A 72,089-nucleotide genomic window follows, 5' to 3' on the forward strand; every position below is an offset into this window, starting at 1 on the left:
TCCTCTCAAATACAACAAAGAAAATACAATGTCAATTCTATCTATGAATGGAACATAGATGGCATGTCTGATTATAACATTATTATGGTCTTACAACAAATGACTATGGTTAGCAATGCCTATAGGACTAAACATAGTTCAACAGACCAAGCCATAGCACACTTGTTGGTAGCTGGCTTCACTGGCTCTCTCAAATCCTGGTGGGATAGCCACCTACAAGAACAAAACCAAAATGAAATTCTTATCGCAATCAAAATTGATGATAATGGAAGACCAATTTTAGATGAAGATGGTAATGAAATTCAGGATGCTGTTAATACCTTAATTTTTGCGATAACTCTCCACTTTGTAGGGGACCCTGCAAACGTAAAAGACAAAAGTCAAGCTGCACTAATGAACTTAAAATGCAAAACCCTTCATGATTATAGATGGTATAAAGAAACATTTTTTGTTAGGGTTATGCAAATGCCTGATAGTAACAAAGCTTATTGGAAGGTTAAATTTTTGGCAGGATTACCCAATATCTTAGCTGAAAAGGTTAGAGAAAAAATTAGGAAACAATATGATGGTACTATACCATATGACAATTTAACTTATGGACAATTACATAGTTTTGTCCAGAAAGTTGGAATGAAAATTTGCAAAGATGAAAAACTCGCCTACCAAAGGCAAAAGGAGAGAAAACAGTTAGGAAAAGAATTAGGAAATTTTTGTCAACAATTTGACACTAATCACAGAAATTCTTTTAAAGGAAAGAAAACCAAGAAAACAATAACTTGCAAAGGTCAATGTGATAAAACCATGAATAATCGTAAGAACCATACATACAAACCCACATTTAGGAAAAAACCTTTTCAACAAAACAAATTTTCTAAAACAGACAAACCCACAAAACAATTCACGTGCTTTAGATGTGGTAAACAGGGTCATATCGCTAGATATTGTAAAATTAGTAAAGGAATTAGAGAATTAAGCCTTGATAATGAGCTCATACATAAAATTGAAATGATAATGATACAATCCTCTGATTCTTATTCAAGTGAAAAAGAAATGTCTGACGACAACCAAATTGATGAAATCGAAACCTCCAGTGAAAATGAAATAAATGTCTTAACCAAAGACCAAGAATTCCTCCTAGAAGCCGTTAATAAAATTGATGATCCTCTTTTGAGAAAAGAGTATCTAGAGAGACTAAAAAATACCTTCGAAAAAACTGATAGGAAAATAGAAACTCATAAGGCTTATAGTTTTCAAAATATTATTGACAAATTCGAAAAACAAGAAAAAAGGAAATTAACACTTGAAGATTTAACAAAAGAGATCCAACAACTAAAAATTGAAGTTAAAGATTTAAAAGAACAACAAAAACAACATTTGAAATTACTTGTTGCCAAAGAAAAAGATAAATATGAAGATGATGAAGATCATAATGAAGATTTCATAAATATGCTAACCCAAATAACTTATCAAAAATGGCATATTAAGATAAAACTCTTAATCAATGATGAATTTATCCTAGAAACAATTGCTCTATTTGATATTGGAGCAGACTTCAATTGTATCCAAGAAGGATTAGTTCCTACAAAATACTATGAAAAAACACTAGAATCTGTTAAATCAATCAATGGCTCAATACTTTTTATCAATTACAAATTATCAGATGTTAAAGTTTGTAATCAAAATATTTGTTTAAACGCCTCATTCTTATTAGTAAAAAATTTGAGAAGAAATATGATACTAGGAACACCCTTCATTAGTTTAATACAACCATTTAGTGTAGATGATTCGGGGATATCCACAAAAATAATAGGGGAAGTTCTTATCTTCAAATTTATACACAAACTTATCCAAAGAAACCTTAATATCCTCCAAGAATACTCAACGTCACAGAACAAAATTAATCACCTTATCCTAGATAAACAAAAACATATATACTTCCTCCAAGAAGAAGTTAAAACTAAAAGAATCGAATCCCAACTTCAACAGAATGATATTTGCACAAAGATAAAACAAATACAAAAAACTATTGAAACTCAAATTTGCTCTGACCTACCTAATGTCTTTTGGGATAGAAAAAACATATGGTCAGTCTGCCTTATGAAAAAAAATTTCATGAAAAAGAAATACCAAAAAAAGCCAGACCAATACAAATGCATAAAGAATTAGAAGAACATTGTAAAAAGGAAATCGATGATCTTCTACAGAAAAAACTAATTAGGAAAAGCAAGTCTCCTTGGAATTGCTCGGCCTTCTATGTTCAGAAAAATGTTGAACTTGAAAGAGGAGTTCCAAGACTTGTCATAAATTATAAACCTCTTAATACAACCTTAAGATGGATAAGATATCCAATCCCAAACAAAAAAGATTTATTACAAAAACTATCCAATTCAAGAATCTTTTCCAAATTCGACATGAAATCTGGATTTTGGCAAATCTAAATTAAACCAAAAGATAGGTATAAAACCGCATTTACTGAACCATTTGGTCAATATGAATGGAATGTAATGTCCTTTGGGTTAAAAAATGCCCCATCAGAATTCCAAAGAATAATGAATGAAATAGACAATCCATACTCTCAATTCCTTATTGTCTATATCGATGATGTTCTTATATTTTCATCTAGTATAGATCAACACTTTAAACATTTAAAAACATTTATTCATATTGTCAAAACAAATGGTTTAGTTGTTTCAAAAACAAAAACAAACCTTTTCCAGACAAGGATCTGATTTTTAGGACAAATAATCTACAATAGTACAATTATACCTATTCAAAAATCCATTGAATTTGGTAAAAAATTCCCTGATGTCATCACTGATAAAACTCAGTTACAAAGATTCTTAGGAAGTCTTAATTATGTAATGGACTTTTATCCTAAACTTAGTCAAATTTGCAAACCTTTATATGAAAGGTTGAAGAAGAATCCAACACCATAGACAAACCAACACACTAATACAATCCGACAGATTAAAGCCCAAATCACCCATTTACCATGTTTGCATTTAGTAGACCCATTAGCCTTCAAAATAGTTGAAACAGATGCCTCAGATTTAGGGTATAGAGGTATTCTCAAACAAGTACAAGAAAAAAAAGAACAAGTTATCCAATTTACTTCCAAATTTTGGAATGAAACTCAACAAAAATACTCCACTATCAAAAAAGAGATTTTATCCATTGTCCTATGCATTTCCAAATTTCAAAGTGATTTAATCAATCAAAAATTTTTACTTCGTATTGATTGTCAAACTGCTAAATATATTTTACAAAAGGATGTTCAAAATATTGCATCAAAACAAATTTTTGCAAGATGGCAAGCAATTTTATGTATGTTTGATTTTGACATTGAATACATCAAAGGAGAAGCTAATTCCCTGCCTGACTTCCTCACCAGGGAATTCCTTCAGGGGAGATAACCATCATGCCTCCTAAAAAGACCAACCCTCCAATCACTCAAAAACAATCAAAGGCTTCTTATGCCCAAAAGCCCACAAACACCAAATCATGGTATGAACTCGTATGTGAAGAAGAAGTCCAAGAAAGGGGCCAACAATCAAAAGGAAAAGGCATAGCCTTAACAAACTCTTCTCATAGCCCAACAAATATAGAGCAAATCCATAATTGGATCAGCTCTTTTCAGCAAAGTCCAGAAGCAGCCTTAGCTATGATTGGGTTAACACCAAATTTACCAAAAAATGAGATTTTGAAATTTAAAGAACCTCAAACTCTTCCAAAAAATTCCCAAGAATTTTCCCAATGTGAAAAATTTTCACTAAGCACATTGCAAAAGGCAGCTCTTTCAAAAAACAAAGAACTTTTTTCTGCAGCTACACCATTAAAAGCCCTTAAACCAGGACAAAAATATATTCAAAAAGAAATTGCAGCTAATCTTTTGGTTTTCGAAGAAGGATATGATTTTGAAAACCCTAAACAATTAGTTCAACAAATTTTTCCAAAAAAATTTCATTTTATCCCTAAAGATTTAAGGAAAACTCAAAAATTTTATGAATTTCTTCTTGTTGATTCTGACTCTTATTAGTTCACTATAAGGATAAAAACCAACCGGGATTTATCACTCATTCAACCTTTCATATTATGAAAAATCCTTAGTCCTTCTAGATATAATTACTGGGACTATCAAAGAGCCTGGAACATATCACTCTTTGTCCAAAATAGTCATCACAGGCACTTCTGGATGATTTACTTCAAAAGGAACACTTTTTTCAAATTTCCCAATTGGTTTTCCCAATGGTGGGATCATTTTGGATTAATTCCCGAAATCCTACCCCTAATTGTCCATGACGGATTCAATGAGTTCAAGCTCAAGTTCAAAGTTTCCGAAGCAGATTCAAACTTCCCTCTATCACTTCATTTCTCAGCAAAGTTCCACCTCTCATGGATTTTACAATGGGAATATGAAATTGTCCAAAATATTAGCAATCTCCCTAATTTGATCCAGAAATTTAAAGTCAAGTGGTGGGATGAATTTGATGCATCCCACATGTCCAAAGAAAAAATTCAATTGTCTCTAAAGTTCACCTCATCAAACTCAGGCAATTACCCCTGAAATTGCCAATTTTTTACAGAAAAAGACTGTGGCATCAGTATCCTTAGCGGGAGCCAAGACAAAACAAGAACTTAAAGACCACCTCAAGACTATTCTTTCACAACTCCAAGATGAAAAAGAGGAAGCAGAAGAAGAAGATGGAGAAGAATCTTACCGAAGCTCTAGTGCCTCGATCAAACTTGCCCAGAGCAATGAAGATGACTGTTATGGAATCATCTAACTTATTCCAAATAGTTCGAAATTACCGCTTCTCTCAAAAAGAAGACTGGCCAAAAAACCGACATCAGCTCCAGAGAATATCTGGCATAATATTGAAGAGTCAAAGATTCCCTGCAAAAGAAACATTTAATGCTCTTTTAAAAAAAAAAATCAAAATATTCACTCAATAGTATTCATGTGATGCTATAGTGAGATAAGGTTTTCTATAAATTAGGAGGATTCGTGCAATGTGAACCAAGCTTTACCAAGCCAATTCTAAAACTTTCTCTTTCACTCTCTTTTGATGTAAACTTTCCAAAAGCTCTCCAAAAAGAAATCTTTCATTGTATGTTCAATTTCTTTCAATAATCATTCAATGTTTAATCTTTCAAGTTCTTTGATTATTCTCTTGTAATCTTTCAAGTTCTAGTTCTTTCATTAATCATTCATCATGTTTGGTTTTAATGTTTATTTAAGTTTTTATTTGTAAGTTTATTTAAGTTTTTATTTGTATTCTTCGTTTCTTTAAATTTTTGTTCATCACTTAATCTGGTTCCAATGCGGCACTGCCGCCGTTACCTATTTAAGTGTTAATCTCACTTCTTAATATGATTTCAGTGCGGTTCTGCCGCCGTTGTCTTATTAAGTTGTAAGATTATTTAAATTAATGTTTATTTAAATTTTAAGTTTATATATATATCCATTAGATTTTGGGGGTGATCGTTAAAAGTAAGGATCAGTAGAATCGGAATATGCTCTATGAAAGACGGCTTATTTTTTTCCCAGATAATTTGGTCCTTAAATCCTTTAGCTGTTAAGGATGTACCAAGCTGATATTGTTATAAGCCAATTAGCCAAACAGTTTTCACCTCAAAGGTGCTAATTTATCGGGTTCTTTTATAGCTTCAGTTTCAAACCTGCCTCTTGATTTGTATATGTTTTTAATTTATTTGTTTCCGAATTTTTATCCCTTAGATCTTATATCTGAAGGCTAGACTACAACCATACAGACAGGATATTTATTAGTTCCATAAATATTTATAATTAGGGGTGAGCGGTTCCGAGTACCATGAGGAACCAGAACCGGAACTGCACAGTGCAGAGTCCCAAAAAAAGGAACCGAAATCAGAACCGCATAGTACATGTTCTTAAATTCAAGGAACCGGAACCTAAAATACAGGTTCCGGTTCCTTTCCCAGGTACCCTGTAAAAAATAATCACCCCCCTATTAGTTTAAAAAATGACAAAAATACCTTAAAAGTTTACAAATACACCCCTAACAAATTTTGATTACTCATTCATTTGTATCTAATATAACTCATAACCTGTAATCTCTAGGCAACACTTGAATTCAATCAATTCATCACAATTCACATAAATTAATTATGTTTAATGTAATATTATAATTAATTAAATTTTTAATCATTTAATTAAGTTTGATTACTCATTCATTTGTATCTAATATAACTCATAACCTGTAATCTCTAGGCAACACTTGAATTCAATCAATTCATCACAATTCACATAAATTAATTATGTTTAATGTAATATTATAATTAATTAAATTTTTAATCATTTAATTAAGTTTGATTACTCATTCATTTGTATCTAATATAACTCATAACCTGTAATCTCTAGGCAACACTTGAATTCAATCAATTCATCACAATTCACATAAATTAATTATGTTTAATGTAATATTATAATTAATTAAATTTTTAATCATTTAATTAAGTTTGATTACTCATTCATTTGTATCTAATATAACTCATAACCTGTAATCTCTAGGCAACACTTGAATTCAATCAATTCATCACAATTCACATAAATTAATTATGTTTAATGTAATATTATAATTAATTAAATTTTTAATCATTTAATTAAGTATTGTAATATTATTTATAATAGAATGATATAATTAATTAAGTAATCATACTATAAATTTATAATGTAATATTACAATTAATAAAATTCTAATCATTTAATTAAGTATTGTGTAAATTAGTAAATTACTAATGTTCATAATATAATGTCATAATCAATTAAGTAATCATTTAATTATGTAATGTTATAATTAATTATGTGATCATACTATAATGTAATGTTATAATAAATTAAGTAATCATACTATAAATCTATAATGTAATGTTATAATTAATTAAATTTTTTAATCATTTAATTAAGTAATGTAATAATGTAGTAAATTACTAATGTTTATAATGTAATGTTATAAATTTATAACTAATTAAGTAATCATTTAACTATGTAATACTATAATTAATTAAGTGATCATAATATAATGTAATATAATAATGTTATAATTTAATTAAGTAATTATTTAACTATAATGTAATATTTAATTAATTAAATTTATAATCATTTAATTAAGTAATCATTTGTTTATAATGTAATGTTATAATTAATGTTTATAATATAATGTTATAATCAATTAAATAATCATTTGATTATGTAATGTTATAATTAATTATGTAATCATACTATAATGAAATGCTATAATGAATTAAGTAATCATACTATAAATCTTTAATATAATATTATAATTAATTTGTTTATAATAGAATGTTATAATTAATTAAGTAATACTATAATTAATTAAGTAATACTATAATTAATTAAGTGATCATAATATAATGTAATGTTATAATGAATTAAGTAATCATACTATAAATTTATAATGTAATGTTATAATTAATTAAATTTCTAATCATTTAATTAAGTATTGTGCATTGCTAATGTTTATGTAGTAAATTAGAAAGTAATTATTTAATTATGTAATGTTATAATTAATTATGTGATCATAGTATAATATAATGTTATAGTGAATTAAGTAATCAGAGTATAGATCTTTAATGTAATATTATAATTAATTAAATTTTTAATCATTTAATTAAGTAATATAATGATGTAGTAAATTGCTAATGTTTATAATATAATGTTATAAATTTATAACTAATTAAGTAATAATTTAACTATGTAATACTATAATTAATTAAGTGATCATAATATAATGTAATGTAATAATGTTATAATTTAATTAAGTAATTATTTAACTATAATGTAATGTTTAATTAATTAAATTTCTAATCATTTGTTTATAATGTAATTTTATAATTAATGTTTATAATATAATGTCATAATCAATTAAGTAATCATCTAATTATGTAATGTTATAATTAATTATGTAATCATACTATAATGAAATGTTACAATGAATTAAGTAATTATACTATAAATCTTTAATATAATATTATAATTAATTTGTTTATAATAGAATGTTATAATTAATTAAGTAATCATTTAATTATAATGTAATATTACAATTAATTACATAATCGTACTATAAATTTATAATGTAATGTTATAATTAATTAAATTTCTAATCATTTAATTAAGTATTGTGCTAAACTGCTAATGTAGTAATGTTTATGTAGTAAATTACTAATTACTAATATTTATAATATAATGTCATAATCAATTAAGTAATCATTTACTTATGTAATGTTATAATTAATTATGTAATCATACTATGATGTAATATTATAGTGAATTAAGTAATCATACTATAAATTTTTAATGTAATATTATAATTAATTAAATTTTTAATCATTCAATTAAATTTGTACTAATGTTTATAATAAAATGTTATAATTGATTAAGTAATTATATTATAAATCTATAATGTAATGCTATAATTAATTAAATTTCTAATTATTCAATTAAGTAATATACTAAATGTTATAACTTATAAGTCAATTAATTAAGTAGTAATCAATTAATGTAATGCTATAATTAATTATACTATAAATCAATTAAGTAATGTTATACAATTATAATTAATTAAGTAATTATTTAACTATAATGTAATGTTATAATTGATTAAATATAATATTTAACTAGTAATTAAATTTTAATATTTATCAATTTATCATATATAATTAATTAATTGCTAATTTATTATAGATATACTTAGAGCTTGATAATTGAAGTAAATAACTAAATATATTACTATTCAATCAAATATACTATTTTATTCAAAAATAATTCTTTTAATAACATAAAAATATTTTTAATTGGATCATAATTCAAATTATTCACTTAATTAATCAAAACTTTAATATTAATATATTATAATATATTAAAGTTTTTAAAATGGTGTAATTTAGATGTAATAAGTATAATTGTATATTTATTTAATTAGGTTATTCTAAAAATTTAATATTTTCTATTTTAAATTTTTTTATATGTAAAATAATATAAACTCCCATTATTCTTTATTCACATTTCACAAATATTTCATATTTACATTATAGTCCAGGTTCCAAAACAGGTTCCAAAAATCGGTTCTTTTTCCAAGTTCCGGTTCTGGTTCCGATTCCTCCACACATAAGAACCGAAACCGGAACTGGAACCGCATAGTATCAGTTCCAATAAAATGAAACCGGAATCTACCTGCACAGTGTCGGTTCTGGGTAGGTTCCGGTTCCGATTCTACCCGCTACCTGTGCTCACCCCTATTTATAATCTATGTGTTTCATGCAGCACAATAACTACGCCAACTGCCAACCCCAAATAGTTATTTGCCACTAAATAGGTGCTATTCAGAATATGGAATGATTTATGTATTTAATGTTTACCAACTCCATTAGCAACTTTCTCATTCATATGCACTTTACACATGCGAATTACCATACCGGGTCTTAACTCTTGAGATCCTGAAAGGCTATATCAATTATATGGTCCCAGTATTGTTTCTGGCCGTATGTGGTCTACTTTGTTGCTATTGATCTTTTAGTACGGATCAATAGAAATCGGATATGCAGAAAGACAAGATATATAATCTTATTTTCCATATTTATATCATCCATATGTTTCATATCAATATAATATTTGCAGCCCCGTTCAGTTTAATTTGTGGACTTATGTTTTTGACACATAGTCTGCTGGCAGAGCTATTAGCTTTATTAGCTGAAACCTAGGCATATTAAAGAGTGATTAAGAAAGCTTTAAAATTGTTTGTTTTCATTTCAAAATGAAAATATAGGAATAAGAGCTGGTTGCAGCCATGAAGTACAGCAGAGATTAATAGATTTTGCATCTTTAAAATCCGTGGATTTGTTGTTTTGAAGGAATATACGGTAAACACGTGAAACCAATGCTTTATCTTGCGTGTGTCAACATTTTTTATTTGGGCTCGTCTAATAATTTGCGTTGACCATAAGTTATAACTAAAGAGAATTATAATACAAGTCTAATAAAATAATTGGTGGATTACTTTAAAATTATTTTGACGGCGGAGGCTGCAAATATTATTATATTCATATGCATGAAACATATGGATGATATAAATATGGATAACAAGATATATATCTTGTTGTTGTAATAATCACTCTCAAGAAACCAAAACAGAAACGATAAAACAAACATCCACAAAATCAAGAGACCATAATTTACCGTGGTTCACCTTTCCAAGAATGGGAAGGCTACGTCCACGTTGAGCTCCGGAAACGGATGAAGCTCACTGCACTAATTGATGAACTAGTTTACAGATTACAGACACAAGATCAAAAGGTCCAAGAGAACCCGAAACCACCCTATCTAGTAACAAGCAATCCTAGGAAACTAACGCTCAGATTCCCAACCGTAAGAGAGACAAAACCCCTCTATCAGAATGATAAACCCAATCACTCAACAAGTTACACAGAATCAAGATTTCAGAACAGCAAATATGAACCCTAGCAGAGCAAACCTAATATACAGTATCAATCGAAAGAAAGACCTAATGAAAACTGAAGAAAGGTTGCTTATATATCGTTGACCAAGATGGACTGATCTCTGCCGTTGGATCTCTTGAAGACTGATGGTCCAGATTCATTCTTGAAACGACAGCGTATTGTTTCTAAGTAACACGGCATCGTTTCAGTCTTCACACTTACAATCTCCACCTTGAAGACTTGAAACCAACTCTCTCTCACCTGACTCCCTTTTAGTGCAGTGTGCCTCAATTTGAATCCCTCATAGCTCTGCTGATATTCTGATTACTTCACGTACAGCAAGTTCATGCAATGCTTGAACTTAGCTGGACTGACAATCTTTGTTCCCATGTCTGCTGGATTTTCTTCTGTGGGAATCTTCCTTAGTTCAATCAGCTCTTTGTTGATCAGGTCTCTGATGAAGTGGAACCTTACGTCCACATGTTTTGTTCTCTCATGGTAGATGGGATTTTTGCTTAATAATATAACACTTTGACTATCTGAGAAGATAGTTACTTTGCTACCAGTCAGCTCAGTTTCTGTCAATAAACCTTGCATCCATAGTGCTTCCTTGAAACCATTTGTCAAGGCTACATATTCTGCTTCAGTCGTTGATAGGGCAACTAGAGGCTGGAGTTGTGATTTCCAACTGATGCAGTTCCCTCCAAGGGTGAAGTAGTATGCAGTGGTTGACTTCCTATTATCCTTGTCACTTGCAAAATCTGAATCCACATACCCCACAAGATCAAGTGTAGATGTTCTTTTGCAATACTCTAAACCTATATATGCAGTACTGTTTATATATATGAGTACCCATTTCAAAGCAATCCAATGATCACTTCCTAGATTTGACATGAACCTACTTAACAAGGATATTGCAAAAGTTAAATCTGGTCTGGTGCTAATCATTGCATACATTATTGATCCTATCACATTTGAGTAAGGGACAGTCTCCGTTTTTATGGTTTCAGCAGAATTTTTAGGACATTGTGACTTAGACAGTATAAAATGGTTAGCTAGTGGTATTTTCACATGTTTGTAATCAGACATTCCAAATTTAGAGACTAATTTCTGCAGGTATGGTGTTTGGTGGACTTTTAAGGTACTCCTACTTCTGTCCCTAACTATAATCATTCCCAGTATTTTCTTTGCCACTCCTAGGTCTTTCATATCAAATTCAGAACTGAGTCTAGCCTTTAATTCATTTATTTTTTATTTTGATTTACTGATTAGGAGCATATCATCTACATAAAGCAGCAAGTAAATAGGCATGACATCTTTCAAAGCAAAGTAAAAACAGTTATCATATTTGCTCTTAGTGAATCCTAGGTTAAGTATAAAGGTATCAAACCTTTTATACCACTATCTAGGTGACTGTTTAAGTCCATACAAGGACTTATGCAGTCTGCATACATGGTCTGGTCTTAGACTATCTATAAAGCCTACTGGTTGGGCCATGAAGATTTGCTCTTCTAAATCCCCATGAAGGAAGACTGTTTTAACATCAAGTTGCTCTAACTCTAGGTCTAGGTGAGCTACAACAGACAGCATCATCCTAATGGTTTTATATTTTACTACGGGAGAGAAGACTTCATTGAAGTATATACCCTCCCTTTGGGTGAACCCTTTGGCCACCAATCTAGCTTTGTATCTAGGTGGTTCATTATTTACTACACCTTCCTTAATCTTATACAGCCATTTACACTGAATAACTTTTTGATTTTTAGGTTTAGGAACAAGGGACCAAGTCCCATTTACCTTTAGGGAAATCATTTCCTCTTTCATTGCATGCCACCATTTGTGCTTGTCCTTTGAAGTAATTGCTTCTGAGAATGAATCTGGTTATGTCCTCATTACTTCAGTTCCTGCGAGCAGGGCAGTGTAAATCAACTCTGCATATGAGTACCTTACTGGAGGCCTAATCTCTCTTCTGGTCTTGTTCCTTACTAGTTGGTATTCCTGCAACTCATCCAGCAAGGGATCTTGGGCCTCCTCTGTTTCACCCTCATGTTAATCAGGTGCATTAGGTGTTGTTGCTTCTTCTGGTACAGGATCATCCTTAGTTTGGGTGTCCTCTGGTTGCCTGATGGTTGTCTCCACCTCAATTGGTGTAGTGTCTGGTTGTCTTGGTTGGGTTATAGTTTTGCTTGGAGAACCTGCATCAATGTTAGCAAACTTGCAAGGGAAATCCCTTTCATTACAGATTACATCTCTGCTAATAATGATCTTTAATCTTGGTGCAGTTCTATCCTATAATCTGTAACCTTTAATGCCTTCTTGATATCCTAAAAGTATACACTTTATGGACCTAGGCTCTAGTTTCCCATTACTTACGTATACATATGCAGTACATCCAAACACCCTTAGATGACTTAAGTTTAGATCTCTTCCTGACCATTTAGATTCTGAACAGTTGAATCCTATGGAGCTATTAGGGCTTCTGTTTATTAAGTAGGCTGCAGTGGTCAATGCTTCTCCCCAAAAGGTTTTTGGAAGGCCTGAAGTGAACAGTGGACACCTAACTTTCTGTAACAAGGTTCTGTTCATTCTCTCAGCAACTCCATTTTGCTGAGGGGTTTTCCTAACTGTCCTATGCCTTAAGATACCTTGATCCCTACAGTAGTTGTCAAATTCCATATTGCAAAACTCCAGTCCATTGTCTGTTCTTAAGGCTTTCACTCTTCTGCCTATTTGATTTTCCACTAATGTTTTCCAGGTTTTAAACTTAGGCAGTGCCTCATCTTTGGACTTCAGTAGGTATACCCAAACCTTTCTACCGAAGTGATTAACAATGGAAAGGAAGTAGGAATTCCCTCCATGAGATCTAATTCTTTCAGGTCCCCAAAGGTCAGCATAAAGGTAGTTTAAACAGTTTTTTGATAAGTGTATGCCTTTAGTGAAACTACCTCTATGTTGTTTTCCTAAAACACAGGTTCCACAGAAGTCTAGGGTTGTTATTTTATCCTTTCCAAATAAACCTTGTTGGCTGAGAATACTCATACCATTTTCACTCATATGCCCTAGCCTAAGATGCCACTTATCAGTAGTATTAAGATTGGTGGAGACCAGGGCATTATTCCCTTTCTCAGGATGATAACTGCCACATAGAAGTTACAACCCATTCTTCTTCAGCCCCTTCAACACAATATGGTTATTCTTAAACACATTTATGCAACCCCTTTTAGCCTTATAACTACAGCCTGATTCATCTAGAGTGCCTAAGGATATTAGGTTCCTCTTCAGTTCAGGAATGTATCTAACATTTGATAACATAATAAGTTTTCCATCATCCAACCTTAGGGTTATACTACCTAATCCTAACACTCTGTAAGTGTTGTTATTCCCCATATAGACAATTTCATATTCACCACCCCTAAAGTCCTGGAACCAATCTCTGTTAGGACTCATATGGAAAGAGCATCCTGAGTCTAACACCCAGTCATGTGTTTGATCTGTCCTGGACATAGTGAGGACTTCTGGGTTAGTAATATTATTATCAGCACAAACTACATTGCTCTCAGTATTTACAGACTTTTGTTTTCTAATCCAATCATAACAATTCTTTTTTAAATGCCCTAGCCTATTACAGTGAAAACACTTCCTACTCTCCCCTTTCTTATTCGTCCCTTTCCCTTTCTTTTTAGTCTTAGACCAAGTGTATCTTTACATGCCATTAGAGGAACTTCCTAGGTCAATTTTACCCTTAACAAACAGATTGTTCCCACTTCTTTTCTGAACCTTCAACTCTAACTCCCTGGCCTTTAGTCCTGATACTATAAGATCTACACTAGGGACAGTACCAGAGACTGTAAAGCATTTTTGACTACTTGGTAGTCTTCTGTCAGAGAGTTTAACAGGATCATTGCCCCTCTTGAGTAATATATTTACGAGTCCTTATCCAATCATTCAACCACCCAAGCCAACACATTTTTTTTTGGTATACCCTCTCGTTGCCTCTCTTCCTCTTCTTGCATACGTATTCAAGAATAATCCCCTTAGCCCTAAAGTTAAGGGTCTGACATAACCTCTAGTAATCGTGTCTCTTAATTCTTGGTCAATGCCCTTTAGGATTATGGTCATTTTCAAGAATTCATCAATATTATCTTCTATTGACTTACTACTGTCCATTCTATACGAAAATAGTGCACCCTTTAAGAAAGCAAGATTTGGTGCAGTTTGTAAGGCATACAGAGTTTCGAGTTTACCCCAGAGTGTGAGTGGAGCCTCCAATCCGTCCACTTTTCTCAGCACGTTGTCTGCCAAATTCATCACGATCAAGTTGTAAGCCTCCTCATCTATTTCTGCCTTTCTCTTTAACTTGTCTGCCCGCCACTTTTCTTCATCCTTTTCGAGTGCAATCCCTACTTTATTATGTGAAAATAGGGCCTTCATCTTCTTCTTCCAAGAGTTGAAGTCAATTTTGCCATCGTACTGTGAGATCTCCAAGCGGGTTGAACTCATGGTGCTCATAATCAGAAATCAGTTTCAATTCTTGATGATTATTGGTTTGACGATAACCTATTGTCTCCTAAGAACCTTAGAACTCGCAATTTTAGAAAACCCCCAATTTCGATGAAACCCTAAAATTTAATTTCCTTAGATTTGGATCACGAATTCACTCTAGACTCTAAGGTAAAAGGCTATAATACCATTGTTGTAATAATCACTCTCAAGAAACCAAAACAGAAATGATAAAACAAACATCCACAAAATCAAGACACCACAATTTTTACCGTGGTTTACCTTTCCAAGAATGGGAAGGCTACGTCCACATTGAGCTCCGGAAACGGATGAAGCTCACTGCACTAATTGATGAACCAGTTTATAGATTACAGACACAAGATCAAAAGATCCAAGAGAACCCGAAACCACCCTATTTGGTAACAAGCAATCCTAGGAAACTAACACTCAGATTCCCAGCCTTAAGAGAGACAAAACCCCTCTATCAGAATGATAAACCCAATCACTCAACAAGTTACACATAATCAAGATTTCAGAACAGTAAATATGAACCCTAGCAGAGCAAACCTAATACAATCGAAAGAAAGACCTAATGAAAACTGAAGAAAGGTTGCTTATATATTGTTGACCATGATGGACTGATCTTTGCCGTTGGATCTCTTGAAGACTGATGGTCCAGATTCATTCTTGAAACGGCAACGTATTGGTTTTAAGTAACACGGCATCATTTCAGTCTTCACACTTACACTTGTCTTTTTGCATATGCGATTTCTATTGATCCCTACTGGAAGCCATTGTACAGGCTTACAATATATTAAAAAATAAACATAATTTTTTCTCTCTTCTAGTCTTTTCTCTTTGGCATACTCTGCCAGTCTCTTTGCCTTGAACTGCTTCTCTTTGCCTCTTTCTTTCTTGATTCCTTAAAAAAATTAATCTCTTAAAGCAAGCCCTAAGCAAGAACATTTCGTTATATTTCTTTTGTTTGATTCCATCTTCCATCTCTTCAAATGAATTTTAATTATGATAACATAGTTTCTGTTGATACGAAAATTTGCACCAATTAAAGAGATCCGATTGACCTTAGCGGAATCGAAACATGTGTGCGTGATTTAATGGAAAACTAACAATGGAATATGAAAATGCAATAAAATAATACCACGTCTGTCGGTGTATGAATTTGGTATCCATTTTTCGATAACTGTATTATTTTTCTTAATTGAAAGGACCACATATTACCAGAAAAGGAAGGGATTCTATCATCTCATAAAGATTACGACCCCATTCAGACTTGGCCACTCGAAATTGAAATAGCCTCACGGGATATTGCACATAGGACCGGTCCTGGGACCAATTCGGACCTAACAAAAGTCGTATGCCTGGTCCCGACCAATTTGGGCCCGGTCCTTCAAGGACCAGTCCTTGAGGGCCCGAGCCTGGGACCGCTTGGGTCGGGCCTTGCCCTCCTCTAGAGTTATTAGCTTTAATAGCTGAAGCCTAAGCCTATTAAAGTGTGATTAAGAAAGCTTTAAAATTGTTTGTTTTCATTTCTAAATGAAAATATAGGAATAAGAGCTGATTGCAGCCATGAAGTACGGCAGAGATTAATAGTTTTTGCATCTTTAAAATCCGTGGATTTGTTGGTTTGAAGGAATATAAGGTAAACACGTGAAACCAATGCTTTATCTTGTGTGTATCAACATTTTTTATTTGGTCTCGTCTAATAATTTGCGTTGACCATAAGTTATAATTAAAGAGAATTATAATACAAGTCTAATAAAATAATTGGTGGATTCCTTTAAAATTATTTTGCCAGCAGACTATGTGTCAAAAACATAAGTCCACAAATTAAACTGCACGAGGCTGCAAATATTATATTGATATGAAACATATGGAAAATAAGATTATATATCTTGTCTTTTTGCATATCCGATTTCTATTGATCCGTACTAAAAGATCAATAGCAACAAAGTAGACCACATACGGCCAGAAACAATACTGGGACCATATCATCTCAGAAAGATTGGGACCTCATTGAGACTTGGCCATTCGAAATTGTTCATCTATAATTGATATAGCCCTACAGGATCTCAAGAGTCAAGACCCAGTATGGTAATTCGCATGTGTAAAATGCATATGAATGAGAAAGTTGCTAATGGAGTTGGTGAACACCAATTTGAGGTTGGCCGTTGGCGTGGTTACTGTGCTGCATGAAACACATAGATTATAAATATCCTGTCTGTATGGTTGTAGTCCAGCCTTCAGATATAAGATCTACGGGATAAAAATTCGGAAACAAATAAATTAAAAACATATAAAAATCAAGAGGCAGGTTTGAAACTGAAGCTATAAAAGAACCCGATAAATCCTTTGAGGTGAAAAACTGTTTGGCTAATTGGCTTATAACAGTATCAGGTTGGTACATCCTTAACAGATAAAGGATTTAAGGACCAAATTTTTGGGAAAAAAATAAACCGTCTTTCATAGAGCATATTCCAATTCTACTGATCCTTACTTTTAACGATCACCCCAAAATCTAATGGCTAAAAATATATGTTTAACAAGGTATATATATATATATATAAACATCAATAATACTAAAAGATCAATGGTACAAAGTATCAGTAATACCGTTATTTATTATAACATAAAAGTTTTAGGAGCTCAATTCCAAATTCAAATAAAAACAATTCCACGCCCAAAACATGTAATCAGCTACAACAATCTATCAACCCAAACATCTTTTATATCAAATAAGTCAAGAAGCTTATTTCATGTGCTACAGAAACTTATATATGAATCCAAACATCTTTAACATGGAAGAAGTCGGAAAACCTTATTTCATCTGCAAAACAATGATAATGAGTTAGTACTCTAAACTGAAAAAAAAAATATACAAAGAATATATATATTAAATCTTCAGTCAAGACGTTTCCATATTAATTTCATCAAAACCATGCTTAATCATTATTAGATTCATCCCATTAGATTGATATGATATTTTATAAATTAAATTTAATGGTATATATTTATAATTTATCAACGGCACTTCTTATTGTTAATTTTTCACGTTAATTTCAAAATGTACAAGGTTAAATTAATTTTTTGATGCAATGCAAAAATACAGACGGAAAAATGTTAAAAAAAGAAATCCTACGAAATAAAATTTTTAAAAATCCGTAAAATCTTAAAAAATATGGGAATTTCAAATTTTAAGGGATAGGTGTAAAATTCAAGTGTGAAATATAACTAAAAATAGTCGATAAATTTGAATATTATTAAAGATAAATTTGTAATTGTATTAATAAAATTCACTCAACTCTTATATACTTTTAACGAATATATTAACAATACGAAGTCAAGGTAATAATTTATTACTTCATAAATTCCAGGTGTCTATTTTAGAATTTTAAGGGGTGTGTTTCCACTGACCCTAAGAATTTCGAAGGGGCGTGGTTCCCGACCCTTGAAGAAATGACTGTAAGTTAGTGCCATTATATATAGTGTAATAAATTATCTCGTAATATGATATGATTTATGCACAGATAAAGGTTAAAGATGAGTAGAATATGCACCAGATAAATAATGATTGATAGCATTCAAAATGATACGCATAGTATGGCTTCCAAATGTTGTTGCACCAGCTTCCAAGCTTCCCTGACATGTCTTTCCTCTGTTAGAGTCCCACCAGCTGCAAATCTTATCATATAAATTCCGGCCACCATGGCATGCGTCATGTACACTTTCCCGGATGCATTTATCGACTCCAACAATTCTCTGTTCAGTTCATTCGCTTGCTCCGCCTCTGAGGCTGAGAGATTTTTATACTTGTTTTTACCTAAGCTTAATACCGATGGCACTGCTCTAAAACAAACCAGAGCGAAATTTCTTGGAACAACAATCTCGAACCTCTTATCACTAGCGACAAGCTCTTCAAATGTTTTGGCCATCTTCACATGGCTGCGTAGGAACATTCTCAGGTTGGTCACTCCATAGCTTCTTAGCACCAGCCATAGTTTCATGGAACGAAATCTTCGGCTGAGGGTTATTTGCCAATCTTTATAGTCAACCACTAGCTTCGACTCACTAGCCTTGTTCCTCAAGTACTCAGGATATGTTGAAAGCGACTTTATAAGAGCACTGGGATCCTTCACCCATAGACAGCAACAGTCTAGAGTGGTGAAGAACCATTTATGTGCATTCAGACTAAATGAGTCTGCATCCTCAACACCATCGAGGAAATGGCGAAACTCCGGGCAAATACAGGCACTTCCCGCATATGCAGCATCAACATGCACCCATATGCTATGTTTTTTTGCGATCTTGCACAGGGGTCCTAATGGATCAACTGCAGTTGTTGACGTCGTCCCGATTGTGGCACAAAGAAAAAATGGAATTAGCCCAGCTTCTACATCTGACTTAATAGTTGACAGTAGCGAGTCTGGGGTTAGGCCAAACAATGACGATTTGGTCGTCCTAATCGCCCGGAAATTGTTGGGATTGATTCCAGCAATTTGAGCAGCTTTTTGGATTGCACTATGAGTTTGATCAGACCCATACACAACAAGCTTCGTTATATTTTCTCTTCCAATATTCCTCAGAACTTGATCTCTTGCAGCAACTAAAGTGCACAGCATTGCCTCACAAGTAGTTCCTTGTAATACACCGCCTCCATTGCCAGAGAAAAGGAAAGGCTTTGGAAGCGTCAGCATTTCTCCAAGCCAATCCATAACTATACTCTCCAGCTCAGTTGCAGCGGGTGATGACATCCAGTTGAACCCTACAACATTAAAGCACGTGCTAAGCATTTCGCCAAGAATCCCCGCAATGCTGCCACTTGAAGGGAAATATGCAAAGTAATTAGGACTTTGCCAATGCGTTATACCAGGGACAATATGTTCCTGGACATCCTGGAGGATTTTTTCTATAGGTTCAGGATTATTTGGTGCAGATTCTGGCAAGCGTTTGCTAAGATAACCCGGTTCAACTTGGCTTCGCACCGGGTATTTCTCAACGTTCTTGTAATAATCAGCAATGAAGTCTATTATCATGTGGCCTTGCCTCCTGAGCTCCTCGGAGTCCAAGGGGTTAGTGACTGAGACTATCTCATTTTCAAGTTCATGGTCTTTTTGAAGGCTACCCATTATTTTGTTGTGGGAAAAGTTTTGAAGTGATTTGTGAAGGTGGAAAATTTTTGTTGAGTTGATTTATGAAGGAGGGGTTGGTTGAGGATCAAAGATGATAGAGGAGGTGCACGTTTCATGCAAATGAGAGTATGAATATATAGGAGGCGGTCAGAATTATTTATGAATAATAAAATTAAACAAATTTGCGCATGATTTATTCAGTTTCGCTAAAATTGTGTCAGCTGTCACGCGATCTTAAAAATATACAGTGATTTGGCGTTGAAGGGCAGATATTGGCATTGGAATATCGGTTATAATGTACCATCATACTTTTGGGGGACTGGATCAGTTCACGTAGAGATATTGCGATATTATTGTACTACTGACTACTGAGACTTGGCAGCACGAAACTGTTCAGTTGGCCCGCAGCAAATTAATACGTGGCCGAATTACATATTTCCACCTTATCTTTAACGAATCTATAAACGTCCCAGCTGAAAATCAAAGTTACACGTTAAAGTTAATAGAAGGGCAATTTAATCAATTTCCTCTGCCTCGAAACTTTAAAATGAAAAGGAATCAGAATATTCCAAAGCTTTCTTAGTTAGGAAGTTGAATGACATGTGTTGTAACATTGTAAACGGGAACCAAAGGTCACTCTTTTTTCTTAGGCGCACCCTAGAACCAAAGCTTGCATTCTTTGGTGCGAAAGGCAGCTTGGAGTAAGACAAGGACACCAGCAGCTGTGATGCTGGTTGAGACCTTGACAAAGTAAGTATATATTTCCTCTATTAAAGTACATCTGTTTAAATTCTTTATTATTTTCTCATGATAATATTACTATTCTCCGCATAAATTTTGTTTTAAAAAGTTTTCGGGAAATGTTTTAGGTCTATTCCTTCGGCATAGACCATTATTTTAAGAAAAATGTTATTCTTATGAAGACCCATACAAAAAGGACTATAAAGTAACATCAGCAAGAAAAAAAAAACAAAGAAAAATGGAAAGAGAGAGAGAGAAATCATGAAAATCAAGGAGGTGGATTGTTTTTATATATCCCTTTTGTATGTGTCTTTATAAAACTAGCATTGCTCTTATTATAATAGAAATCAACTTCAAGGATTGTGTACTTACAATAAAATACAGCTTAAAAGGTTATTAATAATTATGCCAAAAACAATCCAGACATCTTTTACATAATTTCTTTTTAATTTCACGATGAAAAAGGGGAATAATGTACTGACTGGCTTGCAGCCACGAAGTATTGGCAAGAGAACTAATATTTGCGTCCATGCAATTTGAAGTTATAGTAGGTGCACACGTGAACCTCTTTGAAGGGCAGACTACCGAACAAAAAATTACGGATGCCGACAATGACAACTTTAAAATGTGCATAAAGAAAACGTGATATGTAAATATTAAGTCTCTAAACTTTTACAGTAATAATGTATGTTATTTTATATTTTTTTGCACATGATATCAAGATCATTTAGGCAAAAGTCACGTTCTATTGACGATAAATATGATATATTTAACGTATAGTTCACATCTAAATAATTGACCGTATCTGTTAAGTAGATAATAAATTTTGTAAATAATTTAAATTTGTATAGTTAACTTCTAAATAATTGACCGATACGGTATAAATCTATATCAAAGATTTTATTCTTCTCCTTGATTGTCAGAATCAAGTCGTTACACTAGAGATCATGGCGTTATTTTATTACGTTGCATTTTATTTATTTATTTTTTGTATAAATTGATGTATTATGTACAAGTTTAAATATCAATCAAACACATTTTCACTACAAAGCTCTTTGTTCTTCTTTTCCTCTCGGCATACTCAGCAGCCAAATTATTTATCTTGCCTCTCCATCTTTTCCTCTCGGCATACTCAACAACCTAGTTGCTTCTCTTGCCTCTCCATCACCAAGTTCTAACATGGTATCAAAGCCTTCAGGTTTAGGACATTGGGCAACTATTTATATGGATATATGCATGTCTAAGAAAATTATGTCAACAAGACGGTAAATATCTAAGGAGGTTAGGTTTTAAGTGGGTCCACTACCCCTAAGAATTTCGAAGGGGCGTGGTTCCCGACCTTGGAGACATGACTGTCAGTTAGTGCCATTATATAGTGTAATAAATTATATGTATATATTTATGCACAGAAAAGGCTAAAGATGAGTAGAAATGACCAGATAAATAATGATTGATAGCATTCAAATGATACGCATAGTATGGCTTCCAAATGTTGTTGCACCAGCTTCCAAGCTTCCCTGACATGTCTTTCCTCTGTTAGAGTCCCACCACTGCAAATCTTATCATATAAATTCCGGCCACCATGGCATGCGTCATGTACACTTTCCCGGATGCATTTATCGACTCCAACAATTCTCTGTTCAGTTCATTCGCTTGCTTCGCCTCTGAGACTGAGGATTTTTATACTGTGTTTTACCTAAGCTTAATACCGATGGCACTGCTCTAAACAAACCAGAGCGAAATTTTGGAACAACAATCTCGAACCTCTCATCACTAGCGACAAGCTCTTCAAATGTTTTGGCCATCTTCACATGGCTGCGTAGGAACATTCTCAGGTTGGTCACTCCATAGCTTCTTAGCACCAGCCATAGTTTTCATGGAACGAAATCTTCGGCTGAGGGTTATTTCCAATCTTTAGTCAACCACTAGCTTCGACTCACTAGCCTTGTTCCTCAAGTACTCAGGATATGTTGAAAGCGACTTTATAGAGCACTGGGATCCTTCACCCATAGACAGCAACAGTCTAGGTAGTGAAGAACCATTTATGTCATTCAACTAATGAGTCTGCATCCTCAACACCATCAGGAAATGGCGAAACTCCGGGCAAATACAGGCACTTCCCGCATATGCAGCATCAACATGCACCCATATGCTATTTTTTTTTGCGATCTTGCCCAGGGGCCCTAATGGATCAACTGCAGTTGTTGACGTCGTCCCGATTGTGGCACAAAGAAAATGGAATTAGCCCAGCTTCTACATCTGACTTAATAGTTGACAGTACGAGTCTGGGGTTAGGCCAACACTGACGATTTGGTCGTCCTAATCGCCCGGAAATTGTTGGGATTGATTCCAGCATTTGAGCAGCTTTTTGGATTGCACTATGTTTGATCAGACCCATACACAACGCTTCGTTATATTTTCTCTTCCATATTCCTCGAACTTGATCTCTTGCAGCAACTAAAGTGCACAGCATTGCCTCACAAGTAGTTCCTTGTAATACACCGCCTCCATTGCCAGAGAATTAATTTCATCAAAACCATGCTTAATCATTATTAGATTCATCGCATTGGATTGATATGATATTTATAATTTAAATTTAATGGTATATATTTATAATTTATCAACGGCACTTCTTATTGTTAATTTTTCACGTTAATTTCAAAATGTACAAGGTTAAATTAATTTTTTGATGCAATGCAAAAATACAGACGGAAAAATGTTAAAAAAAGAAATCCTACAAAATAAAATTTTTAAAAATCTGTAAAATCTTAAAAAATATGGAATTTCAAATTTTAAGGGATAGGTGTAAAATTCAAGTGTGAAATATAACTAAAAATAGTCTATAAATTTGAAAATTATTAAATGTTATGTGTGATTTTTCCGCCAAGCTCGGGCCAACTTAAGGGTATAACTCGACCCATAATGAGTTCGGCAACTATGATTGATTGACTCAGCATAAGCTCGTTGAGCTGTAACTCGACCTAGCATAAACTAGTCGCGAACAATTCAAGGAATCATTCAAGCAATCCCTAGATTACTTCATATTCTAGATATTGCGAGAATGACAGGATCAACAGTTATCACTATGCAATCACAGCGCTCGATCGTGAGGATATCAGAATTATGGTTTGAATCAATTGTAATCCCCTTAATTTCGTTTCTTTCTTTGTACAAATCTTATATATAAACCCTCAGACAATGAGGAGGGGGTCAAGAATTTCATATAAGAATTGCATTGTAAGCTCTCACAGCAAATACAAAAACACAGTAGATGTAGGCTGTTAACCTAACTAAACCACTTTAAAAATCTCTTTGTTTTTATTTTATTTCATTCATATTCATCGCTGATTATCAATAATCATGCACACATCAGTTCCAATCCCAACAAGATCGATCATATCTCGCTGGTTGGTGCAAAATTCTGTACCAACATTAAAGATAAATTTGTAATTATATTAATAAAATTCACTCAACTCTTATATACTTTTAACGAATATATTAACAATACGAAGTCAACGTAATAATTTATTACTTCATAAATTCTAAGTGTCTATTTTAGAATTTTAAGGGGTGTGTTTGGTGGGCCAGCATGGTATGATAGGACACGAATTTTTATGGGCCTTGGTATGGTACGGCCCACGACATGACAGACCTTGAATTTTTAGGCACAACACTAGCCACACCGGCTCTATGTACTACCCATACAACAAAAAACTAACCATCAATGTTAGCATCTCAAGGTCGATCAAATCGCTCTAGATTATGTATCTTTGCACCAAACATGTTGTGAGTAGAAAGTGAAGAGGAACCGAAATTAAATACAAGTGAGGAAAAAATGTAAATAGAAAAACAATAATGTTATACTTACTAACGAGCTTATTAACCGCCTTACTACTTTTGTTAAAATTATATATGGTACTTATACTATACGTATAATATTTGTACTATGCATTATATTTACAAAAGATAGTAAGATAAATAAGTATAGCATTACTAATAGAAAAAATACATGTAGTTTGTTTTAGTTGGCTATGAAGCTACAATCAATATATATATATATATATAATCTTGAAGCCCACCATCTTTATTGTTCGCTATTTAGACTCTACGTAGGATTCTACATGAGATCCTTAGACATACGTTGATCGAGTGATACATAAGATGCTGATTTAACGAGATATTAATGTATTGTACAGTATTCTAAAGGTTGTGGTTTAAAGAGATATTATTGCACACATACCTTGATTGAGTGACACATAAGATGCTGATTTAACGAGATATTAATGTATTGCACAGTATTCTAAAGGTTGTGGTTTAAAGAGATATTAATGCACGCATTGGTATTCCAAAAGTTCATATCAACCTTGCACGGTTCTCAGTCTCATCTCTGAAATTCATATTTCTTAACATTTCTTCTTCCTCCCTGAGCGAGTTTGTTGATTTGATTATGGTTTTCTTCCAGAAAAAGTAAAACTGAGAATTGGGTAAGTTTTGAATTATTGTAATGTTACAAAATTTGGTCTTAGAATGTAGTCGATGACATGCAATCAGACCTGGAGCCATCTCCGGGGTGTTTGTTTATATGTGTTTATCTGCCGTTGAAATATCAATCCCTGACTCCACCTTTCACAGATGGCTCCATGACTCTCTAAGGCCCATTTACGTCTCCTCCAGCTTCAAATTCGAACCGATTATACTTGCAAGGATGGTTGGTCAATCTGATTCTCCCATCTCTCTGTTTTCTCCAGAAGAGGTTTTGATTTCTATATTAATTTAACTTATTAAAAAAAAAAAAAATTATATGTTTTTTACTTGCAATCGGTGTTTGAATTGTTGATGACCAGGTTTATGTTATGGCGGAAGATGAATTAATGGAGATTGTGCCTAACATGAGTATGACCTCTCAATTTCATCCGTGATTTTCTGAATTTGCCTTTCTGGAAAGCGTTAACATCGCGCCTTCACTTGACACACAGATTTGTTTAGAGAGATGCGAGGCTCTTAAGTGATTTCTCGCTCATTGCTCAAGGCTTCGATGTCTCCAACTTCTTCCCTCAGGTTCCTACTTTTACTATTAATTTCGTTTGATTCTGTTACTGTGACGTGTAAAGAATAATACATAACAAAGATACAAAGATTTTAATTCATAATTGTATAGGAACTGCTGGAGTAAATACAAACAATTTCAATTAGTTTCATGTAGATTCATTTTCTTTATTTAGATTTTCAATAAGTTCGAGTTTGAATGTTACTTGCAACCAATTTGAGTTTGTATCTGGATTAATTAGTTGATTGCTATTGTCTTCAAAATTGAATGATAGTTAATTCAGTATGATCGAAATTTAATTTATAATATATTTGGTACTGTTTTATCTAACTTTTGGTCAATGGCATTACAGGTTGCTCAAAATGTGGCATCACAGTCATTGGAAGTAAGGATGTACTGCTTAAGTTGTATTATTGAAATCTCTATTTGTCAATTATTCTTAAATGTCTAACTCTTTTTCTTTTCCTCTGGCTATCTACAGAAAATGGATTATTTGTGGTCTTGCAGAATGCTTAATGTCACTTTAATTTGTTTTTGTGTAGGAAGCTTTGAAAAGGAAGCTAAATGCTATAATAGAATATGCCAAGTTTCTTCAGGACACAGTCAAAAGAAATAAATTGGTGCTATGCAGGGGCCGAAGACTCTGCAACATGGGCACATAACATTGGAAACAGTTGGAGAACAACTGGAGATATCAAAGATACTTGGGATAGGTAGTTTTCTTTTATTCTTCCAAAATCAAAGAGTGTTAAACATGAAAATTGATGATTCTGCTTCTTAGGCTGGACTGGGTGGATGGAATGGTTAGAGCCAACTATATAACATGTCAATCTACTATATTTACCAACTCGAATTTTTACTTTGTTGTTGAACCTTTAGACCTTGAAATGCTTGAGGTGGGCAATAGAGGAATGTCACAGAAGAATACCGCTCCCACTTCAGCATTTGGGCTTTAGCAAAGGTGCTTGATTGATCATATTAAGGACAATTCACATACACTTGGTGTTGACCCTGCTCTAAATGGCTATATACTTTTTGTCAATGATTCTGTAGGCTCCCCTTATCCTTGTGTGATATTCGTTCCATGGACAAGGACACATTGGAGGTGATTACCAACAAGGAGGTTATTTCTGTTAACCAAGGTTAGTCTTTTGATCACCATATATCATAAGTGTGTGTATTTTATAACAATGTTTGCAACTGATTTATAGTTCATTATATTAATAAATGTTTCTAAGTTTCCAGGTCTGGGCTGGTCCTCTAAGTGGCGATAGGATAGGAGTAATATTGTGGAACAGAAGATCTTCCAAAGCCACCATAAGAGCTGACTGAGTGACATTGGCTTCAAATCATCAGCAGTGGTTGATGCTCGAGATTTATGGGCGGTCTGACTCAATGAACTTCATTAATTTTTTTTTCTTTTTTTTTTCTTTTTTTTTTAATCAATTTTGTCACCAACACATCCATGCATTAGACCCTAATTAATTGTGTGTGTTTTGATTTGATTTTGCAGCATTCAACTACTCACTCTGTTAAGAATAAACTTGAGGCAAGCCATAATCTTGTGCAACACAAAATAACAACCCGCATATTTTCGCTAGAAGCTAATAAGTGTGTCTCTGTTTTGTTTATGCACTTTGATTTGTTTTTGTTTATACGGATATTGTGATTGATTCAAGTTGTGTTATGTGGTTAATGATGGTGCAGGTGTAGCACAGCTTTGTGGGTTTCTTGATGCAAAGAAAATAAGGTCAAGTTTGATTTTTAATATTTAGTTTATTTTGTGTATTCAATAACTTCATGGTGTATCTGCTCAAATTTATTGGACTCTTTGAAATGATATCATTATTGTTGTCTTTTAATATATCTGAGTTGGTTCTATATACTAATTATACTTATTTCTCTTTTAAATGGTTTGACTCCAAGTTATATATGGTCCTAATGTTTAACTAGGGAAGAGTTCAATAGATTGACGAGTATTATTAAGTCAAGAGTTGTAGATAGCACCATCTTTTGAGATTGCAGAGGCTGCAAGATTAAGTGATCTGTCCAATAGAACATCTGTCAATGATATTGCTTTCTTACAAACACAAGAAAACAGTAAAAATTGAGCTGTCAAATATGGAGATAGATTGCTGCTGTAATTATATTGCAGATGTTGACATGCCAGATCTCTCCGGTGCAGCAGTTTCAGAGGCAAAAAAGTGGTTTGAGGAGAAGAAATTGGGTTCAAATTCAAAGTCAGATTTCTAATTTGACAATGACAAACACCAATAGCATGTGGAGCAGTAGTTTATCATGCCAAGTAGTGTGTTTGTGGGAATCTGGAAAAAAATTCTTCAATGCATAATGACATTTGCTACCATAAACTCAAATTGTATGATCTGATTACTGTAGATGTTCTTAATGACACCTATATATCTGTCATCTCTGGATAATTCATTGAACTTCATTCTGATGCTGGATTTGATATTTTACCTTGTCCATAGGCAATAGTCACAATTGCAGATGAAGATGGAAATTATTTACAGGAGGCATGGGAGCATATTTTGACATGTGTGTCCAGGTTTGAGCACAATGTTCAGGTAATTACTCATCATCCCATTTATGAATTATCATTAATTAATTATAACATAAATTATCGTTCGTTAGGTGTGCTGGGAGAAATTTGGAGGGTACTTTGAGGTGGAGCTGAAGGAGGTGAAGCTAAGAGGTGGATACTATGTAATGGACCCTCAAAAAGCAGTTGAAATGGTAGATGATAACACTATTTGTGTTGCTGCTTTTCTTGGTTCCACTCTCAATGGAGAATTTGAAGATGTTAAGTTTTTGAATGATCTCGACTGAGAAGAACAAACAAACTGGGTAATTATTTATTATTAATATGCCAATTTATAATTAGTCATTACCTAATTTTACAAACTTATTTTGTAGACGGGACACTTCAATCCATGTTGATGCTGCAAGCGGTGGGTCTATTGCTCCATTCCTTTACCCGGAGCTTGAGTGGGATTTCCCGTTGCCTTTGGTGAAGAGCATTAATGTGAGTGGGCATAAATATGGATTTGACCAATTCATTTTCAAAGAAACCATTAACCACTACTTGCTAACGGATGTTGAGAACATGTAAGATATTAATTTGGAATGTTAAACGTCAAATGAGCTAGATCTAAGAATGATTGTAATGATCGATGGTGTTAGAATCCTTTAATCTTTTAAGCTATTGCTTTTCCAAGTTACTTTTATGTTTGGTGGATTCTCATTGGTTGCGGTTATCTGATGCTTTATATAACATTATATAAGTTACTTTTCATGTTTGCTGTCTTAGACTACGATTTCTCATTGTACATTACTGTAATTTGATTCACATAGTGCTATGTAATTATGGATAATCTTTTTCCTAGAATGTAAGTGTTTGTTACTTACAAATTAAAGCATATCGATATTTGCGATGATGGAACTGTTTGTCTGAATTTTTGAACTTGGAGCCTCCAAAAATGGTTCCATGGAAATTAGTTACTGAACTTGGAAAATGTTGCAACATTAAGTACAATTGCAGGATGGGGAACAAATTAGGGGCTGATCATATCCGTCCTTAAAATTCATTATGTTCTTGCCTGTTCTAAGAATGTACATATTCGCTTACTTTACCTATGCAAAAGATAGATGCAACATAATATTATGTTGCATAAATAAGATTTGATAATAGTTGAGACAGTTAGGATGACATTATTAGCTTCGATATATATTCTTTTGTATCCAAAAGAGAAAAATTAGGTAACTATAATATTTTGGATGACAAAATATGCTTAACAATTGTTATGTTTGAATATAATTGATTTTTGTGATCGCAATAAAGCTATTTACAAACTATTTCAAAAATAATCACTAAACATACCCGTGTAACAAGCACGCCTTCCATCTAGTTAGAGAAGAGGTCGCTTTTATTTGTAGATTGAAAAAAGCAAATTAATATAGGTTTTCAGCCTCTCATATTGGTGAAAGTTCAATCTATTATATTAGTGAAAGCTTAGTGATAGAAGATGAAATTTTGGGAAATAATATCGTACCACGATGTTATCACATTAATGGTACCACTATCTGATACATGCATGTCATATACATTAATTTCGACTCATAAAGATAGATGGGTACGAAAAAAAAATAGAAAAAATATATTGACTTAGTAGTACGCATGATGTTATCCTTTGGGTTTGAACTCATTTTATTTAACCCAAGAGTGGTGCTATTTAACCCACGCAATTTTTTTTTTTCATGCCCAATAATTAAAATCATTTAAAAAAATTATTTTATAAACATTTTCTATTTTATTCTGGAATTAATCTTCTTTAAGAATTTTCTTTCTAAACTTCCTTTTTAACCACATAACCTTAACCCCATCATTTATAATTTTTTCTCCTAGGTCAACTTTTAGTCGCTATTTTTCCTTTTTGACAAAATCTATATTCGTTTTGCTTAGGAAATAGGTTGTCTCCAAGAATTTATATTCCAGTCAACTTTAGCTTTCATGAGAACTAATAATAATAAAAGAAAATCTAAGTTTGCTTTCCTTAGACAACCTATTTCCGTTCTGTTATGCCTAGGAACTTAGGGCTGATGTAGCGTCCAATTGAGTGCGCAAGGTCAAGCCTCGGGAAGGGCCTACTACCCTTTTGACGCAGCTGCTTCGTATGATCATGGTGGCACCCACAGCTTGCTTCCATCAGAGTAATGGGTGCACGTCAGGCCAGTGAGAAGTTGTGATGACCCCGCGTGTCCAACCCCTACAGCAAATCACATGAATTACTCTAAACAAGGGATTTGCACGGATCATCCCATCAACTTGCTGATTCAATGATGATGACCTCAAGGCATCCCACTATAAAATGGGAGCCCCTCTCTTATCAAAGGGATTCGGGCATTTTAATCTTGCAAAAAGAAAAAGCTCTTTCTCTCTCTCTAGAAAAGACAGACTTCAATACCTTGTTTTACCAGTGTAAAGTCAGTTGTCTAAAGCGACCTGACCCTTATCATTAATAAAAATATCAGTGGACATAGGATTTGCTTCCTTAGCATCTGAACCACTTTAAAACTCATTTCTCACTGCATTTACTTTCATCTTTCCAAACCATTCACGTGTGTCTTTTGGGGGCCAACCCGACATTTCACACGTGCGTTTCGTTGGTGTCAAAATCACGCATCAACAGTTTGGCGCTAGAAGGAGGAGCAATTTAGTGTTCATCCTTCATCAGGAGAATCTCCAACCTATCGGTCCTACAGCAACAAATGGCCCGCCAACCAGAACCTAAGCAGACCAACCAGGGCGCTAAGGGGCTCCCCCAAGTTCAAGGGGACACCTCTTCCAGAAAACCTTCAGCCCCACAAAAATGCTGTAGGAGATATCCCGTCAAGTTCACAGCTTGACCCTGTTATCAGAAGCTACCTGGAGAGGTTTGACAATACCCTCCAGACGGTCAACCGAAGGTTGGACCGTTTGGACCAAGGCGTGCCATCCACGCCAGCTGTGGCGATGCAACCGCGAAAAACGCCTGCAGGTCATGCGAAAGCGCGGCAACGGGAAATAGCCCGTGTCGCAAGCACTGCAGCGCACAGACGAAAGGGAAAACAAGTGGTAAAAAGCAAGCCCACGGGCTCCAAAAGGCTAGCGAATTCTGACCGCGTCCCGAGCAAAATACCAGTCTCGCTGAGACTCGGTGAAAGGACGCAGCCTGAGTTGTCCCATGCCACATCGCAAGAGCACACCCGTAAAAGTGCTGGTCGGGGCGATTCCTACCACTACCAGCAAAATGATCCTGATCATCACTGTGCGAGAGGGTCCCACACCTCGTGGGGCGGTTCTTACCACCGTGAAGGTCGTGAAAATACCCCGCATCCTTCATCGTCATCACATGCCTCTAGTTGACGTGTGTTGAGAGTGGCCGGAACAGCTAACCGAGGCAAAGAGGAACCCGACCTCCGAACATTCCTCAACCGTAATCTCGAGGGTCGAACTCGCATGGGTCAAAGTAATCCCTAAGCGGCTCCATTGCCGCAAATTGAGGAACTGCAGCAAGCTCTTGACAGACTGCGAGCTCAACAAAACGAGCAGGGGCAGGTCGCATCAACGTCCCCCTTCTCCACCGAAGTGTTGGCAACTCCACTTCCACCAGGATTTAGGATGCCTGACATGTGGGCATTTGATGAGAACTCCGACCCGCAGGATCATCTGTATGAATTTAACGACCTGATGGAGCTTCACCAGGTCTCAGATCTAGCCAAATGTCTTTGTTTGGCAATGACCTTGACCTTCCATGCCAAAGGTGGTTCAGGTTGCTCCCAACAGGATTGATCAGTTCGTGGTCTCAGATGAGCGCGACATTCTTGAGGCATTTTCAGGCAAATCAGAAGTTCTCGATGCCTTTGAGCTACTTAGCAATATAAGGCAAGAAAGGGATGAATCCCTCCAGTCCTACATTGATCATTTCCATAGAAAGCTCAACAAAGTGGCTCACACCCGTGAAGAGTCTGTTCGGACTCTCATCATAGCCGGGGTCCATCCACAGACCGACCTGTGGAAAGAATTACAGGTCGAGGACAATGTTTCCCTCACCGAATTCTATAATCTCACGGAGAAGTACCTCCGAATAGAAAACTCAATGGCGGCACTCCGCCGTCACGACCAAGGCACTTCGGGCAGCACACCTGGTCGACTGGATAATAGAAGAGCTGATCGCATGGGGGATGTTGACGATCAACGAATAGGGAAGAAACCTCGTTACGAGCCCAAAAAGTCCTACGCCCCCGTCCCTCGTCGCGATCGCGACAGAAACCAATGTATTCCACTGAACGCATCTGTATCGGCTATTCTTGATAAATCCGAGGAGGCCAGCCTGCTCGGAGAGCCCGAGCCCATGAAAACCCCAACAACAGCTAGAAATAATAAAAAATATTGTCGCTATCATCGGGACAATGGGCACCATACTGATGAATGCCGAGCTCTCAAGCAGGCGATTGAAAACCTAATCAAGCAGGGACATTTCAAGGAGTATATTGATGACTCTACTCCCTCGCAAAAGAAAAATCAAGGGGGGTCAAGTAAGAAGCGCCGCGATCAGAAAGGCGTGTGCAATCTAAATTTAATTTTCAAGGGACCGTACTTCGCGGGAAACTCACGAGGTGCCTAAGAAAGGTATGCTCGCGAGGCACTCCACGAGCCTATCAGAGCGATGAGCGTGGCACAACGACCACAGAAGGTTCGCCGGGAGGAGGAAATTTCCTTCTCCGAAAAAGATATGGCCTGACTGCATCATCCTCACGAAGATGCCCTTGTGAAAACGCCCCTCATAGGGTGCCACAATGTCTAGAGAATGTTAGTGGACAACGGAAGTGCTGTGAACATCCTGTTCGCTTCGACTTTCGAGAGAATGAATTGGGACGAAGTAGACCTGAAGCCTGCCTCGTTCCCCCTATATGGCTTCACAGGGGACCACCTGCTCCCTAAGGGCACGATATCGCTTCCAGTCACGTGGGTGACTTCGACGAAGTGACCAGAGTAATCGAGTTCTTGGTAGTAGATTGCCCGTCCGTCTTTAATGGGATTCTAGGGTGACCTCTGTTGAGGCACTTCAAGGCGGTCACTTCAGTATACCATTTGAAAATGAAGTTCCCCACCCCGACAGGGATTGGGGAAGTGAGCGGGTCTCAACGCGTAGCCCGGGACTGCTGTATGAAAGCAGTTCAGATGGCATGCAAAGGCAAAGGCACTTCGCGCAGCGATCACAACTAGACAATGGCAATCAGCCGGATAGAGCCACAGCCTAGTCCGTCGAGGATAATATAGATCCTCGCATTCAGGACTGCCCTTCCAGTGGGCCAGTTGAGGACTTAGCCGAAATACTAGTCGACCACATGAAACCGAGCAGGGTGCTAAGGATCGATAAAAATCTCAATGCCCAGCTCGCTATCGAACTGAGCAGCCTCCTCAAGGAGAACATCGATGTGTTCACATGGTCGACGCAGACATGGTTGGGATCAGCCCGAATGTTATTTGCCATGCATTAAACATCAACGGTGAAGCCAAGCCAGTTCGCTAAAAGAGGAGAGCAATAGATCCAGAGCGATATGTTGCCTTGAAGCTTGAGGTAGATAACCTCCTTAGAAATGGGTCCATCCGAGAAGCACTCTACCCGACCTAGGTTGCTGACCCAGTTCTAGTAAAGAAGCCTAACGGCAAATGGTGGACCTGCGTCAACTTCACCGACCTCAACAAAGCATGTCCAAAAGATAGTTTTCCCCTGCCAAAAATTAACCAGCTGGTGGATGCCACCTCGGGGCATGAGCTGCTGAGTTTTATGGACACGTACTTGGGTTATAATCAAATTCTGATGTACGGGCCAGACGAAGAGCATACATCTTTTATTACAGATCGGGGACTGTACTGTTACAAAGTTATACCCTTCGGCCTCAAGAATGCTAGTGCAACTTACCAGCGGCTGGTTAACCGAATGTTCTCTGAACAGATAGGCAGATTGATGGAGGTCTACGTGGATGACATGCTGGTAAAATCTCATGTCGCTTCAGATCATGTGGCATATCTTGCTGAGATGTTCGGCATCCTCTGACAGTACCGAATGAAGTTGAACCCCCTTAAATGTTCATTCGGAGTATCCTCAGGTAAGTTCCTAGGGTACATGGTTAACCAGCGGAGTATTGAGATCAACCCCGAAAAAATTCAAGCTCTCCTCGATATGAAGAACCCGACCAACAAAAAACAGGTTATGAGCCTGAACAGGCATATAGCAGCGCTAAGTTGCTTCATATCAAGGTTAACAGATCGCTGCCTACCATTCTTCAATGTACTCAGGGCTAATAAGAAGTTCGAATGGACTCCCGAGTGCGAACAGGTCTTCCAGAGAATAAAGGACCACCTCAGAAAGCCACCACTCCTGTCCAAACCTCTCCCACAAGAGATCCTCCTCTTGTACCTGTCCGTCTCGCAGTTCATGGTCAGTGCAGCTCTTGTTTGGGAAGAGAGTGGAACGCAATGGCCAGTGTATTATACGAGCAAGTGTCTGTTGGATGCCGAGATGCGGTATCCGAAAATGGAGCGATTAGCCTATGCCCTGCTGATCGCTTTCCGAAAGTTGCGACCTTACTTCCATGCCCATACAGTTCATGTATTGACTAATTACCCACTTAGGTAGGTCCTCTAAAAACCGGAGGCGTCGAGAAAATTACTCAAGTGGGCCATGGAACTCAGCCAGTTCGATCTCTATTACAAACCAAGAGCAGCTATTAAGGGCAAGCTATTGCCGACTTCATCTTAGAGTTCTCGCATCATCCGGCAAACGAGTCAAGACAGCCCAACGAAGTCATCCAAAAAACTGTTCAAAATCTCTCGACATGGACCCTCTACGTTGATGGATCATCGAACAGAAAGAGGGCTGGAATAGGCCTTCTCTTGTTAAGTCCCGAAGGGGCCCACATTCATGGCATTCTCCGGTTCGGTTTCAAAGCTACTAATAATGAGGCCGAGTACAAAGCTCTGCTCGCTAGACTTAGGTTGGCCAGGGAAATGGGCGCAATTGTGATTAGCGTCCATAGTGACTCTATGCTGGTCGTTAACTAGATTTTGGGAGAGTATCAAGCCAAGGAAAATAACATGATCAACTATCTGAAGAAAGCTAAGGCCGCACTCGAGCCATTCAAGCACTTCACAGTCACTCAGATCCCTAGAGAAAACAATTATGTGGCAGACGCCCTGGCAAGGTTAGCCTCATCGTTAGACTCAGATGCACCTGAGAACATTCCTGTTCGATTCATCGAAATCCCAAGTATTAGCCTAAACGAACAGGCCATGAATGTAATGGGTTCAGACTCATGGATGACCCCCATTATTCGGTATCTCAATGATGAGATCTTGCCTAACGATAAGGTCGAGGCAAGAATTCTACGAACGAGATCTGCTCGATACACCCTCATCGGAGACCAACTATACAGGCAAGGATTTAGTGCCCCTCTCCTCTGATGTGTGGCCAGCGAAGAAGTAGATTATATCATGCGGGAGATACATGAAGGGATCTGTGGTAATCACACCACTGCGCGATCTCTCCCGAATATGGTTGTTCGTCAGGGGTACTATTGGCCCCAAATCCAAGATGACGCCTACAACTTCGTCAAAAGGTGTGATAAGTGCCAGCGGTTCGCGAATATACCTCGAACTCCCTCCCACAAACTGGTAACCATGACTAGCCCCTGGCCTTTCTCTATGTGGGGGATCGATCTCATCGGTCCCATGCCAGTTGGTAAAGGGGGAGTCAAATATGTCGTGGTTACGGTAGATTACTTCACCAAATGCGTCGAAGCTGAACCGCTAGCCGCGATCACGACCAGGAAGCTCAAGGATTTCGTTTTCAAGAATATTGTGTGCCATTACGGAATTCCTCATACCCTCATCTCAGATAACGGGAAGCAGTTCGACAACGAGGAATTCATACGGTTTTGTGACGAGTTGGGCATCCATAAAAAGTTTGCCTCGGTAGCAAGGCCACAAGCAAATGGCCAAGTTGAAGCTGTCAACAAAACCATCAAGCACACTCTGAAGGCCAAACTTGGCGCAGCCAAAGGGAATTGGGCTGACGACCTCCCCGAAGTCCTATGGGCATACAAAACAACTCCAAGGACCTCCACCTTAGAAACACCTTTTTCGGTAGCATACGGATGCGAAGCGATGATCCCTATTGAGGTGGGAACTGGTTCGCTTCGGAGGGACTTGTATAGTGAGGCCGACAACGAAGCACTTATGAGAGCAAGCCTAGACCTTATTGAAGAACATCGCGGCAAGGCATCGCTAAGGATAGCAGCCTACCAGCAACGCGAGAAGAGGTTCTTCGATTCAAAGATCAGGCGAAGAGACTTTCAGGTCGGCAACCTTGTGCTAAAGGAAGTTCTTCTCGGTACTAGGGAACCAAGTGCGGGAGTGTTAGGACCAAACTGGGAAGGTCCATACCGCATCGATAAAATGATAAGACCGGGGACTTATCACCTTAAAAGGCTAAACGGTTCCAAGGTACCCCGAGCTTGGAATACTGAACACCTTCGACCATACTATCAGTAATTCCGAACTTAGTTTTCCTTGTAAATTAACTTGCAATTTTTGTAAATAATTTTCTTGTAAAGTGCCATTTTGTTCGCATGTAATCTTGTTCGTGTGAATGTATTATATCATCACACTTGTTTCAGTAAATGTAAGCAATCAGGGAGCACTCATGTATAATAAAGCGAACAGAAAATTGTAAAGGTAAAAATGTATTTTATTATTGTGGAGTACAGCAGGAAAAAAGAAATTATTACAAGACCTAATCCAGTCCCTACAGAGCCGAGCTCCTTGTCCTAGGGCTGGTCGGCTAAAGGTTTGTCCGCAACATGTCCCGAACCTTCTAGTCGGGAAGCCGTCGCTTCATCAGCCTTCTCCTCGACCTCTGCTGGCTGATCCTGCACCTCTTGCGTTAAGGAGGCAACTCTTGCTTGACTTTCCTGAAGTTCAACTTCAAGAGCTTACCTTTCCTTCTCGGAGGCGTCCCTCTCTTGCTCTGTTCGTAGGACCTACAGAGAGGTCACTTTGAGCTCATGGTCCTTCTCCCCGGCCTCCTTGGAGAGTCTAGCTATGGTCCTTTGTAGCTCTTTTACTTCCTCTCCCTGCTTCTCGAGCTGCGCTTTCTGGAAATCCACCATGCGAAGAGCCACGTTTCTTTCGTTCAGATACATGTTCGTCGACTCAAAAGATAGGTTTCTCTCTATTTCAATAGCTTCCAGGTTTCATTTGAGCACTGCGTTCTCTTCCTTCAGAGCAACACCTCCCTTCGCAGCTCCCAGTTGGACCTTTTCCATGGACATTCACATGGAAAGAAGAGCCTACGAACAAAAGAAAGAAAGAGTTAGCTAACCAAAAGAAGCTAAGGGAAGTCCTCACCGAGGACAGTTCGCTAACCTTGCTCAAGTGTTGGACCGATGTGGACATTAGGTCCACGTCGCTAGAACTTGCAAACTGCTCAAAAGATTCCGAGAGTCCACATTCCAGTAGGGCATATACCACCGGCTGCAGGTACTTCGGTAGGTTCCCCAGCGAGTCCAACACGCCTCAGCAACCGTCGTGTCGTCCATAGGCGCCTTGCCTGACTTACTCGCGTCCGACCGCGACCTCTTTAATTGGTCGCCCTCAGATTCAGTCTCTGATTCTTTGACCTGAATCTGTTTCCTCTTCTTTCGCTGGGCCATTGTCTTCAGCTTCGGCCAAGCAAGAGACTGCTCGGAAGCCTTTGCTTTTCATGTTGGTACATCCTCTGACGGTTGCACTTGAGAAATCTCGGAAGGTTGCGCCAGTGGGCCCGATATTACGCCTTCTGCCGGTTGAACTGTCGAAGCAGCTTCGGCTGCTTTGGCTTTCTTTGTCCGAGGCAAAGTGACCTGCCTTCATCGCGGCTGCTCTAACTCCTTCGGAGGCATGGTCACTGCGTACAAAACATCGTTAGCAAATTATCTCGGTTCACGACCAGAAAGGGGTCAGTTAGCAAGACTTACTCAATGGGGCCTCTAGCAACGCGTTTGCGTTGAAGAAACCATATTTCCGCAAACTCGCTGTTGTCACGAGTTTCTTTGCATCACGCTGATCCTTTGGTAAGGAGCTAAAATGCACGATCCTATGTCTATCGAGGAACAGCCCTAGGTCGGTCGTCTTGTTAACTGTCACAAAGAATTTAGGTCGTTAGAACAACAACGCATTTCAAAAAAAAAAAAAAAAAAAAAGAAAAGGGGCCTACTCGGATCCTGGAAGCGGCAATGGCCATCATAACGAAAGAAGAAAAACTTCGTTTCGTAAGCACCCGTGTTACTCGGATAGCTGTGTATCCCATCGGTGATAATAGGTCGCCTGGACAAGGAGTAAGAATCCTTGTCCTTACTCTTCTTCAAATAATAAGAGCAGCCAACCTCCATCGCGGTCAGCTCGCCCAGTCCGTTCTCTTGGCACGCGATGTACATTGCAACAGCAATGACGTACGCGTTAGGGGTCAACTGCATCGACGCAACCCCAAAGTGGTCCAAAAGCGACCTAATAAAAAGGTGGAAGGGGATCAGTCCCCCACCCTTGATGATATCCTCGGAGACCATGGCCAGACTACTTAGCGGGTACCGCGATGAGTGCGCCACGTCAAGGAAAGCATCTACCTCGATAGCGTATTGCTTTATTACCCTCTCGAGCTCTTCCCCAGTGAGCACTGAGAAGACCTCGATAGGGATGTTTGGAGCACCCTGTGGGGGCAAACTGATTCCCTGTTCGGGTCCAGTTGTTGAGGGGTCCATTTTGCCAGTCTGCAAAAGTGACAAGCAGAAGGGTCATTTAGCCATCGTACGCTATTTCGTACGACGATGTGGGAGAAAACAAACTCCCAAAATCCCAAATGAAACCCTAACGGCATGATCCAAGCCGCCATTCATGGCTTGAACCAAACCTAAGCATCTCATCTCCGATAGGCTACCGGAAGACAGACGCCACTCAACCATGGAAAATAACAAAACGGAAACAGAGAGAAGCTCTTACCATACTGAGTGTGAAATTAACTTCCGCTCCGAATGCTTAAAAACGTCGGTTTGAAAGGCAGAAATTCCAAGTCTGCACAAATCTTTTACTTTCTAAGAAAAAAAGGCTCTAGTGACATTGTCTGAGAACGACTCGAGGTTTTTATAGCGTATGAATCGGCGCTTGGGTTTCTCAGAATTGAAACGTCGTTTGGGCGGCAAAGTTTCTCACCATTGATCACAGCCATGTGTTGTACATCAGCGGGGAAGAGTGAGCGTCACTACTGGATAAAGTCAGACCTTCATCTCTTCCGTTGAAAAGCCAAAACGACGGTCATTCTCTCTTCCTCAGAGCATTAATTATGTTTCAAACCCACATTTAATGCTCTGATAAAAGGCGTCGTTCCAACGTACTGCGCATTTAATGTCCTGATAAGGCGTACTGTGTCAGCGTACAATGCATTTAATGCAACTGGCTGGCACTTATCACGCATAGGGCATGTCTATCAGCACAAGGACTGCTTCATTAAATGCACTCATGGCAAAAGGACAACAAGTGGTGTCTGACGAAACCAGGTCATTCATTCCCTGCAAACAATGAACATGCGAGGTCGTTTTCGAAAAAGTTCGATCCCGACCTACTTTCAGGTAGGTCGAGATTTCCAGAATTTCTGGAATTTCCAGAATCTCCAGGAATCATCCAATTGTGGCATGACTAATAGTTTCCAAGGTTCGGTTCTCAAACCTTAAAAATTAGGGGACTTCTGTTATGCCTAGGAACTTAGGGCTGACGTGGCGTCCAATTGAGTGTGTAAGGTCAGGCCTCGGGAAGGGCCTACTGCCCTTCTGACGCAGTTGCTTCGTATGATCATGGTGGCACCCACAACTTGCTTCCATCAAAGTAATGGGTGCACGTCAGGCCAGTGAGAAGTTGTGATGACCTCGCGTGTCCAACCCCTGCAGCAAATCATGTGAATTACTCTAAATGAAGGATTTGCATGGATCATCCCACTAACTTGCTGATTCAATGATGATGACCTCAAGGCATCCCACTATAAAATGGGAGCCCCTCTCTCATCAAAGGGATTCGCGCATTTTAATCTTGCAAAAAGAAAAAGCTCTTTCTCTCTCTCTAGAAAAGACAGACTTCAATACCTTGTTTTACCAGTGTAAAGTCAATCGTCTAAAGCGACCTGACCCTTATCATTAATAAAAACATCAGTGGACGTAGGATTTGCTTCCTTAGCGTCCGAACCACTTTAAAACTCATTTCTCACTGCATTTACTTTCATCTTTCCAAACCATTCACATGTGTCTTTTGGAGGTCAACCTGACATTTCACACGTACGTTTCATTGGTGTCAAAATCACGCATCAACACTTTCCAAATTCTTGTTAGTATTTTATTCAAATCAATTTCAGTTTCCATGAGAACTAAGAATTTTTTCTCTTTCATCTTTCTTCTATATATTAGAAAATTAAACAATAGTTTAACACTTAATTAACTTGCATGATTAAAATTAATCTCTTAAAGCAAGAACTAAGCAAGAACGTTCCGTTATCATTTTTTTTTTTTAGTTTGATTCCATCTCCCATCCCTTTAAATGAATTTTAATTATGATAATATAGTTTCCGAACAAAACATTTAAAACTACATTCTTAGAAAAAAAAAAAAAAAAAAAAAGGTTTGCATGCGCGGTCGAAATTGCAATAGCCCTCACGGGATATTAAGACCACGTGTTGTAATTTGCATGCGTTTTATGCATATAAGAAAGTTGTTATGCGTTTTATTTATTGTTTGGATTTTTATCTGAATAAAAATTAATAAATGAAATTACGCAATTAGGTCGGCACACAACGCAATAGCCTAATAAGGACTTGACAAAAGCTGAAATTCAGTTTTCTAAAATCATGTCAAAATGGTTTGCCGAGCGATTAGCTTTAACAGCTGACGCCTAGGCGTGTTTGCTTTAATAGATTTTGCATCTTTGAAATCCGTGGATTTGTTGTTTTGAAGGAATATAAGGTAAACACGTGAAACCAATGCTTTATTTGTGTGTATCAACATTTTTTTATTTGGTCTCGTCCAATAATTTGCGTTGACCATAAGTTATAATTAAAGAGAATTATAGTACAAGTCTAATAAAATAATTGGTGGATAACTTTAAAATTATTTTGCCAGCAGACAACGTGTCAAAAACATAACTCCACAAATTAAACTGAACGAGGCTACAAATATTATATTACATATGGATGATATAAATATGGAAAATAAGATTATATATCTTGTCTTTTTGCATATCCGATTTCTATTGATCAGATCAGTAGCAACAAAGTAGACCACACACGGCCAGAAGCAATACTGGGACCCAGTGGCGGATTCAGCCCTTTTGAGACTGGCTTACCTCGGATTTGAAAAAAAAAAAATTATTAATATAAAAGACGTTAAAAATTATTAATTAATATATATATATCCAGACATACCTTCAAATTTTTAAACAAATAAAATTATTATACGGTATGATACATCTAAGTCTAAAAAAAAACTTGTTATTAATATATATATATATTTCAAACTCATATCATATTAAAAGTTTAAAACTCTCTTCAGTATTTTTCTACACAATTTTACTTTTTTTTTTTTATGATTTTATCAACAAATTCTTTATTCTCCCTTTCTCTTTCTCATGTTATTCTCTCTTAAAATTTTTGAAGACTGAAATTGTTAAATTTTCACTACTTAAGGTGTCATAATTAGTTCCGTTTTCTGTTTTATAGATTTTAGGTATATGTATTATTCATTTTAATTTAGTTTATTTAATGATTGAATTACTTTTTTTCTTTTTGAGGTTTTTTATTCTAATTTGAGAGAAAAAATATTAATCTTGTGAGTTTATTTTGTATTTTCTGTCTAAGAATGAACCTGCTTTCTTAAATTAAAACCTTAACTATATTTTAAAAGATGTTATTCTTCATCTTTCACCCACCACTTTCTTATATTTTAAATGTCACCGTTCAGTTGTTCAAAATTATTAAAGAAGTTTGAGTTACTATCTATGTTTATACTAAAAAAATTTCTCCTCTTTTATTAATTCATATTAAAAGTCAATATAACGTGATTTGATTTAAGTTTTGGTTGACTTTAGCTTAATTAGGCTAGGTTTGACCAACGCTATGAAAATTTATATTATTATATTTGATAGCCAAAAATAAAAATATTAAAAGAAGGTTTTGTTCAAGGTTTACTCAACACTTTTACTAAAAATTTTGCTTCTCGTAGATTTATTCAATTAAGAAAATATTGTATTAATGTATATTCTTTTTTCTCAGGTTTTTAATAGTATATTATTATTTTTTTGACTAAAGTTTGATATTTTTTAAAGTTTTTACTAATTATTTAATAAATAATGGCTGAGCCACGGAGGCCCTGGACAAAAATCCTGGATTCCCACTGCTGGGACCATATCAATCAGAAAGATTGGGACGTCATTGAGACTTGGTCACTCGAAATTGTTCATATATAATTGATATAGCCTTACAGGATCTCAAGAGTTAAGACCCGGAATGGTAATTCGCATGTGTAAAATGCATATGAATGAGAAAGTTGCTAATGGAGTTGGTGAACATTAAATACATAAATCATTCCATATTCTGAATAGCACCTATTTAGTGGCAAATAACTATTTGGGGTTGGCCGTTGGCGTAGTTATTGTGCTGCATGAAACACATAGATTATAAATATGGGTAATACTATTTTATGCAGCTAATAAATATCCTGTCTGTATGGTTGTAGTCCAGCCTTCAGATATAAGATCTAAGGGATAAAAATTCGGAAACAAATAAATTAAAAACAGATACAAATCAAGAGGTAGGTTTGAAACTGAAGCTATAAAAGAACCCGATAAATAAGCACCTTTGAGGTGAAAGACTGTTTGGCTAATTGGCTTATAACATTATCAGGTTGGTAAATCCTTAACAGATAAAGGATTTAAGGACTAAATTTTTTGGGAAAAAAATAAGCATATTTCGATTCTACTGATCCTTACTTTTAACGATCACCCCCAAAGTCTAATGGCTAAAAATGTATGTTTAACAAGATATATATATAGACACACTAAAAGATCAATGGTACCAAAGTATCAATAATACCGTTATTTATTGTAACATAAAAGTTTTAGGAGCTCAATTCCAAATTCAAATAAAAACAATTCCACGCCCAAAACATGTAATCAGCTACAACAATCTATCAGCCCAAACATCTTTTATATCAAATAAGTCAAGAAGCTTATTTCATGTGCTACAGCAACCTATATATGAATCCAAACATCTTTAACATCGAAGAAGTCGGAAAACCTTATTTCATCTGCAAAACAATGATAATGAGTCAGTACTCTAAACTAAAAAAAATATACAAAGAATATATATATTAAATATTTTAATTTCATCAAAATCATGCTTAATCATTATTAGATTCATCGCATTGGATTGATACGATATTTTATCAACGGCACTTCATATTGTTAATTTTTTGTGTTAATTTCAAAATGTACAAGGTTAAATTAATTTTTTGATGCAATGCAAAAATACAGACGGAAAAATGTTAAAAAAAGAAATCCTACAAAATAAAATTTTTAAAAATCCGTTAATAACTAGGCATGTTTGCTTTAATAGTTTTTGCATCTTTAAAATCCGTGGATTTGTTGTTTTGAAGGAGTATAAGGTAAACACGTGAAACCAATGCTTTATCTTGTGTGTATCAACATTTTTTATTTGGTCTCGTCTAATCTTTTGCGTTGACCATTAGTTATAATTAAAGAGAATTATAATACAAGTCTAATAAAATAATTGGTGGATTACTTTAAAATTATTTTGCCAGCGGACTTGTCAAAAACATAAGTCCACAAATTAAACTGAACGAGGCTGCAAATATTATATTTATATGCATGAAACATATGGCTGATATAAATATGGAAAATAAGATCATATATCTTGTCTTTTTGTATATGCGATTTCTATTGATCCGTACTAAAAGATCAATAGCAACAAAGTTGACCACATACGGCCAGAAACAATACTGGGACCATATCATCTCAGAAAGATTGGGACCTCATTGGGACTTGGCCACTCGAAATTGTTCGTATATAATTGATATAGCCTTTCAGGATCTGAAGAGTCAAGACCCGGTATGGTAATTCGCATGCGTAAAATGCATATGAATGAGAAATTTGCTAATGGAGTTGGTATACATAAATCATTCCACATTCTGAATAGCACCAATTTACTGGCAAATAACTATTTGGGGTTGGCCGTTGGCATAGTTATTGTACCGCATGAAACACATAGATCATAAATATGAGTAATACTATTTTATGGAGCTAGTAAATATCCTGTCTGTATGGTTGTAGTCCAGCCTTCAGATATAAGATCTAAGGGATAAAAATTCGGAAACAAATAAATTAAAAACATATACAAATGAAGAGGCAGGTTTGAAACTGAAGCTATAAAAGAACCCGATATATAACCACCTTTGACGTGAAAAACCGTTTGGCTAATTGGCTTATAACAGTATCAGGTTGGTACACCCTTAACAGATAAAGGATTGAAGGACCAAATTTACTGGGACAAAAATAAGCCGTCTTTCATAGAGCATATTCCGATTCTACTGATCCTTACTTTTAACAATCACCCCTAAAATCTAATGGCTATATATATAAGCATCAATAATACTAAAAGATCAATGGTACCAAAGTATCAATAATACGTTATTTATAACATAAAAGTTTTAGGAGCTCAATTCCAAATTCAAATAAAAACAATTCCACGCCCAAAACATGTAATCAGCTACAACAATCTATCAGTCCAAACATCTTTTACATCAAATAAATCAAGACGCTTATTTCATGTGCTACAGCAACTTATATATGAATCCAAACATCTTTAACATCGAAGAAGTCGGAAAACCTTATTTCATCTGCAAAACAATGATAATGGGTCAGTACTCTAAACTTAAAAAAATATTCAATATATATATATATATATATATAGTCAAAACGTTCTCATATTAATTTCATCAAGAGCATGCTTAATCATTATTAGATTCAAATTTAATGGTACATATTTATAATTTATCAACAGCATTTCATATTGTTAATTTTTCATGTTAATTTCAAAATGTACAAGGTTAAATTAATTTTTTGATGCAACGCAAGGTTAAATACAGACGGAAAAATGTTAAAAAAGGAAATCCTACAAAATAAAATTTTTAAAGATTTTACTTAAAGATCCGTAAAATCTTAAAAAATATGGGAATTTCAAATTTTAAGGGATAGGTGTAAAATTCAAGTGTGAAATATAATTAGAAATAGTCTATAAATTTGAATATTATTAAATGTTATGTGTGGTTTTTCCACTAAACTTGGGCCAACTTGAGAGTATAGCTTGACCCAGAATGAGCTTGGTAACTATGATTGATCGACCCAATATAAGCTAGTCGGGAACAATTCGAGGAATCATTCAAGCAATCTCCAGATTACTTCAGATCCCAGATACTGTGAGAATGACTAGATCAATAGTATTATTGCCCAATCACAGCGTCCGATCACGAGGATAACATAATTATGGTTCCAATCAATTGTAATCCCCTCAATTTCGTTTCTTCCTTTGTATAAATCTTGTATATAAACCCATGCACACAATGAGGAGGAGGTCATGAATTTCAGATAAAAATTGCATTGTAAGCTCTTACTGCAAATACAAAAACACAATAGACGTAGGCTGTTAACCTGGCTGAACCACTTAAAAAATCTCTTTGGTTTTAATTTATTTTATTCAAATTCATTGCTAATTATCACTAATTACGTGCATAATAGTTTCGATCCCGGTAAAATCGATCGGATCTCCTTGGTTGGTGCAAAATTTTAAAGATAAATTTGTAATTATATTAATAAAAATCACTCAACTCTTATATACTTTTAACGAATATATTAACAATACAAAGTCAACGTAATAATTTATTACTTCATAAATTCCAGGCGTCTATTTTAGAATTTCAAGGGGTGTGTTTCCACTAACCCTAAGAATTTCGAAGGGGCGTGGTTCCCGACCCTTGAAGATATGACTGTCAGTTAGTGCCATTATATATAGTGTAATAAATTATCTCGTCATATGATATGATTTATGCACAGAAAAGGTTAAAGATGAGTAGAATATGTACCAGATAAATAATGATTGATAGCATTCAAAATGATACGCATAGTATGGCTTCCAAGTGTTGTTGCACCAGCTCCCAAGCTTCCCTGACATGTCTTTCCTTTGTTAGAGTCCCACCAGCTGCAAATCTTATCATATAAATTCCGGCCACCATGGCATGCGTCATGTACACTTTCCCGGATGCATTTATCGACTCCAACAATTCTCTGTTCAGTTCATTCGCTTGCTCCGCCTCTGAGACTGAGAGATTTTTATACTTGTTTTTACCTAAGCTTAATACCGATGGCACTGCTCTAAAACAAACCATAGCGAAATTTCTTGGAACAACAATCTCGAACATCTAATCACTAGCGACAAGCTCTTCAAATGCTTTGGCCATCTTCACATGGCTGCGTAGGAACATTCTCAGGTTGGTCACTCCATAGCTTCTTAGCACCAGCCATAGTTTCATGGAACGAAATCTTCGGCTGAGGGTTATTTGCCAATCTTTATAGTCAACCACTAGCTTCGACTCACTAGCCTTATTCCTCAAGTACTCAGGATATGTTGAAAGCGACTTTATAAGAGCACTGGGATCCTTCACCCATAGACAGCAACAGTCTAGAGTGGTGAAGAACCATTTATGTGCATTCAGACTAAATGAGTCTGCATACTCAACACCATCGAGGAAATGGCGAAACTCCGGGCAAATACAGGCACTTCCTGCATATGCAGCATCAACATGCACCCATATGCTATGTTTTTTTGCGATCATGCACAGGGGTCCTAATGGATCAACTGCAGTTGTTGACGTCGTCCCGATTGTGGCACAAAGGAAAAATGGAATTAGCCCAGCTTCTACATCTGACTTAATAGTTGACAGTAGCGAGTCTGGGGTTAGGCCAAACAATGAAGATTTGGTCGTCTTAATCGCCCGGAAATTGTTGGGATTGATTCCAGCAATTTGAGCAGCTTTTTGGATTGCACTATGAGTTTGATCAGACCCATACACAACAAGCTTCGTTATATTTTCTCTTCCAATATTCCTTAGAACTTGATCTCTTGCAGCAACTAAAGTGCACAGAATTGCCTCACAAGTAGTTCCTTGTAATACACCGCCTCCATTGCCAGAGAAAAGGAAAGGCTTTGGAAGCGTCAGCATTTCACCAAGCCAATCCATAACTATACTCTCCAGCTCAGTTGCAGCCGGTGATGACATCCAGTTGAACCCTACAACATTAAAGCACGTGCTAAGCATTTCGCCAAGAATCCCCGCAACGCTGCCACTTGAAGGGAAATATGCAAAGTAATTAGGACTTTGCCAATGCGTTATACCGGGGACAATATGTTCCTGGACATCCTCGAGGATTTTTTCTATAGGTTCAGGATTATTTGGGGCAGATTCTGGCAAGCGTTTGCTAAGATAACCCGGTTCAACTTGGCTACGCACCGGGTATTTCTCAACGTTCTTGTAATAATCAGCAATGAAGTCTATTATCATATGGCCTTGCCTCCTGAGTTCCTCGGAGTCCAAGGGGTTAGTGACTGAGACTATCTCATTTTCAAGTTCATGCTCTTTTTGAAGGCTACCCATTATTTTGTTGTGGGAAAAAGTTTTGAAGTGATTTGTGAAGGTGGAAAATTTTTGTTGAGTTGATTTATGAAGGAGGGGTTGGTTGAGGATCAAAGATGATAGAGGAGGTGCACGTTTCATGCAAATGAGAGTATGAATATATAGGAGGCGGTCAGAATTATTAATGAATAATAAAATTAAACAAATTTGCACATGATTTATTCAGTTTCGCTAAAATTGTGCCAGCTGTCACGCGATATTAAAAATATACAGCGGTATTGGCGTTGAAGGGCAGATATTGGCATTGGAATATCGGTTATAATATACCATCTTACTTTGTATGGCAGGGACCAGTTCACGTGGAAAAATTGCGATATTATTGTCCTACTGACACCGAGACTTGGCAGCACGAAAATGTTCGGTTTACCTGGCAGCAAATTAATGCCTGGCCGAATTACATTTTTCCACCTTATCTTTAACGAATCTATAACGTCCCATCTGAAAAGCAAAGTTAGACGTTAAAGTTAATAGAAGGGTAATTTAGTCAATTTCCTCGGCCTCGAAACCTTAAAATGAAAAGAAATCAGAATATTCCAAAGCTTTCCTAGGAAGTTGAATGACACGTCTTGTAACCTTGTAAACGGTAACCAAAGGTCCCTCTTTACTAAAGCTTACATTGTTNCCATGCTTCTCCTTCATGCCCATCACGTGTTTGCGAAAATTCTTCTGTGAATTTTTGCCATTCTTTTCATCTTTTACTTGTTCCTTTTTTAATTCTGCAACTTTTTTCTTTTTCAGGACGATATAAATAGGAACCAATGCTGGCTTGCGAAGCTTTTCTTCGTTCACTGGCCAAGGATGCCAAGAAATATTCTTGCACTGATTTGCCCTTATCCGTTGTCATGCATCTTTCTGCTCCTGGTTATATTGATTGGCATGGATTTCCTCATTGGATCAGAGATCACAAGCTTTGGTTTAGTGTTAATCACAAACCATGTTCTTCTTGCACTGTTTCTTTGTTTCCAGATCCCCTTGCTTTCCTGGTTTTTCTACTGGTAATGATCGCGGTGATGAACATGGTGCCTCGTCTTCCGATCCTGGGTGCACAACTTTTGACTCTTCAAATTATGAGGGGTTATCTAAGGTTTTTTGTTTTTACTAGTCTCATTTTTTCCTTTCTCACATCTTTCTTTGCTTTTTAAAATCTTTTCCATCTTTTTAACGGATTTCTTACCCCTCTGGCAATGATCCTTTAAAGTCTTCAAAAGTGGTTTACTGAGTGAAAAAGTTTGCTTTGTCATTGAGTTTGGGTGCTCTACTCCCTTTTGAAGAAACTCATATGGGTCAAATGGATACTCAATTGTTGGCATCTTCACTTGCTGGCAAATCTTCTCAGGTTATTGTCTTTTTCTTTTGCTTTCTCTTGTTTATGCTTACTGTTTTTCTTATGCGATTTACTTCTTCTTTACTTGTTTTGTTATATTTTCTTAGTTCTAAGGTTTGAAGCCCCTTAGTGCTGAAATTAGTAAGATAGCAGTGAATGCTCAAAAAGAGGTGTTGATATTTAAAAAGCTCAGCTTAATTCTGTCATTCAAGATCAGAATGCTGCTATCAAAAGGCATCTCTCTGATATTGATGACTTCACATTGATAAGCATTTGACCCTTTCTTTTAATAAATGTTTCACCATTTTGGAGAATGATTTAAGATGAGAGCAAAATCATGGTAAAATACCAAGGCAAACATAGGACTTGGTAAAATATGATAATGAAAATTAAATAAATTTGCTTGTAGGGAGTAGGATGAGAGTAAAATCATGGTAAAATAGAGTACAATACAAAAGTTCACACATAAGCAGAATTTGATATTGGTCAAGGGCCATGGAATTCATTTTAATTGTATGCAGTCTTGGGAGATGAGCAGATGTTTGAAGGGTTGCATCCCATAAGCAATCACTTTATGCAAAAAGGGTAAAGGTTAACAGCATCTCCCAATATATCATGCAAGCAGTTTTCTCACAAACCTGCTGTTATTTCTCCACCAGGGTCAGCGTCTTTAAAGCAATATCCAAGAATGGAAGCAGTTGGAAAATTGTTCAAAAAGTATGTCCTAGGAATATATACAATGTTCCAGAAAATGAAAAGAGGGATGAAGGGTTGGTTTTTAATGATAAGCCATATCAACAGTATGAGGTAAATGATGTTAATGAGATTGAACAAATTGATGAAGAAAATTTAGAATCATTGTTCCGAGAAGATGTACTCCCACAAGAAATTGATGTTAGCATTGTCCTTCCAAAGAAGAAATCAGTTCCGAAGAAAAATAAAACTGATAAATCTTATGATGGTTCTAATAATGGAGTTTCTAGAGACAAGGATGATTCCAGTGAAAAAGATTCTAGTGATGGAGAAGATTTTATTGATTTAGGAGATGATACTATTCTTGACTATTGCGATGATACTAATGACGAACAAGATGATGATGGTGAGAATGAAGATGACGAAGATGATGATGATGACGAGGATGATGATGATGACGATTGATGGAGGAGATGATACTATTCTTGACTATTGCAATGATACTAATGACGAACAAGATGATGATGGTGAGAATGAAGATGACGAAGATGATGATGATGACGAGGATGATGATGAGTTTTAATATTGTACATTTGATTGTATGGGTACTTCCTTATCGTTTGGTGGGGGTAAACTTGATTGTATAATTTGTATTTTATTTCAGTTTGATTGTAATGAACATTTTGCAATTGATTGAAGAAACCCCCTTGTCTTTAATTTCAGAATATACTATGGATGAACTGATTTATTTTTGTAATTTCATCTTTGAATTATACTTAGTCACCGAAAAAATAAAACTTGGAAGACACCTATTTCGGATAAGCCTCTTTCCTTAGAAGCATGGTATACTGCAAATGGAATTGACACGCGTGTAAAGGAAGCCGATAATTCCTGTTGCTATAACATATCTGCACCAATTCACATTTTAAACTCTTGAAATATAAAATTTGCAGTCATGCTTTTAAAATTCAACAATTTTTATTTTTATTTTATTTTTTTTTTTTATTTTTTTTGTAGTTTAACTAAAAATTTAGGAGATATTTTTTACCTATACGCAATAAACATCCTTGAAAGAAATTTTGGTATCACCACTAAGAGTGGATTTATTAGATACAATAAAACAATGGAAGTAGCTAACAATCCAAGTGTTAGGAGCCTCAGCACAACAACTGATATCAAGACTGACTTGATTTAGAAGCCATGATGAATGAAATGTTTAGACTTTAATAAATTTTTATTTACTTGTGCCATATAGTTGGTTATAATATAGCTAAAAAATATAATTCATAAAGGATCTTTTCGGCAATCCGCAGTCGGCAGTTTAGTATTTCGGATTGTTGACAGAAATTATATACGCCAAATGAGAAAATCAAATAAGAAAATGTTAAAACTTATATGCACCAAAACATTGTTTCAAGTTCCCAAATTCAGAAAAAGGGCGGCATCTCAACATTTTGTTGTTTATAGTGAGATGAGGTAGAAAAAGATGATAAACAAAAAAAAAGAAAGCAGTATTGCATTAAGAGAAATGATAAAAGGGAGCAAAGAGGGACTTAAAGAAGTTTCACTGAGAATGATGTTGGGGGCGTTCCTAGTAAAACCCAAAGGAGTAGTTGGTTCTCAAATTATAAGTTCTATAAAGACAAGAGAGAAAGAGAAAAAAAAAAAAAAAAAGAGGTGAGTTGACAGTTGAGAGTTTTGACGGGACAATGATGAAATAAAAAAAAAAAAAAAAAAAAAAGATGAAGGGTTAATTAGGAAATATTTTAATAGGAAATATGTTTAAAAATAGAATTCAATTTTTAATTGTATATATATAATTGACTTAAGAAAGATATTAAAATAGGAAGGAAAGATACTTAAATATTGTTTAGAATTTTAGTATATATACAATTGAATAACATAGAAAAGATGTTTAAAATAGGAAAAATATTTAAAAATAGTTTAAAGCTTTAATTTTTATATATTCAAGAGGGAATTAAAAAACAAATTGCCGCCTCCTTATAAATGCCTCCAAAATTTTTACTTCTAATTCTACTCAAACTGTATTTGTTCTTCTTCTCTTATACCCTTTTTATCTTGTTTTCATTTCACCTGTTTCTTTCTTAATATCCGATAATTGTCATCCTTGTCCAAAACAAAAATTCATTTATACACTGAAAAGAGATGAGTATTGATATTTTTATATAAAGTTTCATTGTACACCTATAACAACTATTACCATGTATACACTTTAATTTTATTTTTTACTAAAAACTAGGTAAGACTTTTTGCACATACAAAATATACTTGAAATATTCATTTTTCTTGTTAAATTTTTGAAAATAATTTAAATCTTTAGTTTACGTTTTATAACTATAATAAAATTATCATCTTAAGTAATAATTATAATGTCTTCTGATATAGCATCAACTCATTTAAAAAAAAAGTATAAAATATAATATTATACCTTCTATTTTAATAGATTGCCTTGTGTATATCTTAAAAATATATGTTAAATTAATGACAATTTTTTTGGTAACACTAATGAGAACTGTGTTTATTATAGAAATAAATACTTTGATGTAATCAAATCTTTATGAAAAAGTATAATATATGTTAAAATTAATGACAATTTTTTTTAAACATTAATTGATATATACGTTTAGGAGGTGAGTGGGGGAACGCCGCTCGAACCCCGAATGAGTCGTGTTATGCAAACAATCCGTCAAGGCTAAGAAAAGTATACACCATTTTAACACAAATATATTATTCGGGTCTTCATTTTTAAGATTTTTACTTGGTCCCCTCAAAGTAAAGAATATAATTCTCTTGATTAAAATATAAAATGTTCATTGACTTAATCAAACTCATGATTAAATTATTTGAATAAGTAAATATGAATTAATAAAATTAGATGAGCTTTTCATTCATTTTTTAATAATAACTACTTAGTGTTGGGCTAAGAACAAAATTCAATGCATAATAGCAAATAAAATAATTTTATTTGTTACGATTGATATTCTCTTTTCACGTTTGGATTATAGATTTTTTTTTTTCCACTTAGTTTATATGGCTTATTGTATTGGATTGATTTAACAACACAAACTTTTCAATTAAGCTTTTTTCAGGTTTTTATATCTGTTATTACTCAATTACTTATGCTTATAAAAATAACAAAATTGTCTATCTTTAATATATAAAATATATATTATTATTTGAAATAACTATAAATATTATAATGTTTTTTTTGGTTATAATTTCAAGCTAATATATTCATCATTACATGTATGTATATTCTCACTGCTCCATAAAATTAGAAGTTTAAATCAATATTCAATTGAATCCTAATTGCAATAATTAGAAAAGCACATTAAATAAAGTAGAGTATTAAGTGAGCCACGTATCAAAAAATCACCTCAAGGGTAGCTTGAATTACATAATTTACCTCAATATTCTAATTATATGACATATACTATATTATTTTACATGATAACCTAAAAGAATGAAAGGTTCCAAAAAGGCAAGACAACTGTCTGCAGGTTAAATACTGGTTGTAGGGTTTTTCTTGATATTAATTAATTTAGTCAAGTTTTTTTAGTCTAGAGTTATTATTATAAGTTGGAGTGATATTAGGATTAAGTATTGCTAGCTAGGTTAGGAATATTACTCATTATATTATACCATTACAATCATTTTAGGATTATGAATTGGGATAAGATGTAAGCCTAAATAGAGCCTAAACCATGGATTATCATTGTATTTTTATGGATTATGATATATTATAATATGTTAAGTGGGTTTTTCTTTCTTTTTCCAAATAATAAAGTAAATAACATAAAAAGATAATTTTAGAACTGCTAAATATTAATGAAACGGATTAAAAAAAAAAAAAAAAAAAGGACCAAAGGTTTAAAAACCATTTAAAAAAAAATGAGGACAGTAAGATTCGAACCAACCTTCTCTCAAGTCTTCCCCTAACCACGCGGGCAAACCTGCTCATTGTTCCATTTCCTTATAATTATATATATAGTTGTGTATAGCATCTAGAAAGACAAACTCAGCTAAAGTGTGAGAGAAACGACAGCGTTTTAGAGTTTGTTTGTCCCCTCTCCCTGCTTATTTACCTTCTTGCCTTTCGTCTGCACCTGGCTCCCATTCATTTTTTCTTCACAATGGCGAATCTTTTTTTCTTCTTTCAGATTTGGTTTTCCAATTCAAATTTACAGAAAGAAGAGACCAAAGACAGCTCACTTCACCCAATCAATTTTTCCCTTTTTGTCCAATTCAATTTTTCCTTTTTCTTTGTAACGTCGAAGAAGAAAATTAGGAGAATCAAAGGAGAGATCATAAAGACATTGCCTTTTTCCCTTTTTCGCCCAATTCATTTTTCCCCTTTTTCCCTTTTTTGCCAAACTCTAACCTGAACATTAGCTACAAAAAATTTAGGACAATCAAAGGAGAGTTCATAACGAAATCAAGAAAAGAAGCAAAGGAGTAAAAGAAGGCAAGAAGCAAGAAGGTGACCTTGAAGAAAACCAAAAAAGCAGTTATGAGGAAACCAAAAAAGCTTGGCCAACCTACAATCTGACTCACATTTTTGTGATCCGGACTGGTGTGCAAAATTGTGTCAAATGAGAGGAAGTATGATAGAGGATGGCGGTCCCATAAGTTGATGGTTGGTGGTAACTGGTACCATCCTTTTATAAAAACGTCAGTCTTATTCGGAGTTCTCAGGTAACTAATCTCTTTTTAGCTTTTTCTTTCATTTTTCCTATTTTGTCTTTCTTTGCTGATTTTTCCTCGTGTCCTTTTTTTTTTTTTTTTTTTTTTTTTTTTGTTTTTTTTGTTTACTTTGGATGGTTTGATGTGCCTTTCCTGCATATGTGTTTTTTTATTATTGTATGATATGGTTTTTTAATGTGTATTGTTATTTTAGTTTGATGAATTCCCTTCTTATGCCTTTGGCATTTTTGTGATTTGTGGACCTTTATATAATAATACATTAACAGCAATGGTCCTTTTTAGTGAAAAAAAGAAATTATGGGGAAATTAAAATCGTGATAAATTATATTTATCAAATTTTGTTAATAGCAATAGAAATATTATTGTCAAAAACATGAAAAGTGTAGTGACAAAAATTTAAGTCATTAAATTTTGAGACCTTATATAATTTTTTTGTTAATATTAAAAGTGACAAAAATATCTTGTCAACAATTTAAAAGAGTAACAAAAGTTATTTTATATCAATTTGATTTGACAATTTTATATATATATTTCACATTTAATAAATAAAATTATAAATAATTACCCTTTTTTTTTTTCTACAATGGAACATATAGCTATTATCATTATCAAAACTATGAATCCATATATCACTTATAACTTAAGATGAAATTATATCAAGGAAAAATTTATTAAAATATATAAAGTCAACAAAATTATAATTTTAATACATTTAACACATAAAAGCTAAAAATAGTCTACTACAGCTATTTTATTGATATAAATATGAAAACATCCATGTGTTGATGGTCCCTCCTTGATCATTTTTTCATTTAAAAAAAAAAAAAAAAAAAAGTCATAGGAGTATATATAGAGAGAGAAGGAGAAAAAAAAATAACAATAACCTCTATATAATATTACATTAATTTTATATATTTATGTCACACCAAATTGTATTAAAAAATAAGTAAAGTCACTCCACTATTGGATTATTTACTACTACATTTAGAAAATAGTTGAGTAATTAATAAACTAACAAAATTAATTAAATAATTTACTTCCAAAGGATTGATAAATGCATCCCATTAAAGCATAAAAAGTAACAAAAATGTATTATTACCTTGTCNATACTTAATGTGATGTTTTTTTATTTTGTCATAATACCTATATCACTTGTGACGAAATAGCTTTTGATAAAATTAATTTTGTCACAATATAATATATTTCTTGTAGTGTGCAACTCCTAGTTCATAGCTATGGTTCTATGATCCATATGATTGACTTTGATTAGCAACCTGATTTGATTGGCTAGATGCTTACTTTGGCTTCAGATTGGTTCACCATTGTTAAGGTTTAGACTGGCGAGCCACCATGACAAATGACTAATGAATCAGGTTTTGTATTCAGGTTTGTTCTACGAATAGCATCACAATGTACATATGCATAGGTTTCCTCAAGATCCAATACTGGATCCTTTCTGAGGATCTCATCTCGGAGTTGTTCAAATTATGTATCAAGCCCATTCAAAAATATATGCACACGCAATTGTTCAACTATTTTTTATATGCAGTAACATCCTCGAGATCTTTCATTATAACCTTATCATGATGGTCTAGTCCTTTGAAAATTTCTACATGTTCACCATATTAGGTTGAGCGAGGACGACCAACCTACTTGGTAGAAAAGGCTCATTGATTCATTGCAAAGATTTGTGACTCATCTGATCCATCACAGAAAGCTTTGGCAAGTGCATTCCAGATGTCAGGTGTAGTGGGTAATTGGAGATAACACTTCATAATTTCTAAAGACATAGATGTTAGTGATCATCCCTTTTGATTTTTTTGCATACCACTTCAAATATGAAGCATCAGTCTCCTCTGCTTGGGATGTTTTACCCATAATACTCAAGCTTCTGACCTCTTGCGATATGTATCTCCATGATTTGGGACCATACGGTAAGGGTTCATTGAATCATGCAGCATAATTAAAAGCAAAATTTTTTCAGTGAAACCCTAAAACCCAAGATTCAACGATTGATTATATATGATTTAATTTCAATAATCCAAACCATTCAAGGTTTAATTCATACCTTGATTGGAGGCTCCTACAATTGATCTTTGAAATTGGTTTTGCAAACCGATTCAAGAACATAATTACACTCTTGGTATCTGCACGAAGGCTTTGCAAATCCAATTGGTTAAATTACTAGATTGAATCAAATTGCAATTGAGTTTCAATTGTGAAAAGGGACAGATCAGATTCTCCAAAAATCCTTTGTGAAAATCGGTTAGGGTTCAAAAATTATAGAACCCTAATTTTCATGTGTGCTTTTATATGCACACATTACTCTATTCCCCCTTGGAATAGATTTATTCCTACGTGGAATAGGGTAAATGGTATTTTTATTTAATAATTACTATTAATATACACAATTTTGCTAATTTAATTCCAAGATAAGTTGGACACACAACAATTAGTGAATTTTTACATTCGTTTAATTGCACAACAAAGTTATCAAAATACCCTTTCGCTTGAAGTGACGAAAATGCCCTTATACAATAAAACCCGCAAACCACCTTCTTATGTGTGTGACCTGTAGGCTTCCTATCATGTTGGTAGTGAATAGAATCGTGATTGAAAATCAACCAATAAACTCTCCATACATAAACCAAGATTGGCCTCTAGCAAGACATCATGGCTACCCAACAGATAGAGATTCAGCAAAACAACTACTGATAATCCGTGGATTATACAATTTTCATTAGTCTTTTTATTCGGATTTCAGGTACTTTTTGCTGCATTTTGACTTGAATTGATGTTTAATTCTTTACATTTTGTGTTTCAGGTTAAAATGGACATTTGAAGCAAATAAGGACAAAATTGGAAGTTTTTGACTAAGAAGTTAGCGGATCTCAGAAGTTAGGAGAGTTCTGAAGCAGGATAAAGCACGATGAGGCTTGTTCCAAAGGGAGAACACCGAGAATCAAAGAAGAAAGTGAAGAAGCAAGCAGAGTGGCAGTTCTGTAAATTCAGAACCTTTCAAGTATCTTCGCCCCGGCGAAGATTTCTTCTTCGCCACGGCGAAGTAAGCCAGTCACAAGCAAGATCTGCTTCTCTCATCGCCACGGCGAAGAATTATTCTTCGCCGCGGCGACGGTCATTATTTTCAGTTTTGTTAAACGCACAGTTTTACTTTGTGCGTGTATTGGCTAGGTAATTTGGGCGAGGTATAAAAGAAACACTTAGCCTTTTTGTCCAGGAGTTTTTTCGTTTTAGGTTGAACAGCTTTTGCATTTTCTTTGGATGAGTTTTGAGCGATTTTAAGTTGTAACAAGAGTGAAGATTCGATTTCTAACGAAGGGATCGATCTCTTGGGGAGATCTCTTATCTTTTATCTCGTTTTCATTATGCTAAACTTTGATATTCTCGTTTTTCGTTTTTGCATTGTTGATTTAGCTATGAACTAACACATTTTGGGTTAGGGTTTTGATTGTAATTTGGATTTTTCATGGGTTAAGTGTTTGATTGTTTTATTTTCATATGAGTATGCTTTGGTTGTGTGTTTACTCTAAGTTTTAATGCTTTTATATGAAGAACATGATGAGATTGAGAAATGAATTATGTTAGGGTTCTTGGGTAATCACCATTGTAGTATTGGATGCTAGAGATAGATGCAAGAATAAATGAAATCAGTGTAGGATTCTCTTGCTTAATGAGTTCGGAATCGTTAACCTTCAAATTGTTGGGTACAGAAGGTTAATAAGGAAGAATAGGAAAACATAGCCCGAGAGGGTATGTTTAACACCTTAGTGAGTTCGATTTACAACCATTACGTATGAATATGAATTTAGTAAAATTAAAGGTTCAACCCATAAAGTCCGAATGAAGTCAAAACCCTACCCGTTTTACATGAATTGATTTTTATCCGTGTTTACATCTCGCATTTATAGATTAATTTTAGTTTAATTTTTATTGTTCAGTTCTAATTAGAAATAGCTCCCATCAATCCAAACCCAATCGCTTACTCCAACTTGATAACATTAGGAAACTTAGTGCTTAGCTAACAATCCTTGTGGGAACGATACTCTACTCATCATTGTATTACTTGTGCGATTAGTATACTTGCTACATTTTGCATGTTGTAGGAAACACGCATCAAGTTTTTGGCGCCGTTGCCGGGTACTATTTTAAGTTAACATTGGGTCTTTCTATAGTTAGCTAGATTGGAGTTTTTATTTTTGTTTTTAATTTTCAATTGGTTTGTGATCTCACTTTCCTTCATTTCTGTCCTTGCAGTTTATGCGAAGAACGAGACGTCAACCAGTGGTCCCTGTTGATCTTGAGCTTGAGAGAACCATTAGACGACGTAACAGAGAGAGAAGAGAAAGAGAGGATTTAGTTGTAGAAGTAGAAGAAATAGTTGTTGAAATGGCTGAACCAGAAAACAGGACACTAAGGGAATTTTTAGTTTCCACAGTGAATGGTACTGGGTCGAGTATTACTAGACCTATGGTGTAAGCAAACAACTTCGAGATCAAGCCGGCAATCATCCAGATGATCCAGCAGTCGGTTAGATTTAATGGTGATTTGAAGGAAGATCCGAATCAGCACATCGCAAATTTCTTGGAAATTTGTGACACCTTCAAGTCGAACGGAGTGTCGGATGATGCTATTAGGCTGCGATTATTCCCATTCTCATTGGGAGATAAAGCCAAGGGGTGGTTAATGGCATTACCACCAGGAACAATAACAACCTGGAATGATCTAGCACAGAAATTCCTCACTAAGTTCTTTCCTTTAGCTAAATCAGCAAAATTGAGAAATGATATCACATCATTTCTACAAGATGATTCCGAGTCATTGTATGAGGCTTGGGAAAGATACAAGGAGTTAATGAGGAAGTGTCCACACCATGGGTTGCCAGTTTGGCTTCAAGTCCAAACATTTTACAATGGTTTGATGGGTAATGTACAAACCATGGTGGATGCAGCTTCAGGAGGGGCCTTACAGAATAAGGCACCAGAGGAGGCGTATAACTTGCTTGAGGTTTTGGCAAGCAACAACTATCAAAGACCAAATGAGAGAGCAATTCCAAGAAAACCTTCGGGTCTACATGAAGTTGATGCTTTTACAGCCATCTCAGCCCAACTCACGGCACTTCAGAAATAGTGGGGAACTATGCAGGTAAACTCTGTACAAGTACCTCAATTAACTTGTGATCTTTGTGCAGGAAACCATGCTAGCAACGAGTGTCAAGTGGGGAACACATTTGCTTCGTCATCTTCATCAACGGATCAGGTGAACTATGTGGCAGGAAATCAGAGACAACCAAACAACCCATATTCCAACACATACAACCCGGGGTGGAGAAATCACCCAAATCTGGCTTGGGAAAATCAGAACCAGCAAAATAACCAATGGAACCAGAGGCCAGTTCCAAATAACCAACTAGGGGTGACAAATCAATCGGGAGATCAAAGAGTGACAAAGTTGGAGGATATGTTTGGTAAATTCATGCAGGAGATCACAAGTTTCATGAATGAGACGAGGACAAATTTTAGAAATCAAGGGGCATCCATTCGGAATCTTGAGGTACAGATGGGCCAATTGGCCGAGAAGCTAAATGATAGACCATAGGGATCTCTACCAAGCAACACCGTGACTAACCCACGTGAGCAAGCAAATGCCATAATTTTGAGAAGTGGGACAGTTTTGGAAGAGGTAGAGCAAGCTACCAAAGAGGTTGAGCAAACCAGAAAGGAAGATTCTGAAGAGGAAGTTGATGAAGAGATCATTGTTGAAATGAAACCAAGTGGTTTGAAGGAAAAGAAAAAGAAAAATGAAGAAAGGCAAAAGAAGAAGGAGAAATTGCCATTCCTCGAGATACCACCAGAATTGGCACATCACACCCCACCCGTGCCTTTTCCTCAAAGATTGAAGAAAAAGAATCAGGATAAGCAATTTTCAAAGTTTATTGAAATTTTTAAAAAACTGCATATTAACATTCCTTTTGCAGATGCATTGCAGCAAATGCCGAGTTATGCGAAGTTCCTGAAGGAAATCCTATCGAACAAAAGGAAGTTAGAGGAAGAGGAAACGATGATGCTCACAGAAGAGTGCAGTGCCATCCTTCAGAAAAAGTTACCCCCGAAGCTCAAGGATCCAGGGAGTTTTACTATTTCGTGTATTATAGGGGATATTACTTTTGATCGTGTTTTATGTGATCTAGGAGCTAGTATTAATTTGATGCCCTTTTCTGTTTTCAGGAGATTGGGAATTGGTGAAGTAAAACCAACGACCATGTCGTTGCAACTAGTGGATAGGTTAATAAAGCACCCAAGGGGGATAGTGGAGGATGTATCGGTGAAAGTGGGGAAGATAATTTTTCCAGCAGATTTTGTGGTGTTGGACATGGAAGAGGATAAGGAAATTCCTCTCATTTTGGGCCGACCATTCTTGGCCACGGGGAGAGCACTGATTGATTTGCAAGAAGGGAAGTTACTATTGAGGGTACAAGACGAAACAGTAACTTTCAATGTTTTTGAGGCGATGAAGTTTCCGGTTGAAACGGATTCATGTTTTAGTGTCGATGTGGTGGACAAATTGGTTGAGGAATCTATGGAAGAAAACACTCTACAATTACCTCTAGAAGCTTGTATAGCCAAATCAAAAACAGTAGAGGTAGAAGAGTCGGAGAGGAACGATTGTGCTAGGATGTTAGAAGCACTTCAACCGATTGATGAGAGTCAAGATGTAGAATTTGAGGAGTTTGATTTTGACAAAGAGAAGGAGAAGGAAAAAAATGAAGAACCTCCAAAGCTTGAATTGAAACCTTTACCTTCCAACCTCAAATATGCTTATCTTGGAGACTCAGAAACCTACCCGGTGATCATTAGTTCAGGATTGAGTACATTGGAGGAAGAGAAGTTGATTAGGGTGTTGAGGGAACAGAGACTAGCAATTGGATGGACAATCTCGGACATTAGAGGTATCTCGCCATCATTTTGCATGCATAAGATACTCATGGAGGATGATTTTAAGCCTAGGGTGCAACCATAACGGAGATTGAATCCTTCGATGAAGGAAGTGGTGAGAAAGGAGGTGGTGAAACTCTTAGATGCGGGGATTATTTATCCTATTTCCGATAGCCCCATGGGTGAGCCGGTACAAGTGTTCCGAAAAAGGGAGGGATCACGGTGGTAAAGAATGAGAGTAATGAGTTGATACCAACGAGGATGGTGACGGGCTGGAGAGTGTGCATTGATTACCGAAAATGAATGAGGCAACAAGGAAGGATCATTTTCCATTGCCTTCATTGATCAGATGTTGGAAAGGTTGGCAGGACATGCTTATTACTGTTTCCTGGATGGGTATTCAGGATATAACCAGATTGCCATCGCTCTTGAGGATCGAAGACAACCTTACTTGCCCTTATGGCACATTTGCGTACCGAAGAATGCCTTTTGGGTTATGCAATGCACCAGCAACATTTCAAGATGCATGATGTCGATATATGGAAACATGGGGAACAGTTTATAGAAGTCTTCATGGATGACTTCTCAGTTTTTGGTTCATCATTTGATAACTGTCTAACTAATCTTTCTCTTATTTTGTAGCGATGTAAGGAGACAACTTGGTACTGAATTGGGAGAAATGTCACTTCATGGTCTAAGAGGGAATAGTGCTCGGGCATAGGATTTCCAAGGATGGGATTAAGTTGATCGAGCAAAGACATAAGTGATTGAGAAGCTACCCACCACCATTAAATGTCAAGGCAGTCCGAAGTTTCTTGGGCATGCGGGGTTTTACAGACGCTTCAAGGATTTTTCTAAGATTTCTAACCCCTTTGCAACTTTTGAATAAAGATTGTTTTTTACTTTAACGATGATTGCATGCATGCCTTTCTAACCTAAAGATTATTATTTCTGCACCTATATTGCAGTTCCGATTGGGACTACCCTTTGAATTAATGTGTGATGCTAGTTTAGGGGTGGAAAAATCCGGTTAACTGAACCGGTTAACCGGATTCTTGAATCGAACCGGTTTTCGGTTTACAAAATAAACTAACCAAACCGGTCCGTTTCAGTTATTACCGGTTATAAACCGAACCGAAAATTCGGTTCGGTTAACCGGTTTTTAAACGGTTAATAAAATTAATTCGGTTCGGCCCATTTCACACATCCACTTATGGCCCATAAGTTATGGGCTGCCTTTTTGGCCCAATTTAACACACTCCACTTTGCACTTTTTTTCCAGGTTTCTATTTTTTTTTAACACTTAAAGTTATAAACTATATCTACTGTAAATTCAATTACATTAATAAACTTATATTTATTGTAATTGAATTTGAATTCATATAATTTGAATGTACATCAAAATCAAATATAATAATTTTAAATTACAAATCAAAGATACAAAAACAAAGATATGATACAAACTCAATTACAAACTAAAAATATACAAACTATACAACAAAAAAAATCTCCTCGTTGCCAACTAGTTTCCACAAAATCAAACATAATAAACACATTTCCACATCCTAAAATTACAAATCAAACACATGAAATGAATAAAATAAGAACATATTTCCACAAAATCCAATCAAACACATGATTAAAACTAGCAAACACATCCAAAAAAACATAATAAAATTAAAACTAGCAAACACATTTCCCAAAACAAACATAATACACACTTTCCACAAACCAAACCTAAGTACTAACACACACTTTCCAAATCAATAATGAAATGCAAACTGAGAAGATATACAAAGAAAGTTCACAAAGACAAATCTAAATATAACAAATCCACAAATGATTTCAAAAGAGGCCCCAAGCAAGCAATAACTGTCCAACTGCAAGCACCATTCCAATCCATTGTCAAATGTCAACGGTCAAAACAAAAAAGTTCCACAACTTGTTAGATAGCTTCCATTTTAAATTTCTTTCTTTTTATAAGTTTGTCCAATCAAATCTAGAAATAGTAAATAAAGAACAAATAAAACTAAATAAAATCTAGTATATCCCTCGTTATTGGAATTGGATTGCCTTTCAATCAATAGTTTGAGAACGAGTACTTCTACTCTGAAAGATGGAAATTCTAACAAAAAGTTGGATAAACACATAATAAATAATTGAAAGTATAATTACAAATCCAATACATACATAATTAATAATTGAAAGTAAAGCAAAAATTTTACCCGACTTAATTTTCGTCAACTCATCCAAGGTGTCCTCAATGGCTAATGGTGCACGCGTAGTCCGAATCCAATCTTGTGTGCAGAGAAGAGCTTCCACCATTTTCGTAGTAAGGGAGCTACGAAATGGATCCAAACACGACCCCCCGACTAAAAGCCGACTCAGATGCAACAGTTGAAACGGGAATAGCCAATCATCTCGTGCCATCAAAGAGATAACTGGATATTTTGTTGAATTCATCTTCCACCATTTCAAGAGATCAAATGTCTTGTCAGTGTCATCTTCAACGTCATCACCTAAATACTTATCCAACTCTGATTTAGGCTGATAGCTTGGTTTTCAATCTTTCTCTCTTAAACTTAACCCTCATGTAATCTTCAGGATCAATATTACCATCACGATTATCAAGTGCACTTGCACCTGAAGATTGCTGACTTGATTGCGTAGTAAGAGCCCCAGCCACCTTACACAAATTGTATGGTTATAAAGACAACAAAGTTTCCATCACTTTTTTCTTCAACTTATCAGCAGTTAAAGCATCATAGGACTCACCAATCACCCAATTAACATATCTAACTTGTCCCTAGGGTCTAAAAAACTGCAATGAATAACATTATGTTGATATTATCAACATTCGACCAATATTTGTCAAATTTTCCCTTCATCCTTATCGCCAGAGAACTAAGCTAAGATCATGACTATAAGACCATTCTGTAATCTTCATCCCAATGCAATATATCTGTCGCATGTACTCATTACCAGTTACATAAAAAGAGCCGGACACACGTATGGTAGCATCATAGAAAATTTTCAGAAACGGTAACAAGTACTAAGCATATTCCCAATCACTGGACGTAGGCAAACCCTTTGACCTGTCCCCACTAGAAAGCTCATCTTTGTACTTACTATCTTCTATTTCCATAATTCAAATGCTTTCTGGAATTTAACTGCAGTTATCCAACATCAAATAGTAGAGTTCCACCTTGTTTCTACATCAAGCACCAAATGACTCTTACTTTCAATTTTTTCTTTCTCCACACACTCCATAAATCTCATTAACCTTGCTGGAGAAGACCTCACATATCTCACTGCAGCACGAATTCTAAATATGGAGTCATCCATATCTTTTAACCCCTCTTTTACAATCAAACTTAGTATGTGTGCACAACATCTCATGTGAAGAAATTGACACCCCAGACATTTCCCTGCAACTTGATAACCGAGTCCTAAAGCGCTTATACCCACATCATTGAACTTGCATTGTCAACCGTTACTGTTAATACTTTAGAAATACCCCAATCAAGCAAGCACCTCTCCACTGCCTTCCCAATGATTAAACCTTTATGACTACTTATAGGACAAAAGTTCAAAATCCTTTTGTGTAGTTGCCAATCGTCATCGATGAAGTGAGCCGTAAGACACATATAGTTGAGGTTCTGACAACTTGTCCACGTATCGTAGTGAGACAAACTGTGTGATTGAACTTACTAAAAAACTTCTTTAGCTTTTCACTCTCATCAATTAAATCTTTAAACAATCTGTAGCCACAGTCTTACGGGAGGGCATTTGAAACCTAGGTTGTGCCGCAGTCATCACACGGCGAAACCCCTCACGCTCCACAAATTAAACGGTAGCTCATCGATAATGATCATTTGGGCAATAGTTTGTCTAATAAAATCTTGATCAAATTTCCATGACACAATGCTTGTGTAGAGGTGGCAACCTCACTTAGAGGCCACGTGATGCTTGCTGAAAGAATAACGTCTTCTGTCTCCTATCCACCACATTCAAGATACTTTTTACACCTACTTAAGTGGTTACGTAGACAACTTGTACCACTTTTACTTGGACAAGCAAGAACATTCCCACAATAGTTACATGTTGCCGTCAAATCATCCTTATTCTCACACTCATTTTTTGTGAAGTGATCCACATTTCAGATGTATTCTTCCTACTAATAGTCGATTTCGCACGTTTGGGACCTAAAGGGATGGGTGGTCTTGGTGTAGGTGCTTCAGTGGTGATGTGAAGTGTCAAAGTGGGTGTGTTGTTCTCACTAGTCGAAGATATCTACAATGGCATAAAAAAGGAAGATGCATTAACTATTTGTGGTTAGTCAATGCCCAATAGTCTAAGGCACCATGCACTTATATTAGTTTAAGAAGCGAAATCTTGTAACAATCAAAGGGATATAACCGAAAATTGACATTGGAATTGGAATTGGAAATAACTAACATTTCAACTGTACACAAAATTACCAATGTAATAAAGCTCACTAACCTTATTTAAATCAGCAGTACTTGGGACTTCCGCACTTGAATTCCTGAAACGATTAATTATACACAAAATCATAAAAATAATGAACAAAATAAAATACAATTATACTAAAAAGAAGTAATTAAATTACCCGGAGGACAACTTCTCGTATGACTCTTTCAGTCCTTCAATAGGATTGCACCGTTTCATTTTGAGAACTAGAATTCACAAAAAATAAACACATAAATAATCATACTTGGCAGCAACCACAAACAATCAAACACCCAAAAGGCCTCTTATCTTTATTACACAAAAGACCAGAAATTAAAGAAGTTTTGGCACCAGAGCCGTCCCTGATACAAGCATTGCCATCCGGAGTAATATTTTTACTGTCTTCTAAAATCATAATTATTTTGATTACTGAGTAATATTAAAAAAAAACACATCAAAAGCTACCATACTGGCATACTGGAGCCCAAAGAAGCACTTTAACTTTACTACTTAGAACCATCAAAAGCTACTAAACTTATCCACAAATAAGCACTCTTCAAAGTATAATACCTCTAAATGCATAAAAAATAGAATCTGGAAACAGATGAATGGGATTTTCAATTTTTCATATTACTGTCAAAGTATATACATTATCATTCCAACACTCATATAGACAGTAGACACAAAAGGATAGCTCCCATCATCAAACATTGCTAAATGCCTTAAAATTGAGTTTTTTTCTTTTAAAAAAAATTAATTATCAGCCTGCCTCATCCCGTCAATGGTCACCAACAAATACAAAGAAAACAAGCCAAAGAAGAATTGGTCACCCACCGGAGACAAACGATGACGTGAAGACTTGGTGAAGAGAGAAGAATTGTGCCGCGACTGGCGACAGATCTGAGAACTGAGAGTGAGAGACTCCGGTGTGACCGCGTGACTGCGTGACTCCGGCGTGAGAACTGACAACTGAGACAGAGACTCTGAGAGTGTGAGAGAGAGACTAACGGTTACTGGGGTCTGAGGTGACTGTCTGAGTACCGGCGCCGGCGCGAGTGCGTCTGAGATCTGAGTACTACCGTACTGGAGCAGTGGAGCTGCTGTCTGTCGAGCTGGAGAGTGGAGCTGCCGTCTGCCGAGCTGGAGAGTGGAGAGTGAAGATTGGAGTAGACTCGACGACTCGTACTGGAGCAGTGGAGCTGCCGTCTGCCGAGCTGGAGAGTGGAGAGTGAAGATTGGAGTAGACTCGTACTGGAGCAGTGGAGCTGCCGTCTGCCGAGCTGGAGAATGGAGACTGGAGTAGACTGAGTAGTGAAGACTGATGAAGACTGATGAAGACTGAAGGTAGTGAAGTGAGTGTCTGAGACAGTGAGACTGAGTGAGATCGTGAGAGTTGAGACTGTGAGTGTGAGAGACTGAGAGTGTAAAAGCGTGTTAGGGTTTGGAATTGCAAATGCAAATGCAAAATAAAAATGTAAAAATAAAAATGCCATAATTTTTTAAACATTTCGGTTCATAAAACCGGTTCCGGGTAACCGGTTTTCTTTTAAAAAAAAACCGAAACCGAACTGAATATCTGGTTTTTTTTAATATCCGAACCGAAACCGAACCGAAACCCAGAAAAAACCGAATTTTCAGTTCGGTTTCGGTCCGGTTCGGTTTTCGGATTTTTTTTTCCACCCCTAATGCTAGTGACTTTGCTTTAGGGGTAGTTTTAGGACAGAGGAAAAATAAAGTGTTGCATGTAATTCAGTATGCTAGCAAAACACTCGTTGATGCACAATTGAATTACACCACCACTGAAAAAGAATTGTTGGCTGTAGTTTTTTCTTTTGACAAGTTTCGTTCTTATTTGTTAGGTGCAAAGGTGATCGTCTACACAAACCATTCAGCACTCAGGCACCTATTGGCAAAGCAAGAAGCAAAACCTCGGCTGATAAGATGGATTTTACTACTTCAAGAGAAGTTGATGAGAGTGGAAGAAACACCATGGTATGCGGATTTTGCAAACTATTTGTCATCAAGGGTGCTCCCAAGTGGCATGACGTACCAACAAAAGAGAAAATTTTTCTCAGATTTGAAATACTACTTTTGGGAAGAGCTATTTCTTTATAGACACTGTGCAGATAAAATGATACGGAGATGTGTCTCGGAGGAGGAGATGGAAAGCATCCTATGGCATTGTCATGAGAGGGAAGTAGATGGCCATTTTGGGGGAGCTAGGACAGCAGCCAAGGTTTTACAATGGGGGTTTTATTGGCCAACCCTCTTTAAGGATTCCTTCCGGATGATTCAGGAGTGTGACAAATGTCAACAGGTAGGTAATATTTCAAAAAGAGATGAGATGTCGTTGAACAACATCCTGGTGGTTGAACTTTTTGATGTGTGGGGGATAGACTTCATGGGTCCGTTCCCAAGTTCTTTTGGGAACACGTATATCTTGGTAGAGGTGGACTACGTGTCGAAGTGGGTTGAGGCAGTTGCATTGCCGACTAATGATGCTAAGGTAGTGATTAAGTTTGTGAGGAAGAATATTTTCTCAAGGTTTGGGATACCATGAGCAATCATTAGTGATGGAGGATCTCATTTTTGCAATAGGCAAATGGATGCACTGTTGAGTAAATATGGAGTGACACATAGAGTTGCAACACCGTACCATCCACAAACAAGCGGGTACGTAAGTGGAACTGTCGAATAGAGAACTCAAGGGGATTCTAGAAAAGACAGTTAATGCATCGAGGAAAGATTGGTCACGGCTGGATGATGCACTATGGGCATACCGAACCGCTTTTAAGACTCTGATTGGAATGTCTCCATTCAGGATAGTTTATGGGAAAGCATGTCACTTGCCGGTTGAACTCGAGCATAAAGCATATTGGGCAGTCAAGCAGCTAAACATGGACTTGAAAGCTGTTGGAGAAGAAAGGATGCTGACTTTGAACGAACTCGATGAGTTTCGTCTCGAAGCATATGAAAATGCCCGGATCTATAAGGAGAAGACAAAAAGGTTGCATGACAAGCATATCCGGAGAAAGGAATTTGAAGTAGGGCAGAAGGTGTTGTTGTTCAACTCCAGACTTAGGCTTTTCCCCGGAAAACTTAAGTCTAGATGGTCCGGACCATTCACTATTATGAGGATTTACGCATCTGGAGCAGTGGAAGTTACACATGAAGAAAAAGGCATATTCACGGTTAATGGACAGAGATTGAAGCCATACGTCGATGGGGTGATGAGTTGCAATTCCATCCCAATCCGGCTTGACATCCCAACTTAAAGGATTGAGAGAGTCGAGCTATCGACTATAAACAAGCGCTTCTTGGGAGGCAACCCAAGTTTCTTTAATTGTTTGTTTTTCATTTTGGTCGTTTGAATTTGATTGATTTCATTTTGAGTTTGTATAGGTTTTAATGTGTGTGTTTTTGGGTGTTTCAGGTTGGGTTTTCAGCAAAAGAAAGGAATCAAAAAGTCTCATACTTCGCCGCGGCGAAGAAATTTTCTTCGCAGAGGCGAAGAGACCTTGAAAAAAACTTTGATAGCTCCTGGAATATTTCGTCCCGGCGAAGTAATTGTCTTCGCCGCGGCGAAGAAAGTAGAATAAAAATTTTGAAAATTTGTCTAAGGCATTTCGCCGCGGCGAAGATTATTCTTCGCCGAGGCGAAGTAAGCCTTATGCTCTCGAGAAGTTTTTGCCCCGGCGAAGAAAATTTCTTCGCCGCGGCGAAACCTGGGAAATTTTTAGGGTTCATAAACGAAAAACGTCACCGTGGCGAAGTTTCTTCTTCGCCGCAGCGACAATGCTTTTCTATAAATACCCACTTTTTCTTCTTCATTCTTCACGCCGCTTTGCATTTCCATTTGAGAGAAAATTTTTCAAAACTTAATCTTTTGCTTCCCTAGTGCTTTTCCAACCAAATTTCTTACTCAATAACCCTCCTAAAGACAAAAACAACCCATTTCAACAACAATTTTCGCGAAAATTTCACGAAAATTTTTGGATCCAAAATTTGGGGCTCTTCAATCTGGGTTGTTTCCGGTTCAATTGGTGGCGAATACTCCTTCATTTTGGTAAGACCTCAGGTTCCCTAAGCTTTTTATCGCAAAATTTCAAGTTTTAATTTGTAGATCTGAAGATTTTTGTTGCGATTGAGTTATGGAATTTGGGTAAGTTTAGCATTGATTTTGTTCGAAGAAGGGTAGTTCGTGCATTGGGTGATTGTTAGGAGTGTGGGTTTTGAATTTTTGGAGTGTTTGTGTTGAATTGAAAATTTGAAGTTTGGGGGGTGAATTGCGAATTTTTGGAAGTGTTGGTTGTTTTTGCAGGATTGAAGTAGCTATGTAGAACAACCAGGTTTGAATTATTGGGTTATAATTTTGGATTGAAGTTAGATTGTGAACAATGGCTCCGAAAATTAAGCAGCCATACAAGGGCAAGGGCAAGAGTAAGGGTAAGAATATTGACAACCGTTTTGTTAATGATGAAGCCCGTAAACGGTATGAGGGGGCAATTCAAAGAAAGGATAAGGGTATTATCCCGGAGTGTGGTTTAACCGCTAGTCAGGCCGATGACTGGAGTATAGGGAGACGTTGGGAGATGTTTAAGAGAGCTCCTGAACAACCGGCTGTTGAGCCGCTGGTAAGGGAGTTTTATGCCAATCTCCCGGATTGTCAGGAAGGTACAGTTTTTGTGAGAGGGGTTGATGTGTCATTTACGGACAGGGTGATCAATCAGTTTTACAACCTGCCTAACCTTGGTCAGGATGAATACATAAGGTTTAAGAGGTCACAATTTGAGGACAGTATCATCCTTCCAGTTATTGCAAAACCGAATACAGAGTAGGAAGTATCAAAGAAACAGAAGAAGACTCTCAAGGGAACGCAGTTGACACCAATGGCTCGGCTGTAGCAATATTTTGTCTGTGCGAAATTGATGCCGGAATCGGACTACAACACAGTTACTCACGAGAAGGCAGTATTGCTGTACTCTATTGCCACAGGGAAGAGTATCGATGTGGGAGACATCATCTTGAACAGCATTAAGCTAGTAGCCAAACCAGGGCGAACAAGTTACGGTTTCCCACATCTCATCACAGCTTTGTGCCTTAGAGAGGGAGTCGAGGTTCAGGATGACGAGCATCGTATTCATACTGCCCCAGTTCTGGACTCAGAGTATTACAGGAAGCACCTTGATCGTTCGAAAGCTGCGTAACCAAGAGCAGGGGCAAAAAGGCAGCGAACAGGCCCTACCATATCCTCTAGCTCCACCGCTACACAGAAAGAAATGATGCAGCAAATGATGGGTTTAATGAAATATATGAAAAGACGTCAGGATTGGGTGGTGGAGCAGACTCAGATGATGCATGAGCTGCTGGGGAACAGCTTTAAGGAACTCAACGTTGACACTTCAGCATACTAATGGGCCGACTGGAACTCAGATGAGTACATGGACTCCGATGAAGAAGAAGAAGAAGAAGATGAGGAAGAAGAGGAAGAAGAAGACTGAGCCGGAGCACCTGTTTTTACTTGTTTTTTTTTTTGTTTATTTGTTTTCATTTGGTTTTGTTGTTTATTCTAAACATTAAACTCAACTTTATTTTGGTTT

At 36.1% G+C, this 72,089-nt stretch overlaps 1 protein-coding gene, 3 long non-coding RNA genes, 1 other non-coding gene and 2 pseudogenes across 6 annotated transcripts; 3 read left to right on the plus strand and 4 right to left on the minus strand.

The window, feature by feature from the left end:
• Positions 1–17,659: 17,659 nt before the first annotated feature.
• On the minus strand, positions 17,660–20,229 carry LOC116144741 (tyrosine/DOPA decarboxylase 1-like). Its single transcript, XM_031430175.1, has 2 exons — positions 18,570–20,229; positions 17,660–17,839 (listed from the first exon to the last, which is right to left on the minus strand). The coding sequence occupies exon 1, from the start codon at positions 20,136–20,138 to the stop codon at positions 18,594–18,596; it is 1,545 nt and encodes a 514-aa protein (XP_031286035.1). The 5' UTR covers positions 20,139–20,229; the 3' UTR covers positions 17,660–17,839; positions 18,570–18,593.
• A 2,052-nt stretch (positions 20,230–22,281) lies between these two features.
• On the minus strand, positions 22,282–23,403 carry LOC116144730 (annotated as a pseudogene).
• A 1,796-nt stretch (positions 23,404–25,199) lies between these two features.
• LOC116144724 lies at positions 25,200–25,848 on the plus strand. Its single transcript, XR_004130312.1, has 3 exons — positions 25,200–25,366; positions 25,515–25,590; positions 25,727–25,848. It is a non-coding gene; the product is annotated as an uncharacterized LOC116144724 (long non-coding RNA).
• An 11-nt stretch (positions 25,849–25,859) lies between these two features.
• LOC116144725 lies at positions 25,860–26,569 on the plus strand. 2 transcript variants are annotated; one of them, XR_004130313.1, is made up of 3 exons: positions 25,860–25,940; positions 26,282–26,314; positions 26,472–26,569. It is a non-coding gene; the product is annotated as an uncharacterized LOC116144725 (long non-coding RNA). The 2 variants fall into 2 exon arrangements; XR_004130314.1 differs by having other exon boundaries at positions 26,411–26,546.
• A 410-nt stretch (positions 26,570–26,979) lies between these two features.
• LOC116144737 lies at positions 26,980–29,174 on the plus strand. Its single transcript, XR_004130316.1, has 7 exons — positions 26,980–27,071; positions 27,175–27,314; positions 27,443–27,540; positions 27,637–27,679; positions 28,419–28,514; positions 28,582–28,794; positions 28,864–29,174. It is a non-coding gene; the product is annotated as an uncharacterized LOC116144737 (long non-coding RNA).
• Positions 29,175–45,230: 16,056 nt separating this feature from the next.
• On the minus strand, positions 45,231–48,369 carry LOC116144736 (annotated as a pseudogene).
• Positions 48,370–59,857: 11,488 nt separating this feature from the next.
• Positions 59,858–59,964, minus strand: LOC116144745. The gene has a single exon (XR_004130318.1). It is a non-coding gene; the product is annotated as a small nucleolar RNA R71 (small nucleolar RNA).
• Positions 59,965–72,089: the final 12,125 nt, after the last annotated feature.

The sequence above is a fragment of the Pistacia vera genome, unplaced genomic scaffold, assembly GCF_008641045.1.
Source record: "Pistacia vera cultivar Batoury unplaced genomic scaffold, PisVer_v2 Contig454, whole genome shotgun sequence".
Lineage (NCBI taxonomy): Eukaryota > Viridiplantae > Streptophyta > Magnoliopsida > Sapindales > Anacardiaceae > Pistacia > Pistacia vera.

Coding starts and splice junctions, on each gene's coding strand:
- LOC116144741 (XM_031430175.1), bottom strand. CDS start 20,138: ATGGGTAGCCTTCAAAAAGACCATGAACTTGAAAATGAGATAGTCTCA.